At 42.7% G+C, this 72,089-nt stretch overlaps 3 protein-coding genes across 3 annotated transcripts; 1 reads left to right on the top strand and 2 right to left on the bottom strand.

Annotated features, from left to right (window-relative positions):
• Positions 1-43,098: 43,098 nt before the first annotated feature.
• LOC133893343 (filament-like plant protein 3) lies at positions 43,099-48,718 on the top strand. The gene is made up of 6 exons (XM_062334343.1): positions 43,099-43,328; positions 43,997-44,176; positions 45,678-45,861; positions 46,153-46,637; positions 46,731-48,158; positions 48,288-48,718. The coding sequence occupies exons 2-6, from the start codon at positions 44,072-44,074 to the stop codon at positions 48,498-48,500; spliced, it is 2,415 nt and encodes an 804-aa protein (XP_062190327.1). The 5' UTR covers positions 43,099-43,328; positions 43,997-44,071; the 3' UTR covers positions 48,501-48,718.
• A 4,940-nt stretch (positions 48,719-53,658) lies between these two features.
• LOC133892608 (probable protein phosphatase 2C 62) lies at positions 53,659-58,288 on the bottom strand. The gene is made up of 5 exons (XM_062333486.1): positions 57,914-58,288; positions 55,391-55,642; positions 54,749-55,034; positions 54,349-54,503; positions 53,659-53,990 (listed from the first exon to the last, which is right to left on the bottom strand). The coding sequence occupies exons 1-5, from the start codon at positions 57,950-57,952 to the stop codon at positions 53,850-53,852; spliced, it is 873 nt and encodes a 290-aa protein (XP_062189470.1). The 5' UTR covers positions 57,953-58,288; the 3' UTR covers positions 53,659-53,849.
• An 11,761-nt stretch (positions 58,289-70,049) lies between these two features.
• LOC133893479 (uncharacterized) lies at positions 70,050-70,811 on the bottom strand. The gene is made up of 2 exons (XM_062334507.1): positions 70,290-70,811; positions 70,050-70,194 (listed from the first exon to the last, which is right to left on the bottom strand). The coding sequence occupies exons 1-2, from the start codon at positions 70,717-70,719 to the stop codon at positions 70,178-70,180; spliced, it is 447 nt and encodes a 148-aa protein (XP_062190491.1). The 5' UTR covers positions 70,720-70,811; the 3' UTR covers positions 70,050-70,177.
• Positions 70,812-72,089: the final 1,278 nt, after the last annotated feature.

The following is a 72,089-nucleotide window of genomic DNA, read 5'->3' as shown; positions in this document are numbered from 1 at the left end:
CAAAAACACACTTCTCTAGATTCAATTGTAAGCCCGTCCTCCGAAGGTTGGCAAAGGTTTCTTCCAAGTCAGCCCCATGATTCCCTTTGCACTGGCTTCAGACTACGATGTCATCGATTTACGTGGCTATGTTGCGGTCTAGCTGCATGCGAAGGACCTATCAACCGTGCAAAAGTAGTCCCAGCGTTGTGAAGGTCGAATGGCATCTGGACATAACAATAAGTCTCGGAGGGTGTGATGAAACTTGTTTTTGCTTCATCTTCTTTGGCCATACAGACTTGGTGGTACCCAGAGTATGTGTTGAGGAAACTCATCCACTCTAACCCTGTGGTTGCATCTACCGGTTGGTCTCTTCGGGCCAATGGAAAATCATCCTTTGGGCATGCTTTGTTCATATCAGTGAAGTCCACGCACATGCGCCACTTGTCATTACTCTTTTTTACTAGCACCGGTTTTACCAACCATTCGAGGTGTATGACTTTGCATATGACTCCTGCTGTTAAGAGCTTATTGACTTCATCCCGAGCAGCTTCTTGACGGTCAACGGACATCTTTCGGAGCTTCTGCTTCTTGGGCTTCGCTCCCGGAGCCACATTCAGATGATGTTCTATTAGCTCCCTGGGAACCCCTAGCAACTCCTGCGATGACAAGACAAATATATCTTCATTGGCTCGAAGGGTAGACATTAGTTTAGCCTCCTACTCAGGTAGTAATTGGTGCCTATGTGCACACATCTGTCTTTGTTCCTGAGACGCAGCTAAATTTGCTTGATGTTGCCCTTCGGCTTAGCCTTCGATGATGGAGTCCCTTGTTCTTTCTTATCTAACTCAAATAATAGGTGTACTCTTATCTGGCCTGTGGCTTGACCGTGCTCCACCCTTCAGGCCATGACTTGATCCCCCCAGATAGAATTGAACCCTCCGGCCTTCGCATCTTCATACACAGGTAGCCATGAAGGATGACCATGCTGAAGCTGGATAGTGTCCCTCTCCCGAAGATGGCATTGTACTGCTAAGGAATATCCACTACATCAAACCACATGCTTTCTATCCACACTCCCTTTCCTTCACTGAAGGTTACCGATAGCGAAATGCGTCCGAGAGCTTCAATAGGACTTCCTCTGAAGCCTTGGAGCAGGGTCCCTACGTGTTGCAAGAGGCTCCTAGAAATTTCCATATGGTTGAAGGCATCTGTGAACAACAGATCTGCCGAACTCCCCCATCTATCAATACTCAGTGCACCTCTGACCCAGACACATTCATGGAAATGATGAAGGCATCAGTGTGTGGGAAATCGAGCACCCACATGTCTTCTTGAGAGAAGGTGATCGACTGATGAGACCATCAAGACTTGACGAACGGGGAATTGGCTCCCACTTGATTGACTCTCCGCACATACTCCCTTCGCTACCTTTTGGAATCGAAGTCATAACTAGATCCTCTAGAGATAGCCAATATTACATTCTGGGCCCCTTACACATTATGGACTGACCTCGCCCTCTCCGAGGGAGCATCAATTGACATTCTGGGTGGTGGTGGTGGAAAATCGGGTGTCTAGGAATGGCGTGGAGGGGGCACTCCAGTCCAGGCCTTGGAGTAAGCTGGGTGAGAAGCCATCGGAGGGGCCTGAAGGCTGGACTGCTCCTTACCTCCATGTGTGTACTCCTTGGGAGTCGTAAGTAGGTCCAGAGCCCTGAGGCCCGAGGATTGCCTGCTCATCCCTTCGTTTAGGGCCACAATGTGGGGGCATGACTTAGTAGTGAGGTCAACATCCTCACCTTGCATCGCACAATAAAGTGGCATGGGCACCCGATGCCACGCCCACGGCCCCTCGCCAAGTTCCCTTCTCTCTACCTGCTTCTACATTGACCCTCCTTGATGCTGAACACGCTTCATTTATGGACCCTCGGTTGATGGAAGTGATGGTGACATTTATGTTTATCCAAGGACTGGCGGTTCCCCTTCGAGTCTTTATCCCTTTCTTTCCCATGAGGTTTGCTTTCCTCATTCGTCTTGTAGTTTCAGGCCTCCAAAGGCAGCTTGTCGGTGTGCCTCCGAAGGTCATCCTCTTCAACTCTCAACTATTCTTCCATTTTGGTAAACAGCTCATCGACGTCTTTGATCAGCTTCAGGACCAAGCATGATGCCAGTGCCTCGGTCTAAAGCCCCAGTAGTGTCGCGTCTATCATCGTGTCGTCGTTGAGACCCTTCACTTGGTACTTCACTCGCACGAAATGACGGGAGAACTCCTTTACACTTTCACCCTCCTTCTGCTTTACATCAAATAGGTCCCCAACGGTGATTAGTGTTGCGTTGTTGCCCTGGAAATGCGAGAACAATGCCTACCGAAGCAATTCCCAGGAGAATATTTTATCCAGGGGGAGGGAAGTATACCACGAGAGAGGAATTTCCTTCATGGTGAGGATGAAGGCCTTAGCCATGGTCAAATCATCCTCCCGGCAGATTCCACCCCAGCTTTGAAGCTCATCACAAACTCACTTGGATCCGTTTCGCTATTGTACAAGTGCAGTTAGGGCATCTTGAATCCCAAAGTCCACAGCTGTATTTGTAGACCTGAAGACAGCGGAGAGTTTTGGTTTATTGCCCGTAGGCGGATATGCTCTTTCGACTCTCACCAGCGAGCCACCTACGGGTCCCTGCTTTCGCTGAGTCTCCCCGAATATTCTTACTGAGAGGTCATGGATTGACAAAGAGACTTGAGCTCTTCATGTAACTCTTGTATCCTCTTATTTTCTTCTTCCACCTACCACTTGTATTGAATGTTGTTGCTTTCATGGGCCTCGAGTCCAAGGTCCTCTTGGGCATCTTGTTCACAAGCTTTGCCTACTCCAACTCTGCCTTCTCTAGGTGCTTTGATTCAAGGGGAAGAGGGAGGGCTCGACTGAAGCTCTGACCCCTTCAGCTTATGTGGCCTCTTCTCGCTGTGAAGGGGTGGTTGAATCACATTCGACATCTTCCACCTCCTGCACTTTCCCCTTCCAAGTGTTTGGTGGCATGATGGATCACCACGTGGTTGTGGGTTCACTCCCCATTGACAGCGTCAAATGATGGGATCTTAATCGCAACAAAATGAATAGTACTCACACAGTAGACAAGCAATAAATTTTGTATTGATTGTTCAATATCCATCACATCAGTTGGGTGGAGGTATTTATAGCCATACCTCAACTAGCCCAATCACCATTACATTAATATCCGTGTTCTTTGGAATATCCCTAGAATATTCCAAGAGTATTACAGTCACTACACTATTACAACGTTACATCAACCAGGGTATGGCACGTGTCTACAAACACATGCGTCAGCCAACCATTTGGATCAGTGACAAACCACCTTCGGGCCTCCCTTCGACTGATGGTTGATCACCTTTGGGTTCTCCTTCAGGTCCTTCACTTCGTTATGGTTGGTCCTTTTCTCCGCTCTTCGCCCATGCCTCCCGAAGGAGTGCTTTCAGCCTCCGGGCCTTCCTCCTCCGCCCAATATCTCTTCGGGCCCCCTTCGGGTCCTTTGGTGTGCCCTTTGAGACCTATGGCTTTCGTACTTGGTGTTGGTCTTCCCTTTTGGACCGATCTCTACAAGAACTTTCATAACCAATTCTCTATTATGTTAGCAGTGTTCATCCTTGCCTAGGATTTTCCAAGACTGGCCAAAGCAAACCGAGGGTCGGAGAACTAGCATGGTACATTCCCCATCAGTGGGCATCCAGTCACTGTTGGTTAAATGATTTTGACAGTAGGATGGCTCGGGTGTGCTTGAGCGATGTTCCTGAAGGTGCACACCGCAACTATTCTTTCAGATTCCATGCCTTGGCCATATACCATGGATACACATACCACTTCGAGGCCTAGCAGGTGCTCCATTCTGACAGGCGTGGAACCGTTCCATTTAAGCAACGTTCGGTAGCTACTGGCTTCTATCTCAAGCCGTCACAGGTTGGGCATGGCCCTTGCCTCAAACTTCAGGATCTGCAGAGATTATATGCTCGTATTTGAACTGAAAAGTATGGAGAGTTTGGAAGAGAAGTACTATGTCGCCGCGTATAATGATCTTTTCTTTAGAGAGTTCTTGGACCTGAAACCGGAGGTGCATGAGTGAGGGCAGTGCCCCGAGGATAACAACATCCTCCTCGCTAACACAAAGATCCAAGGAGCAGAGGTTATGGAGCTCAGCAAGCCATTTGGGACCCTGGAGAACCACCACGCTAACAGATAGGGATGAAAAGAGGCGGCATAATCTCACCCCGTTCTTTATATTTTTTTTATCATTTTCATATTTTCAGGATCTATGTAGGAACAGAAAACGGAAAATTTAATTAGAAAAAAGAGTCAAAACGATTTAATTATTTTCTGACCGTATTTTTAAAATCCTGTTTATATTTAGGAAATTCCCCAAGGCCTGTATTTGCGAAAACTGAGCGGGTGTCGTCACGTTAGCCTCCTCTCGTTTTCTCTTCTCTTTGCTCTCTTCTCAATCGATGGCAACGCAGCAGGCCGCCTCAGTGATGCAGAGCTTCCCATTCAGGGCCGTCGTGCTCGCGCTCTGCGTCGCACTGCTGCTGCTCCTCCCCTCGCAGCCACTCGGCACCAGTGCTGGAGCCAGGCAAGCGTTCCTCGCCAAGGCATAGGAGCTGCTCCACCTGCTCTTCGTTGGCATCACCGCCTCCTACGGCCTCTTTAGCTGCAAGAACAGCGCCGACGATGGTTGCGCCGGGGTTACCACCACCGCCGCAGAGAAGGACGTTGTCGCGGGACCGGAACTGGCCAAGGCGGACACAAGATACACGTGACGGCTGTTCAGAGACTCGATCACGCCGTTCGACAATGACGATGACGATGACGATGTGCTGGCGCCGGACAGCCCTCCCAGCGTTGGCAAGGAGGGCGGTAGTGGGAAGGTGCGGTCATGGAGTGCGCTGCACTAGCCCGATGAGCCTGCGGTCGTGGTAACCAACGGAGGCGGAGGACGGAACGGGCACTCCACGGATGATCAGCTGCCTGAGCTCGCGCTCTGCCGCTCCCGCCATCCTGAGCTTGCACATTTTTTTGTTGAAATGAAACGTCCACTGAACATTTGACATCAAAAATTTTCCATGCCTTCCACACTCAGCAAGCTCTGTGTGTTGTTCATTTTTTGGTTACCCTGTTGGACCTATCACTTTTCTGTTGGAGTGCCTCGTGCAGTTGTGCCTAATGAGTGTTGAGAAACTAAGTTAAAATGTGTCTTGGTTTATTTGTGATGAGTGATTGATATTGGTATTTATTTGGCTTGATGATCTTCAGTTTTGCATGAGCTTTGATGTGATTTGAATTGATCTGGGATTTCATTTGAGCATATTGATTATGGACTAACTGGAATTAGAGTTGGAGATATGTGTTTGCTTGTCTCATGGTGTGCAAGTGATGGATGCAACTTGACGGTCGACGACGGGATGATCGGGGCCAAGCGGAGTGCTTGGTGCCGGACGATCAAGGAGGCTGGGTGAAGTCAAGGGTGATTCTAACTGAACACGTGGAGGTCAAGCAGAGCATGGAAGGCAGATAGAGATAGCGTGTTGACAAAGTCAAGGGAAGAGGATGCCAGTGCAAGTGACAAGGTGGCCCGAGGGATCAGGAGCGGGAGAGACTTGCCGGTGGTCAAGATCGCATGACAGAATATACGTATCGACATCGAAGAGCTTGCTTAAGGTGTAAGCAAGGCGACGAGTTACGCTTTGAAAAGCGTGCAGGCGGTTTCGTGGTTTGGCCTCAAAACCATGGGAGCACTGGAGGAGTACATGGCACCATCGTGAAGCTTCCATCGAGGTGAAGCTAAGTTGTGAAGGTGCCACGGCTGTGCGATGGATGGATAAGAAAATGGATCAAAATGCCCGCAGTAGTAGGTAGGAGTGTACTATAAGAGAGGGGTATTTTGGAAAAAAATAAGAAAACTTAGGGGTCAAGTTTCCTAGGGCTATAAATAGAGTGGTAGGGCTATGAGAGTTTAAACCAGTCACTTGAGCCCCCTTGTGCTACCCATTTGAGAGCTTAGAGCTATGATTTTAGAGGAGAGAAGAATGAGTGCTTAGCCTATATAATAGGTGAGAGTTTTGATAGATAAATCTTTGTAATCCGCCTAAAACAGGGCTGACCTCTTTGAGTAATGAAGTTTATATTTTTGCATATGCTTAAATTTTCCTCCTTCTAGTTTCCCTCTATTGGTTCCCTTGCAAGTTTGCAAGTTTTTCGGTTTCTGGTTTTGATTTTTGTTTTGGTTTTTGGACTGAAATTTCAGCACCTTGTGAGGTCATTTTTCTTGTTGCTAGACGCATAAAATTCACATACACACACTTGTGTGATGGATTCTTGAATTCCCTTGCCTCTACATAATCAACTTGGAGAGTTTTGTTGCTCGGTGTTTATATTTTCTTGTTTCTTTTGAAAGTTGTGAACTTTCGAGTGCTAAGATACAAAGATTGATTTTAGATGAAACCTATGGTGCATATACCATCTGTGGATTCGTGTTGCCTCAATTTTCTTTTATTAAAACTTCTCTCTATTTTTGCTTTCGCTTGAGTTTTGAGATGCGTTGGGTGATCTAAATAGGAGAAGCCCATCGATTTCGCGAGAAATTTGTTGAGATACCTATTCACCCCTCTCTAGTCACCAATCTCGTTCCTATAATTGGTGTCAGAGCCAGTTTGATCACTTGTTGACCTTAACCGGCTTTGTGATCCATAGACAATATGGAGAGAAGTGGGAACATTCCGCTGTTTGATGGCTGTGATTTTTCGTACTGGAAGATACACATGGAGACTTATCTCTTAAGCCAAGGAAGTGCAATTTGGAAGGTGGTTGATTCCAACTATGAGATCCCTGCTGCTCGCACAACTTATGTTCAAATTGAACAGTATGATGCCAACAACAAGGCAAGAAATATTTCATTCACAAGCCTGAATCGAAATGAGTTTGACATAGTTCAACACCTCCATACTGCTTGGAAGATATGGACTACTCTGAGTGTCTTTCATGAAGGCACTAATCAGATTAAGGCCAGATGCTAAAGCACATACAACCAAGAATATCAAATGTTTGTGCAAGGCCCAGGAGAGTCTTTGGATGCCATGTTTGTTCACTTTGATGGAATTGTTAGCAATCTTTGATCAACTGGTGTTTTGCCCTATTCTAACCACAAGAGAGCGATCAAGCTTCTCTATGCTATGGATTGTAGTACATGGGAAGTGAAGATCTCGAGCATTGAAGAGTCATCAAGTTACAACACATTAACTTATGATGAACTCTTCAGCAAGCTCAAGTCCACCGAGATAGCCAAGGCGACTCGGATTAGTGTCGAAAACCCTCTGTCTCAGAACATGGCATTGGTTTCCGGACCTAACGGTGGCAACTAGTCTAGAGTTGGTGTTTCTTATGCTAACACTTTATCTGGTAAATTTGCTTTGTCTTCCTTGGTCTCTATCACAGAGGAGTAAGTGGATATGCTTGATGATGAGGATCTTGCACTGATCTTGAAGAAATTCACCCGCTTCTACAACAACCATTGAGACTGGAGGAGGGGCAGTTCTCGTATCTGCTTTGAGTGTGTTGACACCACCCACTTCAAGGCGGACTGCCCCAAGCTCAAGAAGAAGGAAGACCGCGACCACGACTATGACAAGCACAAGAAGAAGAATAAGAAGCTCTTCTTCAAGAAGAATCACGACAAGATGACCAAGAAGGCGACCAAGACGGCTTCTAGGGTGTTCATAGCAACTCTCAGCGACATTGACACCTCTTCAAGCGAGGAGGAGAGCTCAGAGGAGGATGAACCACAAGTGAAGAGCAAGAAGAAGGCCAAGGACCTCACTGGCCTCTGCTTCATGGCGGACGACAACGACGACAGTGACCCCGAGTTAGATCCCTCCAAGGTATTACCTTCCTACGACCAGCTTTTCATCCAAGTCGATACCTTAAATGATGCTCTCTTTAGCCAGGATAGGTTACTTAAGAAAGTTGTGCGTGAGTTGAAGGAGTATTGGCCTAAGTAGAGTCTGTTTCTTTTAAGCTTGTATTGCTTAGGTCTAGACATGATGATGAGGAGTACGAGAGTTGTTTGGTGGTTATGATAGAACTTGCCGAGCTTCAGGCTTTACATGCTCAAGTTGCCAATCGACTTGAGATTGCTAAGAAGAAGCTCTCTGAGGAGGAGTTTATATGCACTCTCTTGGGCGTCTACATGAATTGCCCTTTACTTGCAAAGGATGTTGAACTGAAAGCAGTGTGCATCAAGGAATTGGAATCTAGATTAGAGAGTGCTAGGAGTTCAAAGGATGTGCAGCCAAACTGTCCCACTTGTATCATCTTTTAGGACAAACTCAGCTAGGTTAGAGGCCAAGTTGAGAAGCTTCTAGCCAAGAATGAGTATATCCTTTCTCTAGTAGAGAAATTTTCAAAAGGCAAGGATAAAATGAATTTGATCTTGGCAAAGACCAAGATGTGTGCCAATAAGGCGGGTTTGGCTATTGGGTTGGGTTTTGAGAGGGTGGCTTACAATGGGGAGAATAAGACTATTTTCACCACATCTACTACCCTAGAAGCTGAGAATTCTAAAATCAATGCCACACCACAACTCAACAAGAAGAAACCCACACCACAGCCTACCAAGAAGAAGCCTGCACCACAACTCAAGAGAGCTTCACAGTCTCAGATGAGAGCCCCTGTGAGAGAGCCTAGACTGACTGGTAGTTGAGTTCCCAAGAGATGCTAACACTGCACCTACTCCCAGAGAGAGGGTCACTTGGTTGGGTTTTACTTTCGTCGTAGGAGGGATGAGAAGCGTGAGTGAGAGTGGAGTATCCGGGACATATACTGCCCCTCTGTTGGTGTACTTGAGCCTTCTCCTAGCTCCTACCTATGAGTCACTAGCGCTTTTTAGTCTCTTCCTATAGGTGGTGCCTGGCGTGGATTTTACCATGACTCATATGGTTTTGATCCATGTGTAAGAGGCTTTGAGTTCCAGCGTTTTGGTGGACCACATTTTTCTCTTCATGGTTCTCTCCCTCAGCGTACTAGTGTTGATTTGCATGCACTATTTTTACTGCTTCAGGGCGGATGACCCAGTTCTGGTTTCCCAAGAAGTTTATGACTAACTCCAGTACTGAGCCATCCACCTACTACTCTTCCCGCATGTATGTGGCAACTATAGGCCTGGAGAATAAGTGGCTCATTGACTCTTGTTATTCGCATCATATGACCAGAGATACATCGCAGTTCTCCAGCCTCACCCCAACGAAGTGGTATGAGTACATCACTTTCGGGAATGATCCGAAAGGAAGGGTGAAAGCCAAAGGTATTGTAAGGGTGAATGAGAGTTTTACTCTCAAGGATGTGTCTTTCATGGAGCATTTGGGATATAATTTTCTTTCTGTATCTTAGTTGCTAGATGAGGACTTGAAAGTGCGTTACAAACATGATACTTCTCGAGTTCTTGATTCTTCAGGCGCTTTGATTTGCCGAATTTCCAGATTTGGGAGAGTTTTTAGAGCTAATTTTTCTGAGTCCTTTGGTTCTTTTTGTTGTTTGATTGCTCAACCTTCTTCTGAGCGTTGGATGTGGCATAGGAGACTAGGACATATGAGCTTTGACTTGCTTACTCGTTTGAGTGCTCTAGGCTTGATCCAAGGATTTCCTAAGCTCAAGTTTGAGAAGAACCTCGTCTGTGCTCCTTGTCCTCATGGCAAGATGGTTGCCGCCTCTCATCCACCAGTCAATCTGGTGATGACTGAACTACCGGGAGAACTTCTCCATATGGACACTATTGGTCCTTCCCGGGTTCGTTCAGCGGGTGGGAAGTGGTATGTACTTGTCATTTTTTATGATTTCTCTTGCTACTCTTGGATTTTCATTCTTGTGAGCAAGGATAAAGTGTTTTCACACTTTCGGAGCTTGGCTTTGAGATTGTTCAAAGAACTCCCTGGTGCATTGAAACCAATTCGCAGTGATAATGGCACCGAGTTCAAGAACTATCTCTTTGATGCTTTCTGTCTTGACCATGGTATTGAGCATCAATTTTCTGCCCTACGCGTTCCTCAGCAAAATGGCGTGGTTGAGAGGAAGAATTGCATTTGGTGGAGATGGCTAGGACGATGCTCGATGAGCATAGGACTCCTAAAAGTTTTGGGCTGAGGCATTAGCACGGCATGCTACATCTCCAATCGAATTTTCTTGCGCTCGATCTTGAATTTGACTTCATATGGGTTGTGTTTTGGGAGAAAGCTATTAGGATTTTATTCAGGTAGAGGGGATAGACTTTGGAGAAACATTTGCACTAGTAGCTAGGCTATGAGCTATTAAGATCCCTTTGCTTTGTGAAAAATTGCATATCTTGAATCATTTGTTGAGTTAATAAAATGAATGATCAAGTTTTGAGCTAAAATTGAATCTAATACAGTGGCTTAAGGCTTCATGTGGTTTGCCAAAGAAGTGAACCTATGATTGCTTAAAACTCACTTGATGATAGTTAAATGATCAAATGAGAAAGTTAACTTATGCTTTTTAATGTGCTAAGAATGGTATTTTTTATGTTGTCAAACTAAGACTTGGATTGATATGTGGGTGTTTACATAGTTCGTCGGGTTGAACTTGGTTACCTAGTTTGAACTTGATATAGTACTTGTTTCTCTAATCTTTGCACTAATCATGAAACGTAGATGCTTTTGTGGTGACATCTTTTGGATAATTGAATAACATGATCAAAACTTGCTTCACTCCTGGTACTTATGACATGAATTCACTTCGAGACTTTGTGCGCCATTGAGTTATATTGTTTACTCCTCCTAGTGCTTTGACATCTCTAGTCGTTACAAGTGCTTTGTGATCTATATGTGAAGCTTTATAGGCTTGCATTTCATTTGCACATCTTTTGCATAGTCTTGTATCCTTGATATTTGCATTAACAAAGGGGGAGAAAATATGCTCAAAGATATTATGCACAAATATTCAACAAAGGGGGAGAAAATTGCATTTATCTAGAAATAAAAGAAAAAAAATGAAATATGTGCAATCATCAAGGAGGAGATGTGTTCTTGGGTTTCTGAGTTTTTCTTGCTCTTTTGAGTTTTTTAGGCTCGTCTTTGTCTCTCTTAAAGCTTTTGCAACCTTTCTTATGCGAAGTGACATATTTTTTCTCTTTCTCGAGTTTTTTTCACTTTGATGAGCTTATCTTAATTTCTTCAAATCAAAATCTTTGTGCTTTAAGGGTTGTTAATGCACTCATTAAGAGGGAGATTGAGAAACCAAGTTGAAATGTGCCTTGATTTACTTAAGATGAGTAATTGACATTGGTATTTATTTAGCTTTATAATCTTCGATTTTGCATGAGCTTTGATGTGATTTGAATTAATTTGGGATTTTATTTGAGCATATTGATTATGGACTAACTGGAATTGGAGTTGGAGATATGTGTTTGTTTGTCTCATAGTGTGCAGGTGATGGATGCAACTTGACGGTCAACAGTGGGATGATCGGGACCAAGCGGAGTACTTGGCATCAGACGATCAAGGAGGCTCGATGGAGTTGAGGGTGATTCTAGCTGAACACGTGGAGATTAAGCAGAGCATGGAAGGCAGATGGAGATGACGTGTTGACAAAGTCAAGCGAAGGGGATGCTAGTGTAAGTGACAAGGTGGTCCGAGGGATCAGGAGCGGGAGAGACTTGCCGGCGGTTAGGACCGCATGACAAAGTACACGCGTCGATATTGAAGCGCTTGCTTAAGGTGTAAGCAAGACGACAAGTCACGCTTTAATAAGCGTGCAGACGGTTTCGTGATTTGGTTTCAAAACTGTGGGAGGACTGTATGAGTATGTGGCACCATCACGAAGCTTGCATCGAGGCAAAGTTAAGTCGTGAAGGTGCTACTATGAATGAAGAAGAAAATGAACCAAAATACTCTCAGTGGTAGGTAGGAGTGTACTACAAAAGATAGATATTTTGGAAAAAAGTTAGGAAACTTAGAGGTCAAATTTCTTAGGCCTATAAATAGAGCGGTAGGACTATGAGAGAGTTTAAACCAGCCACTTGAGAGCCCTCTTGTGCCACCCATTTGAGAGCTTAGAGATATGGTTTTAAATGAGAGTTTTTAGAGATAAATCTTTATAATCCGCTAAAATAGAACTGACCTCTTTGAGTAATGAAGTTTATGTTTTTTATATGCTTAAATTTTCCTCCTTCTAGTTTCCCTCTATTAGTTCCCTATAAGTTTGCAAGTTTTTCGGTTTTTATTTTCGTTTTAGTTTTTAGACTGAAATTTCAACAACTTGTGAGGTTATTCTTCTTATGCTAGAGGAATAAAATTCACATACACATGCTTGTGTGATGGATTCTTGAATTTTCTTGCCTCTACATAATCAACTTGGAGAGTTTCGTTACTCGGTGCTCATCTTTCTTGTTTCTTTTGAAAGTTATGATCTTTGAAGTGCTAAGACACATAGATTAATCTTAAATAGAACCTATGGTTCATATACCATCCGGGAAGTTGTGTTGCCTCAATTTTCTCTTGTTAAAATTTTTCTCTATTTTTACTTCCGCTTGAGTTTTGTTGTGCGTTGGGTAATTCAAATAGGAGAAAACCATCAATTTTACAAAAAAATTATTGAAATATCTATTCACCTCCCCTCTAGTCATTAATCGCGTTCCTACAAGTATGAATTTGCAACGTGATGATCCAGTATATGCATTTGTGCTTCTGAGTATATATCAGACTATGGTGTCAGCGTGTAATTTTGCGTGTTGCAGCGCCAGTTCGGGCCATGTCTGTTTGAAATGGCAGGCAGACAGGTTTCCTTCCGCGGATATTCAGCCAAACAATGTAGGTACAGCCAAGCTACCATATATCAGAAGCACTTGTTTCTCAGAGTTCTACAGCTCGGCATTCCCGAATTGAATTATCAGTTCCTGATCGATATCGACGTATTTTCGTTTAGATTAGTTTGTTTTTTAAATCCCAAGATTCCCGAGTTTGTAATCGTTTTTGGTTTTTCTGTTTTTAAGGGAAAATATGAAAGTAAAAATAGTTATAAATTTTTGCAACTGTTCTTGTCTGTTTTGATCCCTACCAATAGATCAAGTGTCTCTAGATGGTGGGAAGGAGGGGATAGCGTGCACAGCGTGTCATCACAGATTTCAGGATATCTCACCACAGACAGGTATCTCAGGTTCCTGCTACCAAGCTTTTCAAGGGACGACCGCAATGCATCCATCGATGACCTCTCAGTAGCGGTGTCTATAGCAGGGTTTTCGGGAAACAGCGTATCGTCAAATTCCTCAGGTTGGTGAGCTCACCCAGGCCGTGAATGCTCTCCAACGAGTTCTCCAGCAAGCCAAAGTACTGCAGAAGGCGCAGGGATTTCGCGTTTCCAATCCCATCAGGCAACCCGTTGAATGTTGTAACGATGAGATGCAACAAGCCCGGTAGATGAAAAATTTCTGATGGAGTAGCGCCAATGAATTCACAATACATTTCCATCGTCTCCAGATGGCGTAGGCCTCGTATCTCTGCGGGTAGATTACTAGAAATATGGTATAGTTTGAGTTAAAGAAATAGAGCACTAGGTTATAGCATCCTCTGTATCATAAAATTTTTCACGACTATTTCTATAGCGTTTAGAATTTTAAAAGTATTTTTAAACATGTCGTCCTTCCAACATGCTTCATATTTTAAAAAATAAATATACAACATTTAATGCTCTCAAAATTTAAAGCACTATCAAAATAGTTATGATTTTTTTTTAAACAAATACGTGATGTAGAGGATACTATAATCTAGCACTTAAAAAAAATTCAATTCGAATAATTACTTGTAAAATAAGAAGAAAAAAAAGACAAATTGTAGCTTACATGAATTTGTCCTTTTTTCTCATCTTATAGGTTATATTTTTGTCTACATTTTTTTCAGAGCTAGATTATAGCATCATCTACACCACAATTTTTTTTAGAATTTTTAATAACTATTTTAATTGTGTTTTGAATTTTAAGAATATTAGAACATTGCATTTTTATTTTCTTTTAAACATGTCGCCCAGGCGTAAGGCTGTAAGGATCTGTCGCACTTCCTACCGGCAACAGAGTATAGAGTTGCAAAATTTTAAAACGGACTCATATATTTGTAATTTTCGGATTTAAAAAATAAAAAAATCGCTGAGAAGCGGGCTTCGCTCTGGTTAGCTCGGCACCGCGACGCGGGCCGCGTGCTGCAATGCTCGCCTTGGCTGCCCGCCCGGCTGGTTCAGCTCCGCATGGCTGGGTCTCGTGTGCCAAAGCCCAAATTGGCCGAAAGTACGGGCCAACCTACGCACATCTCCCTACTCCTCTTCCTCCCCGTGTCGCTGGCTCGCTGCCTCTGCGGTTGACATGCACGCGCTCGGCGTGCTGCGCATGCCTCGCTCTAATCGGGCAGCGCACGCGTGATACGTGACCGCGGTAGCTGAGCCGGTGCTACCTTTCCATCAATCCTGAGCCAGTCTACTTCAACAAGAGCACTTGGTACTACTATTGTGACAACAACGACTTGTTTGGCATGCAAATATTTTGTGACTTACTTTGGTAGTATCTCCAGTCCGTCTCCACAACTTTTTCGACTTCAGTCGTAGTAGATATTATTGGGTTTGATGGTATAGATGAAATTTCCTGTAGACTCCTTTCCCTAGCTTGCATGTCACTTGTCAGGCGCAACTGATATGATGCTGCTTACCTGCTTCAGGAAACATCCTTGATACAGTTGCAACGGTACGTACTCACATTGGTGGCGTGGTGTTCTCACGAGGTACTGCGCAACTCTTACTGAGGCGACGTCATATGGTTTCGATGCCAAAATTAACAACGACGCCACAGCCAGGCACGTCAGTTACTCGATAAGCCTCTTCTCTCTTTTTTTCTGAGGATCGGAGACAGGCACATTACCTGACTCTAGTAGCATCTTTCAGCCAATGCTGAGACGCAAGGTGAGACGCAAAGCGAGTAAAGTTCGCAAAGTGCGTTCCCCAAAAAAAAATAACCGACTAAACAAATCATGGCTTATGCAGCAGTCCCAGTACTCCAGTAGTACTGACATGGGCTGCTTGCTGGTACGAGAAATGGCACGGCGAGGATGCACGATCCGTGTGACGTGACGACGTTATATGAGTGTGATGCTGGTACAAGACTTGATCGATAGATGATGGATCGTGACGGCAGGCTCTGCTCTAGGCTCTACCTAGCCCATGTTGGTTAAGTGCTTCTGGATTCGCTTGCCACAACGATTATGGGTACTGACAGCGTTGAAATGGCAGCGCAAAACGACGACATGTCATTCAGCGCTCTGTTAGTCGATTTGAGAGATCCTTGAATGCTCGATCGTTGTCGGAATTGGACTGTTCGCAATAGGCCAAAAAAAATGGTGCTCGCGAGAACCAAGTCAAGAATTGCTGCTCCAGTGGCCAGACAAGAGCTAGCAGGCCAAGGAACACAGAAGCGCGCGCACGCGACTCTCCGGCGATCATGTCGATCAGAGATCCGAACCAAGCATCATCGACGCGCGTGCTGGTGAACGCCCAAACGTCCTGCTCGTCAGCCAGCAGACGGTGATCGTCCAACCTAAGCCAACGTGGCCCATACATACGCGTGGTGGTGCTCGAACGCACGGTTTGTATCTCTAAGCTTAGGCTCCACTGGAGACAGATGATGTGCTGTGTGACACTGAAGCTAGCACGAGCTGACACAGATGATGTGCCGTGCGACGCGACGCGCTGACACGACAAGATGAGGTAGGGATTATTTTTTTTTAAAATACGTAGAAGAGTTACGTATCTTTGTATTAAATGAGAGTAAATAAGTTTAAGAGTACACAATATTTCTTACTGGGAGTGGAACGAGAAATAAAAAGAGAGACCTATTACAAAATAACAACAACAATCAGAAGCACTGAGAAAACTTTAAGACCTAACCGAAGCTATAAGATCAAACTAAAGCAACTGAGCCGATCCCTTAGGATGGATAGGTGTCTAGCTCCGACGATGCACCAGCGATCAATATCATCCCGAATGAATGACATCAGCACATAAAAATGATGCAATGATTGTTAAAGATTATGTCATTACAACAATCATAGTCTCCAACAAATTAGAAGTACCAGGGAGTTATGGCCTCTTCGATATTCTTTAACGACGTGTCGCCGGAGCTCCAGCCACCATTCCAGGAGAGGCAGGGATTATCGACGGCGAATCGGCGACGCAGCGCGACGGCATGCAGATCGAGGCGGCAAGCAACCAGACAGGCCAAGTCAAAGACTCGAGTGTGCATGCACACGCGCGCGCGCATGCTACGAGGAGCAGCTTCCGGGTTTAGCGGCTACTCGTAGGCTGCAGCCATGCCGCGCAACGATGAATGCGGTGATGGTGATGTGGTCATGGGGTTGGATCGGGGTTAGGCCTGCCCGGTTTCCCGGACCATGCCCTGCCACTCTGTGGTAACCACATGGGTATTTCTGGGCAGTGCCTTGACTCGATTATTGATCGCCCCCGTTAGAGTTGTACACAAGCATGGTTCAAATCTCAGCTCTCTGTCACCATCCTGGCGGTCGGAGTTGGCCAGAGAGCGGCCGGCGGTGATCACAGGAGCGAGAAGAGAGAGGGTGAGACGACAGAGAAATGCCATGAGGAAGAAGAAGATTCGTATGAATCATATCCAGCCCCTGTCCCATCATTACAGTCGAGGCGCATTTATACCCGGCGAGTGCGCCAACGGGCCGCACGAGTCCACACTCAACACCAGAACAGGTGCAGCCTGCCTGACACAGAACACATTCGCACACCCGAACTTAGCCGCGGCTGATGCGCATCTATTGCCGGACGAGCACAGAACCTTGACAATCCCCGCTCCTTAGGCTATGATTGGAAGTAAGGAGAGAAAATTTTATGCAAGGATATCTTTTGAAGGGGTTTTGAGGATAATTCATTTCCCTAAGAGGATATTCCTTCTCGGGTTTTTTTTTTCCCTGCAGCTGTTTGGGAACCAAGGGGATAGAAATCATGGAGAACAAAAACAGTCTAAAAAAATCAGGAAAAAATCAAGAAAATTCATAAAAATCAATAGTATGAGAAACAAGATCATGAAAGACTAAAGAAAAAAAACTTCCTATCCATATAGACAAATATGAAAAATGTCTTCAAATATGAAATCACGCGCAATTCATGCAAAAGTACGACTAAAGTATCATCTAACATCCAGCCAAATTATTTTGGGCAGTCATACAAATGGTTCTCCCCCATCCTTACATCTATATAAATAATAAAAATATAAATGAGACATGAGTCAACTTCGCTTGCACCGAGAACACGCATGTTTGCAATCTCCATGTTGTATCCAAACAAACATGCATATAAGTCCACACGCATAAACATTTAAACAGAAATAAAGTATAGATCATTTCTCATCAGAACACAAGAGACTACTTCAAAAAGCTGAATCTTTATTTGCTCCTGACTCTTGGATTGATGCACTGCTTCCACCAAGCCCACTGCAAGAGCTAGAAACTAAAACACAAAGAAAATTATGAGCTCCCAGTATGCACGTGAACATCAAGTCTTTGACGAAGCAATAAATCACAAGCCAGGTTCTACAGATGCACTAACAAAAAACAACATTTCGAGCTATGCTGAATATTAGCCTTGTAACAATTTGTTGCAAGCTGAAACTAAATGCCCAAAAAATGACTTGGAATTATACAAGTCTAATTATCTAAATTCATATATACTTGATTAATCTACACCAAAGGCATTTATTTTCCTTGTGACCATTGACCACTAAATGAACACACTGCCTTGCATATCAACTTAAAAGATCCTTAAAAAAAGGTTGGAAAGATCTATCCAGAATCCAATTTCATAATCATATGAAGTTCACTTGTAGAGAAACAATACTAACCTTGGTTTCAGGGAAAAGAAATGTTAAAAAGATTGCAAGTAGAAAGTTCATTTGTAGGGCACCAAATATTCAACTAGATAACACTTGTGTCAAACCAAAAGATATGGAAAATGTGCAGAAAAGAGTGATTAAAACTAACTCTGAACAGAAGAAACATTGTAATACTCACCCTGAACTGTTTATCACAATATTTTACAATGAAGTCTGAAAACAATACTTCTCTGTCTCTTACTAACGCAAAATGTTGTCAATAGATCATAACATGGTCATATATTTAAAGAAATGCTAAAATTCTTCGTAAAATGGAAGGTTGCATAGCTTCATAGTACACAGTAATAATGTTGTGTTCACAGGAAGTAGATGGTTCTGAAAGAGGCAGTAAACAAATGAACAAAAGGCATCAAGCTGGCAGGAAAACTAGCAGTTCAGTTTACAGCAAACCAAAGGGACTGATTTCTGGTCTGGTGCTAGGGTTCTGAAACAAAAAAAAAAACTAAGGAGCATTTACCTAAAGATCAAGAACCCAAGAATAATACCTATGGAGTTGGAGTAGTTTTCTTCTTCAGCCAAATTAATCTCACATTTGGGTTATGGAAACATGTGTTTAGATCTTATGGCTAACCTAAAAGAAATGCATAAATCGAGGGTCAGACACAATCTTCACATGAGTTTGGTTTGCACTAGGGAGCTTCACAAATATATGAGTCAATGCTAGGATTATATCAAAGACCTCCTTTATTTTCTTATAGATTGTCTCACTACTGTGTTGAAATACCTTTATTAACCTTATATTGCTTGCATTGTGAGAGAGCATGAACATAAACATTCCTATCTGCTCTTCAATGGAAACACCACGTGTATCACGCAACAAATTCTCCCTCCTAAGAAAATTTGTTGTAGCTCTAAATATTTTAGCCTCCATCCTGAACTCAGCTCTGCACCCACTTTCATGACCTTCCAGTATTTCTTTGATCTTTTTCGCACCAGGAAGTGATGACGTGCGCACTGGCCTTTTCTCATCATGAAGACAAGAGTGAATAGCAGGGACAATAGCCTGAAAAAGTCCATCGTCCTCTTCTTCCTGATCTAACATGAATTCACTAACTTGTTCCTCCCTAAGAATCCATTATTTAGTAAATGCAATTCAAGTTGTTAACTAGCATATTTATCATGAATAGGTAGTTAATTAACATATTGAACATGAAGATAGGTTGTATGCAGTTTATTGATACTGTTTTTTTATTGAATTCAGACATAACCACAGTGAAAAATCAATTAGAGAAGGCATATTAAGGTACAAGAAACAAGTTCACTTATGCAAGAAACAAGCTAATTTGATTTAACCAACAAATGCATGAGGGAACTATGAAACATATAGTTGCAGTAACAAGTAATTATTTTGTGATTATTGATAAAGAAAGTAACTATTTTCTGAGATACCTAAAATTTAGCATAGCTCTCCATGGAAGATAATTGTATTATCTAGAACCTCCCAGTACCCACTAACCAATAAAATTCAGGAGACCAATTTATATTGCCATGAAACTTGAACCTTTTTGGACTAATATAAATATGTGCGCTGATGTCAAGACTATAATCATTAAAAAATATACGGAACCACCATTCAGATCATCAAGATGTGTAACTGAAACCTCACAGAAATGGCAATGATAAAAGGTAACTTAACCAAAAAAATTGCCTCACTGTTGTGAAAATGCATCCAAAGGATCATTGAGCAATATAAAAATGCTTTCTTGAGTCAGTTATACTGTAGCAAAACATTTTCAACAAGCCACCTCATTTTTAGCAACTTCTAAAAAAGACATAGATCACATAATTCATTTGATCCTATGTCTTCTAGGCCCCATCCTACTCTAGGGTGCTCAAGTGGCCAAACAAATGAAAACAATAAAAAGGAACAGTTGTGGTTTCAGATACAACATTAATCAGGTGTCGCCAACAAGAACAAATAATGTTAGACCCAGCCAGTTTAAGAACTCCATGGCTGCTAACAGATGCAATATGAGGCATTACCACTACTAGGAACACAAAATATTAAAAATGTTAGGTACAGTATAGCTAACTCGAGAAAATAAAACAGACTTGTAAGTTGGTAGTTTTTAGCAGAGCAACTGAACAAGTAAGAAGTTTTCAACCAGTTTCCAGATTGAATTCTATCTATTACTAGACCAATTACTGCAGATAGTTAAACGGGAACCTATCTGGTACTAGGTCCTAAACCTCTAATAGCAAAATGATTGGATCTACGCTAACACAAACTGCAAAAATACTATGGCATACCCTCACGACCAACAAGACTCCTATCAAGATTTAGCACTAATTACCGAGCCTAAATGAAGCCAAACGAGATAGATAGCAAGGGACTCGATCTGAGCTATTACTTATAGTCAACGACAAGATCAAGGACGGTTCCCCTCTCGTCCTTCCTCTTTCCTTCTTCATCCTCTGCCTTTTCTCTTTCTTCTTCCTTCTACTACTGGCTTTCTTCCCCCAGTACACGGCAACCAGCAACAACCAACACAAAATCACGTGTAGCAAAAATGGCCCTATTAGGCCATGATTGTGATTTTGGTGATTAATGACAACATAGTCATTGGGACTAATATGTTTGTCAAGAATATGTTAGTAGGTCTCATAGATGTAATACATGAAGAAGCCACCGAAATCGGGATAAAATTTAGTTGAATTGGAAAAAGTCTCAGGAGAAATGACTATACCGGATGGTCCGGTGCTCTGGGTATTTGCACTCACTGGAGCATCTCTGTCAAAGAGGGACAGAGGCATCGAAGCCTCACTGGATAGTGCGGTGATGAAGTAAGGCAACACCGAACAATACACTAGACAATGAACAGTGCAAATATGAAAAAGAAGCAAAAGACCCTACCGGATAGTCCGGTGATTGATTTGAACACATCGGAGGCAAGCACTTAAGCATTGTTGAAAAAGGGGAGAATGCAGTGACCTCACCAGATAGTCCGGCGATGATGTGATAAGCACCGGAGAAGGCACCGGAGTAATTTACACAGAGAAGATGTTGGATCGGATGGCTAAGGTATACTCATCGGAAAGTCCGGTGATGAAGATGGAGTATACACCAGAGTGTCTGGTGTTCACAAAGGTTTAAGTGGGGTTCCAACGGCTAGTTTGTGAGAGTGTACTCACCAGATGATCCAGTGTTAGTACTATTGTTCTGACTGGATTATCCGGTGTTAACAACTTTTTAGAGCTATTGGGTTAACGGCTAGTGCGCGGGTTTGAGGCTGTAAATACCCCTTCACTCAGTCATTTGAGGGTGCTGGAGTCCTGAGAAGTTCATGTACACCTGAGAAGACATCCAAGCCACCAATGTGCTTAAAGTGATCATCCAAGGCGATTAGGTACAAGATTAGTGAGTGATTAGTGCTTATAGGTCTAGAGAGTGAGTTGCTAGGTGATAACTGCCTAGAGAGTGGATCAAGGAGTGATCCAACAGTGTACCTCTTAGTACACCAGCACCTTGGAGTCTTGGTGACTTACCGGCAAGCTTGTTGACCCCCCGACTTGGTGTGGAGCGGCTGCAAGGCGGTTGTGTGGGGACGTGGAGCCCTTGCCTTTGTGGCTCAAGTTCCGAAGTGATCACGGCGGCAAGGAACTGGAAGAGAGGCTAGAGGTGCAGTCGAAAGAACACAACATGGCAGCACTAGAACACTCACCAAACTAGCACCCCTGCAGGCTACAACAATGGTCGTCCACTCAAATAGAACCCAAATAGGACACAACAGCAGTCCAGCGTTAGCACATCTTGGGAGGAGATCGAGCGCAGGGGCGCCAACCAGCATTGGAAAGAATGCATATGAGGTAAGAAGAGGATAACCAGATCAAATGCATGAGAGAAGAGGAGTTGGTCACCCCTGGTACCTCTGGAGCAGGTCCCTCACCAGAGACAGGGTGAAGATGGTGGCACCGGTGAGATTTGCGAGCGGGCAGTCGAAACTCTAGCACGAGCACCCCTTGGCGAAGTGGCACACTCATGGCTGACGAAGACGGGCCTACGAGGGCCAAAAAGGGTATGGTAGTGGAGCTTTCACGAGGATGGGTGCTACAACACTGGAGAAAGGACAGCGGAGGCGGTGGGCAAGTGGGGTCCAGTTGCGGACCCACGGTGGTGGCATCGACCGTGGAGGCTGAGTCGCGACTTGCGAACGAACGAGCGAGAGTGTGAGACGGGGGAGTCATGCCTGGCTTGGTTGGTGGCGCGTGTTTCCCTGTGGAAATGACATGGATCAGGATAGAGAGACTCGTCCCATGGGCTTCCAAACATGCAATCCACCTGGCCCGTGGATTCTTCCCCCGTGGGCTTGCTGCCCTGGGAAAGAGTCAGGATCCTTACGAAATTTGGGCCTCCCAAACAAGCCCTTAAGGAGTGGCTTGACCCTAAGCCAGAGCACTAGGGAGATGATGGCATAAATATTCCTCGTCCTCCCAGGTAGCTAGCAACGAAGGAATGTGACGCCACTGAGTCAAAATGCATCACGTTGTGGCCGACCCGTGGGACACCAGAGCATTCTCCAGAATGCACACTAGGAACATAAGGTACAACATGTTAGTAGAAACTGAAGAAAGATCAGTATGCACCTGGGTCAAGGGTGGCACATGACGCTTCAATTGAAAGACATGTATGACGGGATGGATCTAGCTAGAAGCTGGCAAATCAATCTTGTAAGAGACGCGGATGACTCATTGCAGAATGGTGAAGGGTCCGTAAAACCAAAATGACAGTTTGTGATTGATGCGTAGGACCATTAAGGATTGTAAGTGAGGTTACAATTTCAGGTAAACTTTGTTGCCAACCTCAAATTCCCTCTCATTGCGCGAGCATCGGCCCGATGCTTCATTCTCTGTTGGGCGCACAAGAGTTGCTGATGAATGAGTCAGCAGGTTCCTCTCTATCAACCAACTCTCCAGATCTGGCACAGAGTAATCCTAAGGGTTAGTGATATCGAAATGACAGGGAGGATGGCCATATAATACCTCAAATGGAGTGCGACTAAGAGAGGAATTGTGTGATGTGTTGTCCTAGAATTCCATGAGCAGTAACCATTTGCTCCAATGACGAGGACAAGAATGGACAGTGCACCATAAGGAGGCTTTCAAACACTGATTGAGCCGCTCAGTTTTCCTGTCAGTTTGCGGATGATACGAGGAGCTCATGAGCAATTGGGTATCCATGAGGCAAAACAATTCCTTTCACAAAAGTGCTAGTGAAAGTCCGATCATGACCGCATACAATGGCTTGTGGAAGACCATGCAATTTGTAAATGTGTTCGAAGAACAATTGAGCAATTTGCAAGGTTGTAAATGGATGAGAGGGGTATAGAGTCTCCAAACTTTGTAAAGTTGTCGATGACCACTAGGATCGTATTATAAGACCCAGACTTGGGTAGTCCTTCGATGGAGTCCAAATAGACTATTGACTAAGGCTGTGAGGGAACCGACAATGGCTCGAGAAGACCAGTCAGTTTCAAGTGTTCCACCTTAGCTTGTTGGCAAATAGCATATGCCTAAACATATTGGCGCACCGAGTCTTTGAGCTTACTTACTATTTATAATAATGGTTATGAGGTTAAGATGGATGAGTTGTGATGATGATGCGTGATGTGGGCATGGTTAGGGGTGTTTCTCCTACCCGGATGTGGAGTTCCCCTGGGTAGGTCGGGAGAGGAGCCCGAAAACCATAGACCACTTGCGTTGTTTAAGCATTGATCGTTGTTGCAGTTGGCTCCAACACTTTCTGTATTAACCACATGCTGATCTAATGGTGAGGTAAGCCGATTATCATACGCCGTGCTGATACTTGCCTTGTGGACCTATGACACGTAAGAGAAAAAGAATAAAGAGAAGCAAGGTGTCGGAGAGCCGAAGCATGGCCAGGACTTGCTCACGGTAACTCTGGTGCCATATGGGCATGTGTCCGTCAGTGGTAGTTTCGAGTATGAGAAAGGTTGTCATGAATACCCCCTTGTGTGTATTTTCGTGAGTAGCACAAGCCGAATGGTCCTCATGTCGTGTGGGTAAAGATGTACCCCCTGCAGGGTAAGAATAATTTGAATTGTTGCGCTCTCTGTTATGAGCATGCTTATGTCTATTTGCAGCAGTCGTAGAGTTATGAATGTGGTTTGGGTGTGGTATGTGGTTGAGATGGGTATGTTTAAAGATATGTTAATTGTTGTTCCAGTTACACATACGTTCATGTTTATGTTGAGGTTTACAGGTTGGAAAGGTATAGTTGGTTAAGTATAGATGCTCACATCTATGTGTCTAGGTTGCGGTCACATGCTATTTTACTTAACCTTGTGGTCTTTTCCTTGCTAGCGGCACAATGCATAATCCTTGGAGTTGGGTTATCTATATGTACCCTATATGGATTAAGTCTTACGAGTACCTTCATACTCATACTGCTCTTTTAGGTCCTGCAGGTGAGGATGAGTTGGTCTTTGCCTACTTCACGCCCTTCGATGTTGGTGGCGGGAATGAGTAGTGCAAACTACTGAAGTGACGGTGTTTTGGGGTGGTGCCTCAAGGCAAATGGCTCCACCCTTCTTTTTGTTATCAATTGGTTTTGTTTCCATTGCATAGTTTCTCTAATATTTTGTTGGAAATTGTTGAAAATGATGATCCTCTAAAGGCTTATAATATAATGGTAATTACTCGCACTTTCTTAAGCTTGTTGTGATGCTATATATTAGTAAGGCATGTGTTCTAATCTTAGGAAAAACACGTGCCGAGACTACCAGGATGGTATTCTAGTTAATCATGGAGGTTATGATTATGAATAATGATCCTCCTGATGATTAATTAGAATACTGTTTGGATGGTTCCTCATAGTAAAGCTATAGCAAAGAGAATTTCTTCCTTTAATCCCCGTAAGAACCGAGTAACAAAGTAAGCATCGTCATAGGACTCGTTGTAGAGAAGAATACTATGGGATAACTACTCGAAGCTCTTATAATACTCTAAAACCGAGCTAGTCTGACGAAGACTATCTAATCAAAGCATGTGCTACTGATAGTGATCCTTGTCAAACCTATCACACACCTTCTTGCACATTCCCCCTAATCGGTCACTTACCATATCGTTCTAATGTCTGTAACCAAGTTGTCACGGCTCCAGTGAAGTTTAGAGTGGCAAACCGAGTTTTCAGATGATCACACACAGTGAAAACAACCAAGTACATCTCACACCCATCCATCCAAAGCCATGGATCCTCACCATTGAACTTTGGGAACTCCAACTTAGGCATGAGACTAGAATGTGATACAGATCCACTCTTATCCTCCGAAAATCCCAACAACTTGAGATGAGTGGAATCAAACACACCTGCGATAAGGAGTCACGGTGGGGTTCCTAGAATTCCAGGGCCAACATCCTGATGTGATGGGTTGATGCGGTGTCCATGGGGCCACTCCGAAGTCAATGCAGGTGGGCGCATCACATTCAGCGGAGTCACTTCAGCTGGAGTGTAGAAAACATGGCCCTTTTGGGGCATGTATGCAATTTTGGTGATTAATAATAACATAGTCAATGGAACTAACATGTTTGTCAAGTATATACTTTAGTAGGTCTCGTGGATGCAATACATGTAGAAGCCACTGAAGCTGAACTCAAGAAAGTTTGAATTGGACAAGTTAAGAGAAGATTGCACTCACTGGATGGTTCGGTGCTCAGAAAAGTGTACTCACCGGATGCATGGTCCGGTGCTTAGAAAGAAATACACACCGAAGTGTTTTGACTTAGAAGACAAAATTAAACACTACATCGGATGGTCTCGTGTTGGAGTGATGTGCACACCAGAGTATTTTACAGAACTTGTACAAATCTTTAGGGAAAAGGTTTTGAACTCACCGAATGGTCCGGTGTTCAGAAGAAGTATACACCAGAGGCTTCCCCGGAGCTTTTTTGAGAAGATTTTCAGTGGAGAGAGGATTTGCACACACCAGATGATCTGGTGTTCGAAAGAAGTATACACCGGAGGCTTCACCAGAACTTTTTCCAGAAGATTTTCAATCAAGAGAGGATTTGCACATGCTGAATGGTCCGGTGATCAGAGGATTATACACACCGGACAAATACACAGTGTGAAGTGCCTCGGTTAGCTGAAGTCTACACACTGGATAGTCCTGACACTACTATAGAACAGATCATAAGTAGCACCCTATCAGTGCCGGTTGTGCAAAAACCATAACTAAATACATACCAGTGCCGGTTGTTTAAACCCTGCACGCGAACAATGGCTGATACACTAAGAATCGGCACTAATAGTTCATTTTTAGTGCCGGTTCTAAGCACAATTGGCAAAAATGTATTCGGACCCGAAATTTCTATGCAATGGAATTTTGGATCGCAATGTCCGCTCGGCTCGGTCATGACTGGGCTTGGCCTTATCCTCTCGGTCTCTCACTTCACGTCCTCACTCCTAGTCCTTATCTCTCTTCACCTTATCTCTCTCCCTCTCTCTCTCTCTCTCTCTCTCCCTCCCTCCCTCACTCCTACCTCGCCGATGCTACTCCTAAAGGGAGATTAGAGCAAGCGAGGAGATTGCTTGGTGGGAGGATTTGGGGAGGAGAGGTCGCAGCCATGAGAACCTAGTGCTTCTATGGGGGATCATCAGGCTGGGTGTGGCCGGCGCTGTATTTGTCATGGGCTAGTGGTTCTAGCCGTCTTTGTCTCGAGTTTCCTTGATTTAGTAGCTCGAGGCGCCACACCGAGATGAAGGTATGAAGTGTCTCGAATTCCCTTGATTTTTTCTCACGAGGTTGCCATGTTCCATTTCGATCTTTTCTCAGCTTGTTTTTGATGGATTCTTGATGGGCGACGTGCTTGTTTGTTTGTGCATGGATGGTGTTGCAGGCAGAGCTAGCGCGCGGACAACTACTTCATGTGCGCGGATTCTTCTTCTTGTTCAACAAGCAGGGAAGAAGGGGCATGGGGAGGTGAGGAGGAGGGTGGTGAGAAGAAGGCATCACTAGAGATTCATTCGAGGGGGTCGGGCCCGATCTGGAGATAAAGTCGTCCAATTCTTTTGTTGATTTGTTCTGATGCATGAGATAGAGTACTGAAATGTTCAAAATAACATGAAATTGATTTGTTCTTGTGTTGTGTTCTTGAGTTGATTTATTCATATGGATGAGAAGAGAAGATTTGAGTCTGAGATGAGTCGATTTGATTGTGAGATGTGTTTGTATGGATGGGATGACTCAATTTGAGTATGCAGCGGCGGTGGCGGCGGCAAGAGCACGACGGCGGTGGCGGCGGCAGGAGTGGCAGCTGAGGTGGCTATTTCGAGCTGGCTCGTTTATTTTTTTTGGCTTGAGAACCTTTTGAGTGCCGATTAGGGGCATGAACCGACACTGAAAAGAACTTTCAGTGCCGGTTCCAGACCTGGAACTGATACTAGCCGAGTATCAGTGCCGAGTAAAGAGTGCCGGTTGAAAAACTGGCACTGAAGCCGTTTCTCAACTGACACTCTTATGCCTTTTTGTAATAGTGGGTGATATAGAGTTCAAGGTTACACCAAAACATCCGATGTTCAGAAATGAGTTTGAGTGAGGTTCCAACGGCTCGTTGTCACTGTTGTATACGTCGAATGGTCTAATGTTTGTATTGTTGTTGATGCTAGATCATCCAGTGTTCATTAGAGTGTTCTAGAGTATAGAGAAGCTTATATAAACTTGAAAAGACATCCAAACCACCAAAGTGCTAAAAGTGATCATCCCAGGCAATTAGTATAAGATTAGGGAGTGATTAGTCCTATTAGGCCTAGGGAGAGTTGTTGCTAGGTGTTGCTGCCTAGAGAGAGGATCAAAGAGTGATCCTAAATTGTACCAAGTGGTATGCCGATATCTTGTAGTCTTGGTGACTCGCTGGCACCATAAGACTTGGTGGCTCATGCTTGTTGACCTTCTGACTTGGTGTGGAGCAGTAGCAAGATGCTTGTACGGAGATGTCTGAACCCTTGCCTTGGTGGCTCAAACTTCAAAGTGAAGACGACAGCAAGTGACTGAAAGAGAGACTTGTGGTGAGGCCTTACATTGATGGCTTGATGGCTCAACCTACTTGAGGCCTAGATGGCTCAAGGATCATGATCGGGTGCCGTCCTGGAGAAATAGCTAAAGTGGCTGCTTCAATGTGGATTAGGTTGGTGTTTATGCTATCGATACCACGAGATAAAAATTTCTTGTGCCCAGTTTGCTCTCTCTACCTTCTTTATGTTTTCGTATTTATATTCTTGTAATCTACCTTTGCTTGTTTATCTTCCTAGAGTAGTTTGCTAGAATTAGCTATAGGTTATAAACCTTTTTGAGCAGTAGAGTAGACACACTAGATAAATCTAGAGCATATTTAGATAGAAATTGATATAGATTTATCTTATGAAGTTTTTAGAGGCGATTAGTTGTAGGTGTCTTAAATCATCACCCTCTTAGGATGTCACCGATCCCTACACGGAGTCGTCGACACGGTCGTGGGACGAGGCAAGGACTCCAGTGCATGGACGCGTGCGACACTTCCTCTAACTTCATTAGCAACATTCAACTAATCCTCGGTGGTGGATTGCCAAGTCTCGATGCCGTTGAGCTTATCCAGCACCTATTGGAGCATCAACTGGAAGCCTTGGAATTGCTTCGCCAATCTGTGGGAACCATCCAAATAATATTCTAATTAATAACAAAGAGGATCATTATTCAAAATCACAACCTCGATTATTAATCAGAATATCATCCCAGTAGTCCCGGTATGTGTTTTGTGCCTAAGGATCGGAACACATGTCTTCCAACATGTAATAATAACATAGCTTAATAAAGAGCGAGTAATAAACATTTATATTACAAGTATTAAGCATGCAACTGATTTCAATAATTTACAACAAAAGCGAGCTAGGAGGAGACAAAACCCCTCAACTCCTAACCACAAAAGAACTATGTAGTAGAAAGTTAAACTTAGAGACAGCAAAAGAGAACGACGCCATATGCCCTTAGGCACCGTCTCAAAAACGCCACCTTCAGAGTAGGATGCACTACTCTTGCCCGTCACCCTAATCAGCAGGCACGAAGTAGCCAAAAATAGCCTCTTCTCCAGCAACAGGAGTACCTGAAAGCGCAGGCATGAGTATGAAGGTACTCGCAAGACTTAAACCATATAGAACACATATACATAGCTTGACTCCAAGGATTATGCATTGATCATTAGTAAGGATGAGCCACAGGTTAGGTAAAACATATGCGCAAAGAGTCCTAGACATATGTGTGAGCGACTGAAACTTTACCAAAGCATAAGAAAACTACCCTTCAACTAACAACTGAACAAGTGTAACTATAAACAACATGTATATCAATAAGTAACAAGAACCAACATCACCATCTCCCACATACTGAACCACAAACCATACTCGAAACTCTACGACCGATGCAGATGGACAGAAACATGCTCATAACCGAGAGCGCGGCAGTTCGAACTGTTTATATACCCTGCAGGGGGATACTCCTGGACCCACACAACACGAGGATCATTTAGCTTGTACCACCAGCCAAAGTGCACACAAGGGGGTACTCGTGACAACCTTTTCCAACCCGTCCCAACCTTTTGGATAATGCATCGCTCGACGCGACGGTACTAGAACTACTCCCGAAATAAACTAGTACCACTACAAGCCCGCCCGCTCACACCGTCGATGTCCAAGCCCAAAAAGCCACAACTGCAAAGGTATTCGGCTCGCCTTACCATTAGATCAACATGTGGTGAGTAAGGTAAGTGCTAAAGCCAACAACACCGATGATCGGTGCTTAACCGGTGCCAATCTACGATGTCCGGTTTCCTCTACCGACCTACCCATGGGAACGCCACATCCGGGCAAGACAAAACACCTCCTAGCACCGCCCACACCTCGTCTCATACTCACCACTCATACAACCATCTCAACCTCGACAAGTGTATGTAATCATAAGAATGCCCTATGCTCGCGAACAACAGGATGCACCGTCGTTCAACTTCTACCGAATGGCCTAAGCATGGCTAAGCATATAAGTCGAACTCATACCTAGACATTGACAACATCTCAAGGCTATAAGGAATGTAAATACACAAGTATTCAAAGTAGAAGAATGCAATCGGCATAGGTTCTACCTATTGGTACCCGACACTGACTCACTAAATATGCATACATACATAAGCATATTTCGCAATTTTAAACTTATCCAATTATACAAGAGGGATCAATATGCTTAGTTGCTTGCCTGGATGCACTGGCTCAAATAGGTGGGGCGCCTCGGGATCGCCCTCGGCCTCCAGGATCGACGGATCGGCGATCTCTAAAAAGGATCAATGCGTGCAATGCAAATGAGTATGAATGAAATGCAAAAAGGTATGCCACAAAGCTTAAAAACATGCCAGAAGTATAAGATATGCGAATCAGTGCAATACTAAATGATCTAAAATGAAGATCGAAAAATTAACAGCCATCCAGAGTATCCGGATTGGTTCGGAGTATCCGCGTTCGGACCCTCCGGGTGACCCTCCGGAAGAGGCGCTCAGTTGCTGCTTTTTATTTGACTGGCCCGGAGTATCCGGGTGAATCCAGAATGTCCGAGTTTCAGAGTATCCGGGCCATCCTCCGGTGAAGACTCTTAGTTAGCCACTATTCTAACTTAACCCGAAACCTCTGCGTTGGTTCGAATTATCCGAGATGTATCGGACACTCCGAGTGAGGTTCCGAACTAAGCTCTCGGCTACGCGACCACATAACTACCCGGAGTCTCCGGGTTTGACTGGATAATCTGAATGATATAGATTTGAGTTCTTCACGATTTTTCCACTCGGGGGATTTGACTCACTTTACAAATTTGTGCTACACAAACGTGTATATTCCCTATCCAAAAGGTTCTAAACCAATCTCGCACCCTAAACCCTAACCAATTTTTAACACAATTCAAGTTGTGTTCTCGAGTAGATTTCTGGTTGATTCGAGTTGTGATCTTTTTCAAGCCTAAAGGGAACATGTTAGGGATATTCTAAGGGTACTAGAACTTACTCATCAACTATCAACACGACTGTAGAGCTCATTTTCGACCAAAACCCCATTTTTGCTCCAAAAGCTCAAGAACGTCAAGAACTACTCGATTCTTCCATGAAAATGAAAATGGATTGGATAGATGAGTAGCTCATGAGTTAGAGAATGCAATGGTACCATATGCATACCTTGAATCCTTCATTTAAGCTCGGATTTTGGGAAGAAAGGGAGAGAGAGCTTGAATGGGAGAGTGAGATGGGGAGCTGTTGCTGCAGCTCGGTGGGGACGTGGGGAGTGAGGGGAGGAGAGAGAGGGGGCAGGTGGGGCTGCCCTATTTGGTGGGTGGGATGGTGGGGTCACATGTGTGGACCACATGTTAGAGAAAATGGATATTTCTAATGCAATTTCTATTCTTTTTTTCTCCCAATTTTCTTCTCTCATCCAAATGATTTTTAACGAAGTGTATTAGCGCTCTGAATTACCATTACGTAAAATTAAGTATAATGCTTAAGAAGCATAATTTTTCTTAAATGCGTGATTAAGAATTTGGGACGTGACACAATCCGTACATCGTGGTCGCCATCTAGGCTTCAAACTTCGTCGACTTCTTTGGTGGTGCAAGGGGATGACGACGGTGGGCTTTGATGGCAATTGTCATGGTCCCGACGGACGAAGTTGTTCGGAGAGCGGCCGGTGATCACAGAAGCGAGAAGAGAGAGGGTGAGACAGCAGAGAAATGCAGTGAGGAAGAAGAAGATTCATATGAATCATATCCAGCATGTCCGATCCTTATAGTCGAGGCGCGTTTATGCCCAGCGAGTGGGCTAACGGGCCACATGAGTCCACACTCAACACCAGAACGGTCAACCCAACACAGAACACATACACACACCTGAACTTAGCCGCAAGGCTTGTGCGCATCTATTGTAGGACGAGCACAAAACCCTGACTCTCCCTAGCCAAATTTGTGTGGAACAAAAGAGCAAAGAAACGAGCAGTTAAATACACACAAAATTGTGTGTTTGCCTTGTGTCGGTGTATTCGGAACCAGGGGTCCCTAAGTCCCAAGACCAGGCTGGCCATCCGCCACATGTCACCACCCTGCAAGGTAAGAAGAAGCTAAGTCCCGGGAGAAGGTGCTCGGGGCCGCCGCCTCTGGTTCCCAAGCACCCTAGCTCCCCGATGATCCGCAGAGCCCAAATACCGGGAAGGAAGTGCTCGGGAGAGAGTGCTCGGGGCTGCACGTGGCAGCCCCCGAGGACTCGGTGCCCCGAAGGTCCCACCAAGTGCTCGGGAGAGAGTGCTCGGGGCTGCACGTGGCAGCCCCCGAGGACTCGGTGCCCCGAAGGTCCCACCGAAGTGCTCGGGAGAGAGTGCTCGGGGCTGCACGTGGCAGCCCCCGAGGACTCGGTTCCCCGAAGGTCCCACCGAAGTGCTCGGGAGAGAGTGCTCGGGGCTGCACGTGGCAGCCCCCGAGGACTCGGTGCCCCGAAGGTTCGCGCAAGGTCATCCGACGACCTGAAGGGTCCCATCGTCGGGGTGTCATCCAGTCAAAGGCCCAATGCCGCATTTAATAGGCACGCGCGGCCTGACATCCTGACATCCTGACATTCTCAGCTGCCCACGCCCCAGTGTCAGACCCTGCCATGCACTGGCAGGGGGGCGTGGGTCCATTAAATGCACGGGTCCCGTCCCGTTTCACCCGGGTGCCTCGGGATAACGTTGCCAGAATCGAAGCGCTCCGCCGGCCACCCTGCCCTGGTAGAAAGACAAGACAGGGTGGGCGCACTGGGCACCTCTGAGGCTGCCCGGTGGGCCCCCTTTATGGCGCCCGGAGGCTTCCACAGTGGCGGGTGGTCGGATGCGCGCCGCATTTCTCCACCGCCCCTGTCACTTCGCCAAGACGAAATGATGACGCCTTTCTCCGTGGCACCTTGGCATTCGCATCTCCTCTTTCCCATTCAGGATATGTCGAGGTCGGCGCGCCTATAAAAGGAAAGAATGAAGAACACGTAAAGGGGGTGGGTATGTGAAGAAAGTAAGACTCAGACGCTCACAGAAAAAAGCCCGACAACGCAGACGCTCAAACCAGCTCAAGCCAAGCTAGAACACGAGAGCCTCAAGCTCTCAGTAAGTGGCTCTCTCTTGTAATCAGATACATCCTTGAAGAATTCCCTTCAAGGGCAGATATAACACTCACACAGGAGTAGGGTGTTACGCCTCCGTGCGGCCCGAACCTGTCTAAACCCCAGTGCACCCATTTTTCTCGCATCAGGGCGATCATCTCCCACCAGCCATTGCATTTGTTTCCGTTCCCGCTTATTTCCCAAACAAGCTTATCCAGGATCATCCCCCCGGCCGAATCTCTAAAAAGGGGTCTCTCGGGATCCCTGCGACAGGAGTTCATCCTCCGACACCTTGTGTTTAATCATTGTCATATAAGACGCCTAGGCCCCATTTGGAACGTAGAAATATTTTTCCTTCGACGGAAATCTACGTTACAAATAGGAAGACAAGAAACTAATGTTTTCCTTCAACTGTTGTATCCATTCGTCTTTTCATTATGTAAGGGACCATTTTGAGATAAATTTGTCTTTTTTTACATGAGACTAGCAACCACGTATATGTTACACACATGTGAAATCAATGATATTATGATGAGGGCAAAAAAAAAACCAAAAAAAATGATTGAAAAACAAAAAAAACTTAAAACTTCTCAATATAAGATAGCGAAAACATACATATCTTTGCACAGGGAAAGGAAATGACACAGAAAACAATAAAAAATGACAGGAGGTCTAGCTAACCTCTGACACGCAACATGGTGAAGCGGGCTCAAAGTTGAATGTAACCATGCGAGGCATGGGATGTGATTGGTTGTTGCCTAGGGAGGGGATCAAGGAATTTGATTATGTTATGTACTTAGTGGGGTACAAGTACGAATTTGAGTCGTGTGATTAAAACTTATGGACGGTAGATATCAAGAGCTCATACATAACTTTTGCATTATATATCTAATTATTATAGGAAGTATAGATTGATTGTAGTTATTAGATATAGATGGAAGGAAATAATGATATATTAATACTTTTTAATGCTAATAGCGTCTATCAATTACATATTTTTAAATTGATAGGAGGTTTCCAAACAATTAAGAAGAGAAGAGACGAGGGCGACTTTGATCATGGATTGTTTGATTATGTAAAATTACGATAAAGATCGTTGGATCTGCGATAATTCATCCATTTTAGATAAAGTCTATACATATATATATAGACACACACATACACGAATCGAACAACAATTTCGGCCAATGCCAAACAGTCTTTGTAGAGCTGGCAAGCAATTCGCAACATATGCATCTAAACTTCTATACTTATCTAAAATGGATGAAATATATATATATATATATATATATATCGCGCCTTGGCCGAGCTATCCTCCCTCCCCGTGCGCACCAGATCAACCAATTTCTTCCCGCGCGCACGCCGGCTGAGCATTCCGTGTGAAAACAAACCAAGATAGTCAATCAGTTGTTGCCATATACACATCCAACCCCCATCATACCACGTATGCAAAACTTTAAAATACAATATCTCTCGTACCAAAAGATACGATTTTCAATCCGTTTGAAGCATATTGTTGAAAAAAATATGCTTAACAAAATGAGATCCATGAAGACTATATTTTGATAAAGTTTTAGGATCATAACGGAGTTACGTAATATAGTTACAACATGGTAGACACTTTATTTACAACATGGAGAATACTACAGTTACAACATAGTAAACTGCATTGTTAAGTGTCGACTAGTTACAACATGTTAGACATTTTAGTTATAACCTGGTGAACACTATAGTTACAACATGTCTAACAGTACAATTGCAAAAAGGTCAAGCAGTACAGTTGCAATATGTATGAGCTCAAGGATAGCTAACTCATTCTGCCAAAAAAGATGAAATTACCACATCGTCAGTTGTATCAGAGGGAGCAAATGCCTAAAAAGTTTTTAGTTCAATGAAAGAAAGAAAGAGGTATCTAGTAATGCTTGAAGACTTGAAGAAAAAACATGAATGCAGTCATATTGCAACAGAAGTTACAAATCATGTAGCACTTGAAGAAAAAACATGAATGCAGTCATATTGCAACAGAAGTTACAAATCATGTAGCACTCATTTGCATATGCAACTTGCAATAAGAACTAGTCAGAGGACGATTTTCTTGGTAAGATAGAAAATGAAGCGTTCCGAAAGGTACTACTAAACAAAATTGAATTCTAAGGCACAAAGAGAATATTGGCAATTACAACTATAACCATTCCAAGACAGGGACTTAAAACCGGACAAAAGCAACAAAAAATAAGATACAAATAGATATGCGGAATAGTAGAGTTCACAGTGTAAATGTGTAACAGTGTTGTCACAAAATAGTCTCAAGCAAAGTTTATACTGTGAGATATTTCTACCTTTAGAGTTCAGTAAAAAAACCAATAAAATAAAATAAAATCAATTGCATCATGCAACTAAGAGCAACTACAACATATCAAGCAGTACAGTTGCAACATGGTCAAAGCAATACAGTTGCAAACATGAAAAAATAAAATAAAATCAATTGCATCATGCAACTAAGAGCAGTTACAATATGTCTAACACTGCAATTACAATATGTATATCAAAATACATGGTCAAGTAGTACAGTTGCAATATAAAAAAATAAAATCAATATGTTGTAACACTATAGTTACAACATGATAGACAATCTAGTTATAACATACTAAACATTGCAGTTATAACATGATTAACTGCAGTGTTGCATGTCGACTAGACAACATGATAGACAATCTAGTTACAACATACTAAACATTGCAGTTACAACATGGTGAACTGCAGTGTTGCATATCGACTAGTTACAACAAGATAGACACTCTAGTTACAACATGGTAAACACTACAGTTACGACATATCTAACAGTACATTTGCAACATGGTCAAGCAGTACAGTTACAACATGGTCAAACAGTACAGTTGCAATATGAAAAAATCAAATCAAATCAATTACATCATGCAACTAAGAGCAGTTACAACATATCTAACACTGTAGTTACAATGTGCATATCAAAACTACATGGTCAAGCAATACAGTTGCAACATGAAAAAAATCAAATCAAATCAATTGCATCATGCAAATAACACTGCAGTTACAACATGACTGCAGTTACAATATGTCTAACACTACAGTTATAATGTGAATATCAAAACTACATTGTCAAGTAGTGCAGTTGCAACATGAAAAAATAAAATCAATATATTACAACATGAAATCAATATATTACAACATGGTAGACAATCTAGTTACAATATGGTACACACCGCAGTTGCAACATGATGAACACTCTATGTCTGTAGTTGCAACTAACAGTATGCATGCATGCAGGGAATCTTTTGTTAATTCAAATCGTTAAAATACAATATCTCTAGAACCACACATCTGTTTTTCGATCCGTTTGAAGCATATTGATGGAAAAAATGTGCTTAACAAAATGAGATCCATCGAGGCTATATTTTGATGAAGTTTTAGAATCATAAAGAAGTTATGTCTATATAATTACAACATGGTAGTCACTCTATTTACAACATGTAGAACGTTGCAGTTACAACATGATGAACTGCAGCGTTGCTTGTTGAAATACAACATGTAGAACTGAGTTACAACATGGTGAGCATTGCAGTGTTGCAGTTAGAACCATTCTAGTTACAACCTGGTAAACACTACAGTTACACAGTTACAACATGGTAAACAATCTAGTTATAACATGTGTAACCACTTTATATCTGTAGTTGTAATCACTCTATACTACATGTTGTAACTCGTCTATGCACGTAGTTACAACTGGTTGCAATCGCTGCTCACGAGGTAGAAACGTATTTAGTCATCTAGTGGGCCCATGGGGTGGTGGGTGGTAGCACGTTCGGTTGTGTGAGGCTAGTGCGCACGTCAGATCTTCTTTGGTTGTGTAAGGCTGGCTCGGTCGGACGTACGCGAACCCTGTGCACAACGTATATGCACGCTGCGCATAGGTGTGTGTGTGTATATGTATATATATATATGTATGTATGTATATGTATGTATATATATATATGTATGTATATATATATATATATATATATGTATGTATCTATATATATCCCCGTTAGGTTTCACCAATGATGTAAGCTGTCTCCGTCACACGGAAAGGGTAACTGATTGGAACTTGGCTAGAGCTTAAAGTCTGAAAAGGAGTCGAGAATCCAAGGTGACAAGAGCCATGATAATGGATGACAAAAACCCCAGTTTTCTAGCCGGTTTTGTCTGATTGTCGGAGCACATTTGGAGAATCTAAAAGCATATAATATTTGCAGTTTCTGATGAAACAAACATGCAAGTTGACTGAGGGATAGGAGTTTTGTGGAGTGTTGCGTTGTAGCTTGAAGGATTTTCCGGCGAATGGCACAACATCAAGTCCAAAATCCAAATACGGAGTAGTCTCTAAAAATCAAACTCAAAAAGGCTGGACCATGCTGTCTCATCTTAATAACGTATCATGTGCTACTATATTATGGATCGTTTGACGACATGGGAATGATATGAGGCGAGAGTTGAATGTGGGGCATTCTTTCCGGAATGCACCGTAGAAGAGAATGAGATCGAGGTAGAATGGGGTTTCTCATCGCTGGAATTCTGAACGTGGAACATAGACTCAAGCATGTAAGTGCTACTGTGCAATTAGAATCTAATCATCATATATAATTGATGCATACGTAGTTAGGTTATCTGTACCACTACTGAGATGTGTTATTTAGATAATCGTTCGATGCGTTAGTTGGAACGATTATCCTCATCAGGAAAAAAAAAGAAGTAAATGATGCCGTGTCCACATTATTGATGCGCAGTTTATCTATTTTACGCAACATTGACTATGGGCACGAGGGTACCTACATGCCAGTGGTAGTTTTATTTGGTAGTTTCGTGCGTGTTGAATATGCCCCGTACTGTTAGTGGGGCCCATCCCATCATTGGAAAAAAAATCTCCAGCTCATAATGACAATGTCATACCACAGATATTTTACCTAGACGGAACAATATCTACAAAATATATCTACAAAATATAACCTTCAACCTACACCCAACACCACAACCACTACCCGGCCGTCTACTACCACGTACCCCTACCGAGGGGGAAATCCTAAACCCTCCACTAACTGAGGGGGCCGGAGGAGGACGAGAGGGGATCCTCTACTTAATAATTCTAAAATATGCTAATCCTAGTTGCTATGCTAATTATGATTGTCGCCGAAGTCAAAGGGAGATCATAGCGAACTGCTTGTCATATATATATATGTAGTGAAAATCTATCTACATGTCTCGATAGTTTTAATCCTAATGTGCTTGAAATTCATAGAAGGGCGGTAAAAGATGAGACACCTTCACATATTGGGCAAACATCATGGACCTCAAACACAACCCAAGGCTCCAATCATTCGTCTAACTCTATTCCTATTATGCCTATTTTCTCCCTCATTATTTCTGCTATTGATCTCGTGTATTCAACTGTAGCGTTGTTGATTGTTTGGCCGGCAACACGGCAAGCTGGTACACAAAATGTATAAATTCTTGTCTAGTTTTCATTTACGTAAAGAAAAAGCCTGGTTTGTATCTTTTCTTTATGAAATTATATATATTCTATGTCATAACCGAATGCGCGAAAAGATTTTTAAAATGATTTAACTTTTAAAATATTACTAATCCGGTGTATGACAAGCTCACAAATTAAAAGAAGTATCTGATAAAATAATACTATATGTGATCAAAAGTTCTACACGCGGTATCCCATGGGTTGGCCCGTCCTAGTATGACAGGGGAGTTCCACCGTTTTATTGATCTTTGAGCTGCTCTCACCACTCTCTTTTCACTCAATTCCCTCGCTTTCAGAAGATCGCAGAACCCATTTGAGATCTTTTGGTTCTATCTTTCTTTCTTCCATATCACTGCTTTATATATAAATTTATGCATTATTTTTTTCAGTAAATGACATATGGCTGAATTCTCCACGAAAGCAGCTAAAAATATATGAATAGCAAAATGAAACTCATGAGGTGATTAGGAGTTTTTTTTTTCTGAAAAGATTGGTATGAATACTCTCTTAATTAAGGGCTCTTTTGGAACATAGGAATAAAAAAAACACATAATAGGAGAAGTGGGAATCCTATATAAATGTAAAAGTAAAACATGTGATGGCAAACAACGAACAATTGCCATAATGGCTGTTGGGTTACAAAGAAAATATTCCATGAGGTTGGATTGGACCTCCTGTTACAGTTCCCTGCAAACCCATTCTATAGATACTTGATTCTTTTTTTCCAAAGTGCTTCGTAGGAAATTTTCCCATTGGACTTGAGTCCTTTTAAATTTTCGTCCATTTGGAAGAAGAATTTACATGCGCTTTTTAAGGATTCTAAGCTAACAAAGGATTAGGTCTATTCGGACGTAGCAACAAAAAGATAAACATAGGGATTCTGTACGTATGCAAATATAAATAAGAGGATTGCAAAACACATGAAAACTATAGAAATAATCATTTGGACGAATCATATGAAAATCACAGGAGTCAAAAGAGAGGACACAAGAATTCTTTCATGAGGTTGGATTTCATGTTAGATTTCCTGCAAAATTTCTAGTGAATTGCAAAATTTCCAATGAAAAAAGTAATTCAAGTGAAAATAGCAGGAATTTTGTACGGCCATTTCTATGTTCCAAAGAGCTCTTAGGATCAAAATGCTTTGAAATTCCTATATTGTTTTCTTTTGTCACAGAGGACATATAGAGGAATATGGCAGCAGTTTGTAATGACCTCAACTAGAATGCCCACCGCCTAATCTGAACTATCCTAGGGTTATAAAAAACCTCAAATAGCTGAAGAGTTGGTAGATGGTTGGCAGCCAATACATGTCATATTATCGTCATCGATTGGATGATTAGAGGGGTGATTAGAAGGATGGTCAAGAAGGGGGCCTGACTAATTAGTACATTGTTGATTGTCCCCTTACTTATTATAAAAGAAAATATTTGAAAAAGGACAGGCAGATTGTGACATTATACTTTTTGACACCATTTTCCCCCCTAATTTATTAATTTTTCTCCTACAAGGTGCTTTCAGAGTCCCTCAAGATGCCATATATGTCAGCATTCAATTTTCTCTGCTATTGGTCATATTTGCCCCGAGCAATTCTGTGTCTTATTCTTAACAAAAAGGAATGATATGTCTTTGAAAATAGACAGATTGATAGTATGACAATGACTACACGTCTACACCAATCACTTGCTTATAGAAGACAATGGCAGAAATATTACTTAACCCACTTCTAATAGTTATAGATAATAGTTATAGATAGTGCTAGCTTTTATTATTGTTGATGTAGAGAGGAAAATGTGAGTGGAGCGGAGATAAGAGCTAGCTACTAGTTTTTATTTTACTGATATAGAGGGAAATCTTAGAGAGCTAGTTTTTGGTGGAAAGAAATCAAAAGATAACTCTAAGTATTGTGAGGCATGAGAAACTAAAAACAGCTGAAGTTGTAAATTTTGAAAAATGTGCTAAAAAATAAGAGGTATCAGCAAGATATAATTGTTGAAGGCGGCCTCATGCGGTAGGTAGGCTTCTGCAAATATTTGCATGCCGTACTGCCGTGCCAGACAGCGTGTCACCCTCACTGTGCAGCAGGCTACACTTGTCCAACGTTGATGTAGCCATCCTCCACGACTCATTTGTTTGCAATCATAGTTGTATCCAAAGTTTAGAAATTGATTATTCATGTACTCTTGTTTTAAAAAAAACTATTTATTCCTGTACTCATATGGCATTTGTTCTGGCTAGTAAATGAGTTTGGACTATATATTGGCAAATTACAATTGCCTGGGGCGAAGCTAAAACTTTAAATGCTTGCATACTTCAACATATTAATGCCTAGATAGTGCACATATATAAAATGTGAAATTGAATTACTAATAATTGAGATTTTTTCCTTTAATACTAGTGCACTCGGCTATGCTACTGTAGCTCCATCAGAAGCAGAGTAAGTCTAGGTGAGTTCCTAAGAAACATTTTAGTTCCCGTAGAAATCATGAAAAAAATGTCTACGCGGTTAATGGTCCTCCGAATCTTCTGCAGCATCAAATGGGGCTAATATATCTGGAAAAATAGGTACACCCACGAATCTTGATTGTCTCCATGGGCTTTCATCATTATTAAAAATGCCATAATTCACACAAAAAAAATGCAACGACCTTCATCCAGTCAAAAGTAAGTGCAGTACTCAATGTGCGAAAGAAAATACTTCTAATTTTGCAACAATGCCTTCACATGAATTTGATTTGACCAGAGGGCTAAATGGAGCACTCAGGTCGGTTCGATACGGACCTGACTCGGCACGGCCCAGCTATAGTCCGGTCCGAACAGCTCGGCTACCCGTGTCGTGATGACCCGTGTGCCTCCCGCCTCCCCTCGGTTCACGGTACGGTCCATCAGTCACCGTGCCGTGCCGGGCCGATCCGAGCACGATTGTGGCGGCTGGTCCGACGGGCACGAACGGGCAGCCTAACAGCACACAGGCAACCCGTCAGCACATTCGGCCCGATAAAATAAAAAATAGCTACAAAATTAAAAAATATATAGAAAATAGATAAAAAATAGAAAATAGATAAAAATAGCTACAAAATTAAAAAATATAAAATATATAAAATAGTCAGGCCTATCGTACCGAGCCGGATTGTACCTAGCTGGGCCGTGCCCGTGCCAGCTCGACTCAGCTTGGTCGTACCGTGCTAGCACGTCGTGCCGTGCACTCGGCCCAGGCACGGTCGTGGCCTCGTGCCGTGCTGACCTGACTCAGCCGGGTCGTACCATGCCAGCACGCCGTGCTGCGCGCTCGGTCCAGACACGGTCCGTGACCTCATGTCGTGCCGGCCCGAGTTGGGTCGTGCTCGTGCTGGCCCAGCTCAGCCTGTGCCGATACGCTGTGCCGCGCGCTCGTTCCAGACACTGCCTATGGCCTTGTGCCGTACCGACCCGACCTATCTCAGCTCATACCATACTATTTCTAAACCGTACCTACAATATTATGACTCGAATCAACTTAACAGATACGATCTATTTAGACATCTTTAAGATTAAAAGATTTGAGTAGCCTCACATCCAACCTTTTCTTTGTAATATTATAGTGTCAGTGTTCAGACAATAGGAGCACTGCAAAACTTACAGCATACTTAGGGATGGAAACGGATCGAATACGCATGGAATCGAATTCGAATAGTACGATTTACTATATTTTAATCTGAATATGAATACGGATCCGGATATCCTCGAATACGAATACGAATCGGATAGTTCGAATACGAATCTGCATTCGGATATCTACTCTATCTTTGAAATTCAGGTCGGAAATTTAAATTTTTGAACAAAATTGACTGAAATTTGATAAAATTCGACTGAAATTTGTTCTAATTTGATTGGGCCGGAATTTGAGAAATTTTGTTCAAAATTCATGTTGGAAATTTAAATTTTTGATCAAATTTAACTGAAATTTGATGAAATTTGACTGAAATTTGTTCCAATTTGATTGGGTTGGAATTTCGTTTATATCTGACATTTCTAAAACTTTAGCAAAATTTAGTTCCCTGATTGGCTGATACGGATACGAATCGGATATATCTCGAATTCGGATATCCACATTTGAATCCGAATCTCGAAAACGAATTCGAATATATCCATTTTAATATCCATTTCAGAAACAAATACGAATACAGATATCCATATTCGTATTTTAATAGATACAAAATTGAATAATTCAGATTTCTCGCCATCCATTTTCACCCCTAAACACACTCCTCCGCACTACTACCGATACACCGACATCCACATCGCATCAGTACGATTCACAGCGAAGCCTCCATTTCTCAAACGGCCACACCTCACCTTTCCTTTCTGTCCCAATTTTCTACTCCCCATCTACGCTGCACCGTGCGTGTCCGAGCTGACGGTTTTGAATAAATAGCCCGTGTAGGTGTAGTGTAAGGATCTCGGAAGCAGTCGCGGCTCAGACATGCTCCCTTCCATAAGGGTCGCGCTTCGTGTATCGCGCCGAGGAGGAGGTGCCACAGGAGCCGGAAGCCGGTGACAAAAAGAAAGCGCGGTTCGTGGGGATTAGTTCCTGGGTCTTGTTGGTCCATCGCTTCGGCGCGGTTCTTGTTCTTGGCCTCCTTCCTCCCAAGTTGCAGCGCTCCGGAGAGGTGAGCTTCGCTTCCTCCCGTTTCATGGGGTTCAGTTCGGCTCTCGTGTCTCGTCGGTTTCTTGGATTGAAGCTTCCTTTGTGTTCTTGGATTACTGCTCTGTTCTGTTCTGTTCTTTCTTCTTGTTCTTTTGGCCTTTTCTCTTCTTGATTACTGCTTCTGAATTGTGCGGTTTCTCGATCATTTGGGTTTGATTATTTGGGAGTGAAAGGAGATGTAATAATGTTTGTCTTTGGATCAACTGATTTTTCGGGGGGGGGGGGGGGATATTGGATCGACTGAAGGTGATGCAATGGGTTTTTGTTGATCCTTCTCCAAGGATGGTAATTTTTTTTTCTCCTTTTCTTCTGCAGCTGTGGATTAAGTACATGTAACTTTGGTTCCCGCAGGCGGGTTTGGTGTCTAGGTGAACAAATTGTTTGGAAAATGTTGATTTCTTGTCAATTTCTTGGTGATGGGCATCTGTTGGGCTCAAAATGCATGACTCAATTTGGTGGTTCTGGTGTGCACTTGAGGCGTTTAAATTGATGAATTGTCAGAAACAGAAGCATTGGATGGCATGAAGTCTGTGTTCATGAAAGTTTTGCTTCTAGTCTTGTGTGTACTGATTGTTGAATAGATGGACTGAACTTTCGTCCTTTAATTTTGTCCCTATCTTTGTTTTCCAGTGTGGTCATGAACTCTTCCAGAGGTTGCTGAACAGAGGCACAGAAGCATCGGCATTGGTGCAGAGGTCTCCGAGGATGGATCGCCGGAGCTGGCTGTGGCGGCGGAAGTCGGCGGACAAGAACCCCGCCGAGACCGAGACCTCGGCCTCCTCAGCATCCGAGAGGTTCACTGATGAACAGGTGAGAGGGAAAAAATCCATCCTTTTTCTTGTACTGGCAGTGCACAGTTTCTCCTGCCATCTCTTCTCTCCCTACCAGGGCTTTGCTCAACCGATACGTTCAAACTGATAATATGATATCAGGAAGTATGCAGAAATGTTCATCATTCATCCGCTCATGTTTCTGAATTCTGCATTTCTACAATGTCACAGTTTTTTTAGGGAAATTGTCAAAGTCAAGTTTAGAATTATATGGACACTCATTTCTCTATGTTTACGACGCATTTAGTGAATACCGATGAGTTCAGAGAGAAGATAAGTAAATTAGCGGCAAGCAAGCATTGCTCTACCTACTCCTGCAATCCTTCACTTGACAGGTCATGCAGCATGTGCAGTGCACGCCCGGGGGGGGGGGGGGGGTACGAACGCATGTGATACGGCAAGCAAGTGAGGTTTCATTTCATCCGGTGCCAGATCTGTAGGGCCTCTCAAGCTTGCCTAATCTATCAACAAGTTGCAACAAAAACTATTCGAAATTCAAAGCTCCGATAGCGTTAAACCGTAAATTCCGATGACCCGTCAGTTATCCGGGACAAAGGCCTTGATGTTCCTGACCCCTAGTTGTCATGCTGTGTGCTATAGGAGCATTGTTCTTTATAGGTTTAGCTTCTTATCAAGTGATAACAGGATAAATTCGCGTATTCAACATCATCGTAGACCTCCGAATAGCGGATCAATCATTTTAGTACAGGCAGAGTGGCAAACCGTATTCATTTTAGGGCAGGATCTGTTCATGATTATGTGACAATTCTAGTAGGGCACTCACTAATTGGGGGGGGGGGGGGGGGGTAGAGAGAGAATGAGACTGTCCTGGTTGTTTCTATACCAGGAAGGAAGAGTATAACAGTACAAGCCCTACCTGACCTGGCCACTGCCTGCCCTGTCCATAACTCCATGGACAATAATCTCTCTCTCTCTCTCTCTCTGGTCCTGTGCATGATGCATCAGTACTTGGTGGCAATGCTTGTTATCTTTGACCAGAGCTGCCTTCTTCTCCGTGAATTTGTTCTAGAAATGTCTGATGCAATAGTCAATTTGAGTACCGTGTGTCTTTACTGTATCAAAGTTACTCCACGAGTTGTTAGGATTTATAGAGTATACTTTTCTGACAGTTCTGAAAACCTTTGGGCTTTAAGAATGGCGCCTTTCCAGGCACTATGCTTGGAGCTGGAAACTAACATGGTCTCACAAAGTACCATGCCGTGCATTTCGATATGACAGTGTTTAGTACATCGACAGCGATTCTGCCAGATTTTACTGGTACTTCAAATCTTCAACCATCTCATTGTGGTATAATATTGCTCCAAGCATAATAGTATTTCAAGAGTCAATACTACAAAAGGAAAAACTCATTATAGTCACCTAACTTTGAGCTTAATCGTATTCCTTTCCCTAGATGCTGAAAAAATGAGCAAGCTACTCTGCAGAATGTTGAATGTTTGACAGTTTGGGTTCTTGATTAGGATGCTGTAAAGAGTTCTCCAAAATCTACTCAATCGCCAGAGATCTCATCCAAGGAATTGGAGGACGGCAACAATGTAAAGGTAAAGGTACTGAACGAGAGGCTGTCATCAGCAGTTCTGGATATCCGTGCTAAGGACGATCTCGTGAAGCAGCATTCCAAAGTTGCAGAGGAAGCTGTTCTAGGTATGTTGCCACATTGGAGTGAATCAGAGAATTGAAGCATGTGGACAAAAACTTTAGACAAATTCATTATACAATTGCTTGGAAAGATATTTGTAGTATATTCAATCAAATAAAAACTTTGTCAGACACACAAAAAAATATGATTTAATTTTTCTTTGTAATCGAGCCATAGGTATTGAGATTAATTGGCCAGTTATAAGTAAACAGCGGCATTTCCGTACTCTTGCCTGTGTACAACTCACATGTCACATATGCTTCTGCATGACAAAAATATGTGTTCCTCTATGCTAGGATGGGAGAAGGCCGAGAAGGAGATCGCATCACTGAAGACGCAGCTGAACGCTACAACCGCCAAGAACTCTGCACTGGAGGACCGGCTCGTCCACCTCGACGGCGCCCTGAAGGAATGCGTCCGGCAGCTCCGGCGCGCCAAGGAAGATCAGGACCAGACGGTGCAGGACGCGATGGCACAGCAAGCACGGCAATGGGAATCCAAGAAGGTCGACCTCGAGCTGCGCGTCGTTGAGCTCACGGCGAGGCTGGAGGCCAAGTCTGAGCGCTCGGTGGCCACCAACGGCGACACGGGCTCCAGGCTAGCCGCCCTGGAGAAGGAGAACTCCGCCCTGAAGGTCCAGCTGCTCGCCAAGTCGGAGGAGCTGGAGCTCAGGACCATAGAGAAGGAGCTGAACAGGCGGGCCGCGGAGACGGCGAGCAAGCAGCAGCTGGAGGGCATCAAGAAGATGGCCAAGCTCGAAGCCGAGTGCAGGAGGCTGCAGGTGAGAGATGGAATCCTTTCCTTGCGTTAACCATTAGTTCACGACATCGAAAGTGATGCTTAAACAATCGTGTTTTCTCATATTTTTCCACAGGCGGCGGCACGGAGACCCTCGTTCAACGTCGAGCTCAGGCGCACCTCGAGCTCGGTTTGCGCCGAGTCTGTGACGGATTGCCAGTCGGACTGTTCGGACTCATGGGCCTCGTCTCTGATCACCGAGCTTGATCAGTTCAAGAACGACAAGGGCAACGCGAGCACGAGGAGCGCAAGTCTTGCGACCGCGGACGTCAGCGTGATGGATGACTTCCTCGAGATGGAGAGGCTCGCCTCCGCGGACAGCTCATCGAAAGGCGACGCCGAAGACGCGAGCGGGCAGCTGGTGAAGCTAGAGGAGAAGGTCAAGAAGTTGGCAGCCGAGAAGGCCGACAGAGAGAAGGCATTGCACGAGTCTCAGCGCGAATTGAGGGCTTCCCGCCATCGGGTAATGGTGACAGAGGAGAAATCAGCTGAATTGCAGAGGCAGCTGAACCTTGCCAATGGCGAGAAGCATGCCATGGAGGCCGAGATGGAAGCCGTCGAGGCGAGAAGAAGTGAGCTTGAGGGTAAACTTGACCTTGCCCGTGCCGAGATCGCCAGCTTGCTGGACAAGGGGAGCGTCCTGTTGGAACGGCTTGAGTCCGAAAAGGCACTGACGCTGGAGCTCGCAGCTAAGTATCAGGATATAGAGGCACTGGGAGCAGAGAAGAGAGAGCTGTGCGCTCAGTTGGAGGCATCACGGTCTGAAGCCAAGCAGTTTAGTGACAAGATCACTTTGTTAGAGAAGAAACTGGAGGTGGAGAGAACCTTGTCGACTCGGCTTGCAGAAAAATGCCGTGGCGTTGAAGCTCTGGAAGCGAAGAAGAAGGGTGTAGAGCTCGAGTTGGAGCCGGCACGACAGGAAATCGCATCACTGCAAAAGAGAGTGAGTAGCTTGGAACTGAAAGTTCAGGAAGAGAAGGCGTCGTCTACTGAACTCGCAGCGCGGTGCAAAGAATTGGAGGCATTGTGTAAGCATGGGGACGAGCTTAGATCTCAACTGAAGTCTGCAAATTCACGGATCATTGACCTGAATGAGAAGGTTAAAATGCTCGAGGATGCCATCGATAAGCATAGGCCAGTGACAGTGGAATTGGAGTCCCAACTTCAGACGAGACAAGCTGAAATCGATACCTTGAAGGAGAATTTCAGCCTGTTAGAAAAGAAGCTGGAGAGCCAGAAGGACTTGTCATCAGCTTACATAACCGCACTTGGTGCTTCTGAAGATGAGAAGAACAAACTGGCTAGTGAGTTTGAACTCAAAGTGAAAGAAGCTGAGGAATTGCGGGGAAAGATGAGTTTGCTGGAGGAGCAGATTCACAATGAGAAGGAACAATCGTCAGAATTTGCTGCGAAATGTCAGAATTTGGAAGAACAACTGTCCAGCAGAGCTCCTGGTGACCAACCAGTGAAGCCTGTGGCAATCAAAGATCTTCAGATAAGAAAGGTAAATTCTACATAACCAGTTGGCATTTCATTACTATTCATTTATCCCATCTATTGCCCTAAATTCTGGTTGTTAATAGTTTCAGGCGTTTCAGAAGTGTTACTTATAAGATATCTACACTTTTTACAGGAGAAAGAACTAGCCAAGGCTGCAGGGAAACTGGCAGATTGCCACAAGACAATAGCTTCACTCAGCAGCCAACTGAAATCCTTGGCCGATTTTGATGAATTCCTCCCTGGAACCGAGGACGGTGACGCCTCGTCTGACACCTGGGATGGTGATACGAAGCTGCTCCATCCGGCAAGTTATCCTGCGCAAATCGGTTGTTTGGCAGTCACATGATTGACCATGTGGCACGTGGATAGCGAACATGTTTTGTTTGGCTTTCGCATGATTGTTCCAACATCATTCTGTGATTTGGTTGCCAAGATCTTCGCCCACATGCTATATAGAGATAAGTTAATAGTTTATATATAAGTAAGCAAGTGTTCATATGGAAGCTGTTTATAGAGTTGGTGGAAAAGCCTGAAGGGAACACATATTAAAGATTATCTTTATTCTCTCTGTCCCTTGGAAATGGGGCTTTCCCAACTTGTATAGCATCTTGATTGTTCTCTCTGCAGGAGCGATACTATAGTTAAAGAAACGTGCAATGAGATCTGAAGCATCCTCGTTGTCACAGAAGATTCCAGAAATACACATTGGCACTGCGACGGTTGTGAAACAATAAGTTTTAACCCATACTAAGCCGGTTGGTTGTATATCATTTCCAGCAGCAACTTGCTGGCCGCTATTCAGTTATTCATATCTTGCAAACCAGGACTGGCGTTGCTCAAAATGAACTAAACCCGTCACCAGCTAGATAAGAAACTTTGCTGGTATGAACAGAACAAGTGAGGACTGATGAGTGATGACCATGATAGAGAATGTAGTACGCTGAAAGCGATAAGCACATGTAGACAAACTATTTTCATAGGATTTTTGGCATATTTGCCACCGACGCAGATCGAATTTGCACGTTCGACACCAGAGAAATGCCGATGGTGTACGTGCCACTGCTTAGTTGGGCCCAGTATACAGATAATTAAAAAGAGGAAGATGAGAAGGGTGTTTTTAGTCCTTCGGGGGCAGTTTGACTTCTCAATTTAAATTCCTAATTTATTTTATGCAAATTAGATAATTTTAGGTTGAGCCTGCAAGTGACAGATATGCCGTGATTTCTTTTTCAGGCCTTTGCTTCTTTCTCCAGATTTTCTTCGCCTAGGACAAGTACCATTGATCTCATCGCCTGCTTTTTACTCGATTTGTAAAATGGAAGTGCACACAATGTCAACGGGATCAGTAGATTCTGTGTTCGAATAAACCACAGCACGAAAAATGTGTAATCCATGAACCATTCAAAGCTGTGGTTCTGAAGGAAGGGTGTTAAGCACAGTACCACCCAGATGCCCTTCGAAAAAATGGAACATGATATAATGCCATCTCAGATCTATGATAAAGTTATGTTATTCAGAATATGTGGTTGTTCAGTGAGTGCAGGTTTTTCTCAAGCAGCACCTCACGACTGTGGTTATTGATTCACATTTCTCAGTTGAAATAGTAGGCCAAGAAATATCAATTTGAAACAAAAAAAAAACTCTTAATATGATAATATGTCTGACCACCACAGTTTATTTTGCTGGCTAAAAAAGGAGGCCCGAAATTAATTCACAACACAGTAATGAAACTAAAATAAGATCTTTATGAACGTTATGAAAGCAGTTCTTATTTTCTTAAACATACCGCAGAAAGCAACTGCCTTGTGTTTGTGTCCCAGATACGTAAGTAGTTGTCCAGTCCTACAAAGATGAACAGCGTCCTGAGTTCATGCAAGCATATCCAAGGAGAGGTAACTAATATAAGTAATTAAAAAAATCCACATTGAATGCCTGAAATTTGATTATTTAATTTGTAACAGAAACTATCTGGAATATCAAATTCAAATAAAAACATCCCAATGGATACAAAAGAGCCTCGCTAGAAGTAGACTCACCACAAGATGCAATCATAGGTAGCTCTGGATGTCTAACAATCGATCTAATACTTCCACTGCATTTGCCAGCATAGCATCCCAATAATTTACCTAGAAATAAGGGAAAGGTTAAATGCGCAGTTCTAGTCACAGTAAAAGTAAATACCAATCAAACAATGATGTGCCAAATAGCAGTTCACCATCGATTGCTCATGTGATACTTATAACAACACAAACATGATAATATATTTATAGCCAAACCTCTACTTGTACATTCATTCAAATATTTCCTTCCGGATGCAGATAACTTATTGATGATAAAGTGCCTATAGTCCAATAGTGATTCTGGTAATTAATTAATGATAATACCTATGAAGTAACAATTGTGTTAGAAATTGTTAGTACGTTGATCTATAGGTGATGTATAGAAGATTGAGTATTGAATTCATTGAGGAATAACATGTTATCAAGAGAAATGCATAAAGATGAATGAGTTCTAGATGATGTTCGGCGCTCATGAAATAGAGAAGTCCAAGAAGATTGACGATAAGTGTGAAAGCTAAATCACTTGTAGAGATTAAGTGACTAAAGGTATGAGATTATCAACTGAGTTTTATTAACTAACCCATGTATTATATGATTGAGAGTGAGTAGTGTTAGGTTCTATATGAAGATTGACAATAAGAGTCAAGGCCAAGTTATTTGTGAATATCAAGTAACTTAAGATATAAAGTTGTCTATTAAATTTTATGGACTAATCCATGTGTTTTGTGCTTAAGAGTGGGTTAGGATTATGTTCTATAAGAAGGTATGAGTTGAATTGAGATATTTAATATGCAAAGTTCGAAGAGCAAGATCAAAACAATAGACAACGTATATACTCGATGCTTGTATCCAGGATCTGTCATCATCGGAGTCTCCGAACTAGACCAGAGTCTCCAGGCCTCCCAGTTTTTTAACCTTCCCCTACCCAAGCAATTGCCTTCTTTCTACCACACATTCATCCTTTCAACCCCTCTCTCCACAAAGAACTCCCTCCAACGATTTCTAAGTTTAGCCAGGGATTTTTGGTGTTCTTCATTGATTCACCACCAACCTAAGACTGGAATCTTCGGACCTTACTGTGGATCGACTCTCCGTGGTTCTTTTGCCATAAAAAGGTATATTCTTGAAGAATCACTCGATATCTCGATCTTTCATCTAGAGTCAATTCGCTTTAGTCAATATGTTTCTTATCCTTCCTAGAACTCATGTCTCTAAGGGTTTTGCAATGTCTCAGCTAAATTCCTCAAACCCTAAAATTTTGTCTCGGAGTCGGGCTACCCGGAGTAGCCCGGATACTCCGGCCCTGTCCAGCTTTTCCAGCAACCTTATAATCATCTATGCTAATCCTCGTGCAATCTTCTCTCAATCTCAAAGCATGTTTCTCTTGTGAATCTCAGGAGATTTAATATGGGAGGAGATAGATATATGTAAGGTCATGCTTTTGAAAGGAAGAAAAAGCAAAAGAGCGATCATCAAGCTCAAGGTCAAAATGCTCTGCCACAACCAGAGGATAGTGGCAGTGGACATGGAAGTGGTGAGCTTGTCCGCAAGGTTGTGAAGCAGGTCAAGTTGCCCGAAGCAACTGGGCGTGACATTCGACTTGATGAGGGGTTAGTTGATGAAGAGCTACCAAGTGCAAATGTGGCTCATGGTAGAACCAAGAATCAAGTAGTGAGAGGAGGGGAACAAGAAGAGGAAAAGGAACAACCCCAGTTATAGCATGAAGAGGTAGAGGAACCCTACCTACAAGAGAAGAGAGAGGCAAGGGTAAAGCTATGGGCACTAGTTCGGGCACTCCCGGGGATGATATGGAGGAAGAGCAAGAAGGAAATATGGTGATAGACCCTTTGAAGCTTCATAAGCCTATTAAGAAAACCACAGCTTTTGAGATGCTAAAGGAAACAGTCAACTATATGAAGAAGGTTTCGAAGGTAAATTCTGAGAGACATGTTAACCCATATGACTATGAGAAGAATGTGACAAATTATCGTTTTTCGAATGACTTCCAATCAGACTTTTATGAGACGGTAATTCTTACAAAGAATAAGCCATTCACTCATATACAATGGATTGACTAGAACTACATGGCTGAAAAGGATGATCCAATCTTCAATGAGGTGATCGCAGCTTGTGAGCATAAAAAGGTGAAAAATATTATGGCTCTCAAATATGATTGGAGTGAAGAGATGGTGGCTTAGTTTTATGCCACCGTTTGGTATGATCGTATGGAGAATCCATCTATGTATTGGATGATAGAGGGAGAGAAGTACAAAGTGAGCTATCGAGCTTTTGCTCATCACTTCAAGTTTGACGCTCGTGACACTCAGAAGGATCAAATTCATAATGAGCATCAACTCTCCTTAGAAGAATTGGACTTTATGTATATGAATTATGGAATGGTGGAACATGGCAAGCTTACGAGGATGAGGCCGTTTTACAAGTGTTTGAACTCTTTGTTTCATCTCACTTTGGCCCCCCAAGAGTGGAGATGCTATTTCGGTGCAAAGCATATCAAGAAATCTTCTTGCCGCAATGTCAAATGATCATACACCATTTAGTGTTGCTAATTTTCTTTGGGAAAAAATCCTTTTCACATCTAAATCTCCCATCAAGAGTTGTGCATATGTTCCCTACATCATGTTCTTGATTGAGAGGGTGACCAAGAAAATTTTTATTAAAGAGATCAAGCATGAGCCTTATCGGATGAGGCCGTTGAGCATTAAGGCTCCATTCATTTCATTAAGCCTGGTCAGGCAGGGCCAGTTCACAGGGCTTGGGCTGGGTCTAACTGGGCTTTTAGGGCTCGTTTGGATATGTGAGGGAGTTACAGAAAAATGAACTACTTTTTCAACCAATCCGAGTGGGTCTAGCATAATCCTTCTTCTTTTTTAAAACTCCAATATAACACACAAATACACGCACACTTACACTCGCATAACGCCTATAGAGACTAGAGATGTGGATACGTCGTCTACCATAAAAAATTTCATATTGATAAGATACATAAGAAACAAACATGAGATTCAATCTTTAGTGGGTAGACGTACAACCACCCAAGCCAAAGCTATCATTCTTAGATACAAGGTATAACCTGTAAATTGAATTGTTAATGAATCCGCTTCATTCACTGACTCTTTATGATATTCCTTTTCTACCAAGCAAAAAATTTCTTGCAACCCTGCGGCCCGGCCCTGCCTAGCCAGATATTTTTTATTCAGATGGAGAAAAGGAGCTTATAAGCAAGAAGTGCCTGCAAAGATTTTACCTTAATGGCGCCAGCAAGAACAAGTTCAATGTTTCTTAGATTGAGCATGAGTCCTTAGTTGAACTGTGTGACATTAATAAACTTAGTACTCCAAAATGAACCTGATTATTGCCTTTTCACTTTTGGATGAGAAACCGAACCTGAAAATGCTAACTACACCAGAACAAACAAAAGCGAACTAGAATTACAATGGTGATCCCATTTTTTTATTAGGAGCCTTTAACAAACAACAATATGTTACAATCCTTTATCCCCTTCGTGGATTGTCCCCAAAAAAAGGATTAAACACAACATCCAGCAGCAGCAAGCATAAGACCGTATAACACGACAACAGTTGTACAGTTCGGAGCCCAGCAGTTTTCAGATTTTGCTAGCACAGGAACTTCACGACAATGACCGATATGTCGTCTTTGCTCTTCCTGTTCACGGCCTGTTCAGTCAGGTGCTTCGCGGCTGCCTGTGCATCCTTGAAGTCCTTGATCTCATCGACCGCCTCTTGGTTCGACATCACCTGCATATGTGTGATTCTTGCATTATAATCATTGGAAATGGTAAATAGACTCATGCAATTTAGCCAGCAGCGACTTATACATGGGCTCAACAAAATACTACATAATTAGCATAATCCACAAGAAATGGAGTGGCGGCAAGAGAGCCCATTTAAGTGTTATTAACGTACCCCAGTGCTACAAACCCTCATTAAGTTTGTGTTTATATCAAATCAGAACCCTCATGCATACAACATTACATGGGTAGGGCACCATCAAGTTTGTTAAGCTTTACATATCTAACTACACTAGGATGTGAATCAGGTAACCTTATAATCCTTCAGAAATGATTGGTATGAATTTCATATGTATAGGTATTACCTTCCACAAACCATCACTTGCTAGAATTAGAAAATCGGTATTTTCATCGATAGGTTCCTCTACCACATCTGGCTCAGAGCTGAGGTGCTTCTTCAAGCTCCGGTCCCCGAATGCCCTTGCAACTGCCAGTTGCCCGTCAACACGTGGTACATCACCTACAAGTCAAACAATCAAACAAGTTTCGGATTGAATTTCAATAGATTACAGATCATATGCATGTGACTGTAATATGAAAGAAGCTGTTATTAGCTGGGTCCACATAGGTGCCATCCGCAAGCAGATAACAAACAATTTTTTAAGTCATTAGAAAACATCTGGATCAGAACCTCTAGATTGTGATGAAAATATTGATGCAAACATACAGTACAGTGGTAGGCAACAACAAGAGACGATCGTTTACCTGGTAGGTTTGATACAAAGCCACCCTTTTCCTCGATAGATTGTCGCTCCTTGTTTGGTTCATGGTCAACTGAAAGCTGCTCCGCCAGACCGTTCTTGCTAATAACTGCCCGTGAATCCCCAACATTTGCAACTACTAGCTTCACAGACTTCTCACTGCCTATTATTATGGCAGTAACAGCAGTGGAGCCTCCTCTTCCCAACACTAATGCGTTTTCCAATATTTTCTCATCAGTAAGCTGGTATGCTTTTCGGATAGCAGTTTCTGGGTCGCTCAAGAATTCTGGCTGAGGAGGCAGGAGTCAATAAAATAATTAGCACTACTTTGAATAAAAGTATACTCTAGCACCTAGACATGATGTGTATGTCAAGTCATTCTCCTTGCTCTTCCTAGTATGGTTGTTGCACAAAGATTGTAGGTTGCAGAGCTACCCTTATTACAAGTATATGAATATTTTAACCTAAATCAAGCTCTTTTTTACCTTGTTATAGCAAAGAATCAGCATTTGGCACATGGTGTACAGAAAAAAGTTTATTGTACATCAAGTCATTATCTTCATTCCATCCAAACACTTGACACGTGATGCACAAAATACTCTTACTTAAGTTTAGAAAAATACAGGTAACTAGAATGAAACATTACCTCACTCAAGATGTTAGCGAAAAGATGAGAGCGCAGAAAGTCTGGAACAGTGTGGCTCAGGTGACCATCAAATATTGCAAACAAACCTAAATCATGTTCGCCAACTAGCCTGTACTCTGCCACTAGATAGTCCTCCATTGGATGATTGGATTTCCCCTTCACCAGATGGTAACCGTGCTTGACACACCTGCCTGATAACTTTGTCTTGCCTTTCCCTGTTTCTGGTCCTGACAAACTAAAAGCATCTTTCACCTGTCAGAACAACATATACTCCCATGTCAATCCTATTGTATTAACACAACACTAAGCTGTTATGATCCTAGGATCATTAGGGGGATAAACATCCGCCGGGAGGATAGCCGGACGGCGTCAACTGCTAGGGGAGGGATTAGACTATAGATTGAGGAGACTTAGATTAATTCTTCTCTTGCTTGATTACCATCATGTGCGGCTGCCCCGTTGCCCCTTTACATCGAGAGGGCAAATTACAATCCTAAATCAATTTCATCTCCTAACTTATCTCTAAGCAGTCCCAATTCAATCCGACTCCTAACTTATCTCTAAACAAATCACCTCGAATCCTAACATACCAAACTTATTTCCTAATTAAATCCAACTCTTACTAAACTTCTCTCCTAGCTTGATCTCCTGCTGTGGTGCTCCTTGGGCCCATACGAGTGGCCGGCTGGCCACCATGACATAAGCAAAGAAGATAAACAAGCATGTTAAAAACATACGATACAGTTAAACTAGCAACAAGTGTACTCTTTTGGCCACAGACTGTATCATAGGTGTGAACATCACAGCAAGCATCACCGAACAACAATATAATATACCAAAATGGACTTGTCTATCACGATTTGCATTTCTTCATGATCACATCCTTTTGTGTATAACATTCCATGGTAACTTCTAAGCTGAACCTTAAATCACACTGTAAAGCCCACATGCATGAACACCTTTCATCAAATGTTGTTTCTAAATCCTAAGTGTACTGGCCATCTGCCAAGGTTCTCATAAGATACTATATTTTAGGAAGTTCTGCTTTACTGGTTAGTTACAAATCCAATCATTAGCTTTGTAGGGAGGGAGGGATTAATGGCAAAAAATAAAAAGGATCAGAAAGGACCAACCAAAATAAAGTTGAACTGCAGAATCCAGAATGCCATTCATTGGCGTGGTTGCATTTCATGCAATTTTCACCCCTGGTTTCACTTTTTAATATAAGAATGTCATTCAGGATGCACATCCAACACACTTCATTTTTTAGTGGAAATTGCACATTATCTGATTCTGATACAATTCAGTCCATTCTGGCACATTTGTTTCTGGTAAATTATATAACTGATTTTGATAGGAGCAAACTGCAAAGAGTAAATAACTGCAAAGAGTAAATAGTTACGGTATAGCTCAGGGAATAAATATACATAACAAGGCTATAACAAATGCCAGTTATGGTCATTAGTTTGTGCTCCCCTATCAGGCTCTTGTAACAACAGACTGAAAAGCTGCCTTTGTCCTAAAAAAATTAGCTTCTTATATGCTTTCGTTTCTCTAGTGCAGGACAGATAAATGTTTCCTTTACCCACTAACGAAATGATAAACCACAAGCCATAATCCTAATATTCACAAAAAATTTATAGCATTCTAGCTTTGCCCACAATGAAAATATACCTTCCGCTTCTAACCTTCTGTTGTTTTAATTGCATTTTATTTCAAAGCACTCAGCCCACAAGTGACATCTATTGTCACAAAACCTTTTTGCAAAACTAACCAGCTTCATGCAGATTGCCATTTTCGCTCTTGCAATGGTACTGTTGAACAAAAGATTGCCACTTTTTAGTTCAAAATATTGCCAATAAAAGTTTTTATCACCAATATAAATTATTCAGGTAGTGAAACTGGGAAACTGATGTAAGATGTGCCTACAACCCCTAAATTCCCGAACACGCGCCTAAAGATTCGTTGCATCAAGGCCTTGTTACCACGATTTTCATGTGTCTCCAGTAAGTCCTCACCGCAAAGACAGAGATTTGACCCAAAGAAAAACACCCAATCAACCATCATCGTTCCAAAATTTCTAAAGAAAAATCCAAATAGTAGCCTTCTGAATCTGACTCCTTCAAATCTCATCACCCCACATCTTATCTTATGAGAATTGGCGATCAGCACACATATGGATAGAACTTCTAAAAGGTTCTCGAAAGAGAGATATTTTTGTTGGGTCCAAGGACCACAGAAGGAAACATATGAAACAGGAAAATTTGATGATTTGCGACCGAAAACTTGAGTCACTTTGATTATAAAAAACAAATGGCCCCCTGAGTCTATGACCACGTTTCAAATGGCAAATAAGCGAAACCCACTTTTAACGGTGTCAAATCGTTAATTGACCTAAGAAACAATGATAAACCTAACTGACTATATAGCACAAACAAGAGATAATCAATATTAGCAGGGAAAAAGGTAGGCCATAAGGAAAAAAAACATCAATCCCCCCTCCCCCGTTCCACTTCTTGTTACCTTGTCCTTCACCTTGTGGTAGATTTCCTTGCCAGCCATTGATCTGCTTCCCGAAACCCCTGATTCAGGGTCCCTTACTGAAATCCAACCGCCCCTTGCAGCAGAAGAAGCAAATGGGTTTCTTGGAATCAATTCAGAGCCCCCCTTAAATCACACCTTCCTTTGATCTCTCCCACCAATTAACTAATCGTTTCTTCGATCAGCTTGAGGTCAATGATAATATTATATAGGTTTATAATTGAGGGAGCTGGTCTAGACGAAGAGAGAGGAGAGAGGGGGCTAGATCTTCGATAGCGTCGGTTGACCTGAGATAGGGAGAGATTGGGACATGGACATGTCAAGTTGGTGACAAGAGAGCGAAAGGGAAAAGGCACGGTGTTTCCCAATTCCCCTTCCATGTTTCACATTCAGGAGGATCTCCTGTGGAAAGCAAGATTAGGGTGGACCTGAGCCACTGTCTCAGAAATGAGTCTGGTCAAATTTGGCATCTGAAACCCGGAGTTTCAGAAGATAGATGAACAATTAGACTTCAATTGTTTGGCTTACTGAACTTTGTCTCGGTAATGGCAAGAGCATAGTCACCAGAATTTTGGATGGATCGGGTCGAGGAACGGGATCGCAGGTCGACATCTAACAAAAATATGGTACGAAGGTGCATATCTTCTACCATCTCGTGTAAAATGTATCCCACCGCCTCCCCTCCGCTCCGCTCACCACGCCCTCCCCTTCCCTCTAATCCGTTCCTTCGCCACGTCGGCAAGGTCGTCACCGAGGATATGTGGGCCTAGCCTAGAGGCACATAAGGAGTTGAAGGCAGGGAGACCAAATCCAGGCGGCTTGGCGCGCAGGGTGGTCAGATTCATCGGTGCCGAGTTTAGACGAGTGACGGTACCATGCTTCACGATTCCTTTGAGTACTACGGCACCATCGTCATTGTCCAGGTTCGCCCCTCTCTCTCTAGTTCTTATGACTACTCCACTGGGTTCGGTACAGTGCGGAGAGGTATGTGACAGTGTGGTGACTTGTCTAGATTCGAGATGTCGACCCTGTTCGACCCTGACACTCGAATTAGATTATGTCCTGGGGTCATAGATCGAGGCATCAACCCGACCTGTGACTATGGGCAAGTGAGCTCAACCATGTCAGGTAAATGACTCATCTCCACGCAACTTTGTGTTATGGAGCTTTAAAATAGGTTATTGACTGGTCAGCTTTTCTTCTTGTCATGAAAAGGACTAGTACATGCTTCTAATCAATCAGCTGTGGCATCAGCATGATGCCACTAAAGACTAAGCAATACATTTGTACTGGAGCTGGTTTAAACAAAATTTAGTGTGGAGGGTGGTAGCCATGGCCCAATTCGAAGTTCCGACAATAGTTTGCGAAACATACGTAATTTCAGATTTCAAAATCTATGATTGAATAATTCAACCTTTTGAAAGTATTTTTGAGGATTTACATATAATTTTATATAGAAAATCACCGTTAAGTGTTGGTCAATGCTAAATTTTAGTTTAATGAAGGCAAATTTGGTTGAGAATTAGGGGTCCTGACTGCAACATCTCCATTAGATTCAGAAAATATAATGACCCGATCTAAAGTGATATATTTTACCTAAAAGCAAACTTCTTCTACATAGAGCACATGCATATTAGATATCTATCTTTGTCTAATCACAGGTCATATGTTAACAAGTAGTGCTGAATAACTGAAAAGGCAACAGGAAATACATGCTATGTGATTAGCAGCTAGCTTTTCAGTTACAAGAAGATCCGTTTCAACAATTCAACATTTACTTATAAACATTAGTGGAGAAGAAGTAGTTTGATACAGCTGAAAAATGGTTTTTAGATACAGTTGTTAGTTGTAAGGAGAACTGTGATGGCCAGAGCGCATAGCCCCCGCGCTGCCTGTGGTCGAGCCCCTGCTCAACACGTTCTCACCAGTCACCCCCTCTCTTTTTTTTAAGGGTTTAATAGTACAGGAAACTTCTATTGTGAATAATAAATTAAAAAAGATAAAATTGTACAAAGCCAACAGCTAAAAAAGAGGGGAAGACCCGAGCCTATACAAGGAAGCAAAAGCTTAAAAAAGAGAGAGAGAGAGAGAGCAGAAAAGCTAGCTAAAAGACAAAATCCAATCAAATATCTTAGGCTTCTTGTCATCTTTAAATATGTGGGTTTGAAGCAAGTTTCCTCCTTGAAGTTCTTTTATCAAAGTTGAAAATTTGGCATTTTGTGCTCAAAGATGACTGCATTTCGCTACTTCCAAATTTACCAAGCTCCAATAATGAAAGCTTCCATAAAAAACGAAGGGATGAAGTCTTCTTTAGTTGTAAGCACTTATCTTTAATAGCAAAAATCCTACTAGAATGACAAACTAGCTATGTTCCGCAGCGAGTCGTGTCTTAGCATGACAAATATAATCAAACCATAAGTCAGAATGAACAAAATAAGAAAGGATATGAAATTGTCAGTACAACACGATAGATAATTGGAGGTTAGCTTTTTAGCCTAAAAAATAGCAAAAGCAGCCTCAAATGATATAACGAGGCTGACCAGATATGTCTCGAATACCCTTGCCTCAAAAGGGGTCTTTTAAGACAACCATCTAAAGTTAGCCTCAAAATAAGTGAATTGAGGCTGACAAAACAGCCTCAAATCCTCATTGAGCACACAGCTTGCCACAAAGCACTATAGTATCTTGCAGCTTCACGCATATTTTGAGACAACCAAGGTTACCTCAAAATATAGGATAAAAAATTAATATTATTTTCTATTGCACATCAACTACTATATACTAAAGTGCTTGGAATCCCTAAATTCTCAGGCCTGTACTGTAGTTACTGTAGCAGTAGGCCCTGCATATGTACATGTATATATATGTATATATATGTGTATATATATGTATAAGTATACGTGTATATGTGTATATATGTATATATATATGTAATTTTATTTTTCGGAAAATTCTAGAAAAATATCGAAATGAATATTAGTTACATTAATAATTCGGCTGAAAAAAACTAAAATGCAAAGAAAAATATCTAAAACTCAAAAAAAATATGAAACAATTTTTTTAGGTTAGTATTACTTCCACCTACAAGTTAAAACTATGTGCATGCATAAAAGTACTATTGTTTTCTCCATAATTAATTGAATGTGTTTAACATTAATAATTTCATAAATAAATATTGAAATGTACACAATTTGTGAACCTAATTTTTTTAGTCTTCTTTTATCGTGCTCTACACAGCAAAATAAAAAGGGGCTCGGGTAAGCGCGGCAATCAGACTAATTATCCTTAATAATCTATAAAATAACGCAAATATGAATAATGGAATGGTTACATAGACCATCCATGCATAATAAGGTGTGATATACATTGATAATCCATTCACAAAAGATGTACGTAAAGTGATCATTCACGCATGCGCATAAGGTGCCCTGTACCAATCATATAACCACAAAAGGAAGCATTTAGAGTTGAACATATCAGTATCTATACACTAAAGATGACATTGTCAATCATGTATATAAAAGTTGTATCCAATGAAAGCCTTGCAATAATTGTATCATACATCTTAGACATCTTTTGTTAGAGAAACTCGATCATCTCGACATATTACACTATATATTACAACTTTATAGCACTGACTACCAAATTTTACACCTCCAACCATCTCTAATGGGTGTTTGCCCTCGACAATTGCTTTTGCAACACGACTATAAGGCCGAGTGGTCTCTTGAAGAAACATCTCCTTTCCAACCTATTTGTTATGTGAACAAATTAGGTTTTAGGAAGTCTATGACTTCACTTTGCAAAAAAAAAAAAAAAAAAAAAATCATATTAATCAAGAACTATGGAGTGTATGAAGCAATACGAATATAGTTTATCAAAACGACACATCGCACAAACAAACCTAAATAGTTCCATCTTTTGTTCTTATAACTTTAGATTGTCTAGTAGTTTCCTTAGTACTTGTCATAACTATTAAAAAACGCTCTTCAACAATCTTTGTTGCCTTGATGTTCTCTTTTTATTTCATGTTCTCTCTTTTTTCTTTTCACTGATCTAATCTGAATTTGTAACTGGATATATATCCTGTCCAATCAGGTCAAAATTCCTACAAGGCAACAATTCGTGCAGAGAATTGAACAAGTTTTTCGCATTTTTCAGTGACAAAAAAAAGGGACGGGATCGTATGATGGCTACCCTTGAAGATGGGAATGCGTGTCCGAAGCAGGCAGTAGGTTTGGTACGCAAACTCCCATTGGTTTTATTGAAGTCAAAGTCTTGCCATCAGCATTAAGAAAAAAGGCAATGAATCTGTGGGGGGCGGCGTGGTGGTGCCTCCGTGGGCAAGCGCCTGCGCGAGCAGTCGACGACGGAGTCGTAGGAGGTGTGGTACCGGCAGCCGCAATCTTCGCGCGCACGGTTCGGCCGTGTGGGCCTTCCTTCTCTGCGGCTGGTAGGGTGCTGAGGCTACGGGAGAAGGGGTAATACCCGAATATTTTAAAAAAGGAGTTGACTGCAGGACCCCCGCAAGAGTTCAAATTTTGACTTTTTATTTTGTTGCTTGTTAGATGATTGGAGACTACGAGTGTATAGATCTGATCGAAACGATTCTGTTTTGCTATTTAAACATTCCACTTGAACACCAAGTGAATATGTAGTGAGTTAAATAAATCTAGATTGTTGGATAAAAAGAGAAAAAATAGTTAAGGCTCGAGTGGGGATCAATCACCACCCCACCAATCCCACCGTGCGCCGTGCCGAACGATGAGGACAAGGGCAACCGAAGGCAAGGGCATGAGAGAGAAAAGAAAGAAAGAAAGAAAGAAGAAGAAGGAGAAGGAGGAGGAGGAGGAGGAGAAGAAGAAGAAGAAGAAGAAGAAGAAGAAGAAGAAGAAGAAGAAGAAGAAGTGATGATGACTATAGGATAACTACCATATCCGGCATATCAGAGTTTTCTATAATTTTTTAGATATATCTCAATCTCCAGAAAGAAGGTCCCTGAATGAAAAGAAAAATACCTGTAGGTACATAGGATATCCTATAAACAGGAAAATTTATCTACAAGTATGGGAAAGAAGACTTCAGAGAACATACGCCCACTATATATACAGAGCCTGAGGCCTCTGCGGAAGGAGAAGTCAAATAAGTCGCACAAGCCTTTCTACAAGCCAGAATACACCCAAAGTCAAGTAAGTAAATTGTCGACTAGGTTCAGATCCATATAGGCTAGCTACATACCCCTTTGTAACAAACTCAAATCAATACAAGACAAACATAATGTAGAGTTATTATCTTTAAGGAGATCCGAACCTGTATAAACCCCTATGTATTGTCATATAATTCATCTACTCGAAGCGACCCCTATCTCTTCAATAAGTTCATTAGATCAGTGGTACATAAATCGTCGATAACTGACGTCGTCCATAGGGATCATGACAATAGGTATTAAAGAGTCTACACAGAACATGCCGTCAGCGTCACCCAAGCCTTCGTCAAAAAGGTTTTTCAAATGAAGGGTTCTATGATAACTTTACCCCTTTTCCTAGCGAGCCGGTGATAATCGAGTGAATTTTGATGACAAACTTTCCAGCGACAATTCAAGCGATAAGGTAAGTCAATTTATGGATCAATGCGCTAAAGATTGCGACATCGAGTTTGAATCATTCGGCTGCTAAGACAATTGTGAATGTCCAATTCACAGCAAGTCGGGATCAATCCCCGTAGTTTCTAACAGCATGAATTGTTAAGACAACAACTCGAAGCAATTTGATGAAAAATCCACGATGGATCTGTACACTTCCTCCACCGGAGGTTACTCCTGAGAAGTTTTTGCTATCAAAGACAAAGGTGCGGTGCGATGGTTAGCACCAAATGAGCACACCTCCGTAGATCATTAATGGAGCACCGATCTTACCATCTCCTAACCATCAACAATGGGTTGAACGCTTCAGATCTACATCTGCTAAGATGATCCTTCTTCTACAAGCGGGTCTCATGCATCCTCCGACTACAAATCTAGCAACCTAGCTGGTAAGGACTGAATGAACTCTACGTCTACTTAATGAAAGAGGTCATCATCCAGTGGGAGAACTCTCATCTAGCCCTGGCTGGAAACAATTCTAATCGGGACAAACCACGTAATCCCCCATTGCGAGATGTATCAGATTCGGAGAGGCGTAAACCCGGAACAAAGCTTCCCGAGATGACAACCGGGTGAATAACCGCCGCAGAGCCTTGCCAATCGAAGGTCACCCGATTAGTGACTTGCGTGAGGTTATCGACGACAACGAAGATGGTCGAGGGCCTCTAAAGGGGCTTGGTCTACCCATCAGCAATCTAATCAGGGGATGTCCCAACATCAATCAAATCGGTACTGATCTTCGATCCCCATGGAGAAAACTTCCGAGGTTGCTAGAACCAACCAGGGCGCCATCAACAGATGCCTGACTATCTCTCTAGATTTACATAATGTAAGCTAGCTAGCAAGGTTCCACCCTAGGTCAATCGAAAAATACAACGGTAGTACAAACCCCGTTGAGTTCATCCAAGCGGCTAGTGTGGACGAAAAGGTAATGACGTATTACCTCCCTACCGCCCTTGAAGGGGCAGACATGATATGGTTGACCAACCTATCGTCAGGAATAATCTACTCGTGGGAATTACTTTGTGATGTATTCCGAGCTAACTTCCAAGTTACATACGTTCGCTCCGGCACAAAAAATAATCTCTACTTGCAAGCAGACGGGGAACAAAACCTTGCGCGAGTTTGTACGCTACTTCAACAATATCTAGAACAACATCCCCATGGTCAGCAACTATGATGTTATACATGCGTTCACTCAGGGGGGGGGGGGTCAAGAGCTAGAGATGCGTTGAAGACATCACCATCCAGGAGCTTGAGACAGCCGAGGAGCTCATGAAGATCATAGATGAGCTCGCCAAGGCTGAAGATGTGGTCCTCTTCGTCAAGGAGAAGACAGGAGCTTGAGGATGACAGGATCAAGGCCAAGTCACTCGAAGACACCCGAAGCTGAGTAAGGAAGTCATCGACTAGTTTCAGATCCATCTAGACCAGCCACATACCCCCTTGTAACAAACTCAAATCAATCCAAGACAAACAAGACATAGGATTATTATCCTCAAGGAGGCTCGAACCTATATAAAAACCACTGTGTGTTCTCCTGTGATTCGTCTACTCAAAGCATCCCCTCCCTCTTTAACAAGTTCGTTAGTTCGGCAATTCACTAATCATCAACAAGAAGAAAGGGGGAAAGAAGGAAGAAAAGGAAAAGAAAAAAGAAGGAAGAAGAAGAAAAGAATGGAAGAAGAAGAAAAGAATGGAAGAAAGAGGAAGAAGAAGTGGAGAAGAAGAAGGGGGAAAATGAAATTTCGTGGAATTCGTCATCGATTCTTGATCTTGCTACAAAGTTGATCTCTAATTAATCCCTAGTTGATGGTGGATTAAGTTGGATGGGAGGATTTGCCGCTGGAATTCTAGATTTGTTGATCCGTTTGGCATGTAGCAACTTAATTTGGAAACCGAGGTTAATTGGTATCAATTTCGTACCTAAGATTAAAAAGAAAGTTGTAGGTCACGTCATTGTCTTTTATTTGGTGGTGTACTCATTCATTTTTGTTAAGCGGTTTAGAAGTAATTGATAAAATATTATTGTTGTCCAATGAGCTTTAGTCTGTGCAATTCTCTATTTATCGGTCTTCGGCCTTCGGCCTAGCTAGAGGAAGTTCCCGCCTAACGTAATGCTAAAAAAGTGGTAGATAAATTTGAAGGGTTGCGGGTAGGCTACGCTAGCACAAAATAAATTTTCTCTACCGCATTCAACCAGGAAGCCATGCGAGTAGGGGATCATGAATCGTTACCACTTGACGAGCAGTGCAGCGGAAGCAGAGTTGGAGCAGACCAATCCAACGTCGTGCGCGTCAAGTAGTCGATCGTCAACCTCGTCCCGAGCACGTCCCGAGCACCTTCCGAGTACTCGCGGGTACGTCCCGAGTACTCCCGGGCAGATCAGCACCGCAATAGTAGCAGCGCCTCCACGGTATCCACACGTACAAGGATGGAATCGCCGTGCGCCGGTGTGCTAGCACCGCGCGCCCGGCTAGGGTTTCGAAGGGAGTTCGGGAATAGGAGGCGGCTAGGGTTTCTGAAGAACACCATGCGCCTTGGCCCCTGCCTATTCTTATATAGAGCACGCTAATGGGCCTTTAATCAACATTAAAGCCCATTATGACTCTAAACCCTAATGGTCCTTTAATCAACATTAAAGCCCATTAGCAGATCCAATCCGCAAACTCGATCGCCTCTAGGGCATATTACCAACAATCTCCCACTTGCACTAGAGTCAGCACAAGTTTTATATTCCATCCCCTTAAGTGTGTGACCCGTTAGGTTCATGTGTAAACGGCCGCTATCCGGAAACCCTTTTCCGAATTGCAAGTCAATAGCGGTACCTAGCAGGACATATTGACTCCCGAATGCACACAAAGATCATATCGGCTGAACCTTGATATACTCATGCACCAATCCCTTTACCACACGATACCAGTCAAGCTCAAGGCGAGATTCGTGCCACCCTTGTGATAGCTTGACCATTCACTCGATCAAGTAGTGGATTCACCATGATTAACTCTTTAATCACATTGGCATGGCCATGCACTTTCCAATCCAACTACCTCGAGGGGCCCAGAGATATCTCTCCCGTTATTTAGGAGGGGTAAATTCCATCTTGATCACTCACATCCCACGACATGTTTCATAACATACCCGAAAGCAACCTTTATAACTACCCAGTTACGGAATAGCGTTTGGAAGCCCCTAAGTGTGTTACTACACATTCTGGAATCAATGATGATCTCAGGTCAAAGGATTCTGTAGGTACACCATTTGAGATAACAACTGATGGCACATTAAAAATCCCAGCAGTATCTCAGGGTGGGTCTATCCAACATCATGTTCTCTAACATGTGTCCACATTACTGATTTGATATCTCCATATCTATGATCCGTGAAACATGATCATCATTCAGTCAAATGTGCTAATCTATAAATCATTATTGTCCCACACAATGATATGAGATTAGGGACTATTTAGAATAACATCATAAAAACAAAGAGTTTCACAAACAAGTCACATACTTGCTGATCAATGTAAATGATAATTATTCATGGAACCTGATAACAATTATCCAAAAGTACATTAGCATAGACAGAACACATTCTCTCACATGCACTAGAGTCTATCCCGCAAGTATCTAATACCCATAGAGCTCAAGTGTGCCTCATGCTTGGGCTGTGGGAGAGGCTTCGTCAACGGATCAGCAATATTCGAATCCGTGTGCACCTTGCATATCTTTACATCACCTCTATCAATAATCTCTCGAATGAGGTGATAGCGCCGAAGTATGTGCTTGGACTTCTGGTGCGACCTAGGCTCCTTGGCTTGTGCAATGGCACCACTATTGTCACAATAGAGGTCCATTGGACTGGACGCACTAGGGACCACACCCAACTCAGAAACAAATTTTCTAATCCAAACAGCCTCTTTTGCAGCTTCCGAAGCTGCGATATACTCGGCCTCCGTTGTGGAATCAGCAACCGTTTCTTGCTTGGAACTCTTCCAACTCACCGCACCTCCATTGAGGCAGAACACAAAACCAGACTACGATCTCGAGTCGTCCTTGTCGGTTTGGAAGCTAGCATCGGTGTAACCATTTACAACGAGCTCCTCCTCACCTCCATAGACTAGGAACATATCCTTAGTTCTTCTCATGTACTTGAGGATACTCTTTACTATAGCCCAGTGACATTCACCTGGGTTCGATTGATATCTGCTCGTAACACTTAGAGCATAGGAGACATCTGGGCGTGTACAAAACATAGCATACATGATGGACCCGATAGCAGAAGCATACGGGATCGCACTCATCCTCTCGAGCTCATCAGATGTCTTAGGACATTGATTCTTGCTGAGAGTGATGCCATGTGACATTGGCAAGAAACCTTTCTTGGAATCTTGCATATTGAACCGATTCAATACCTTGTCAATGTACGTGCTCTGGCTTAATCCGATTAGTCTTTTCGACCTATCTCTATAGATCTTTATGCCCAATATGTATGCTGCCTCTCCTAAATCTTTCATTGAAAAACTCTTTTGCAATGAAGATTTGACAGCATCGAGCATTGGAATATTATTTCCGATCAATAATATGTCATCCACATATAAGACCAGAAACACAAGTGCGCTCCCACTAGTCCTTTTGTAAACACAAGGCTCTTCTTCATTCTTGATGAAACCAAACCCTTTGATCACTTCATCAAAACGAAGATTCCAACTCCGAGAAGCTTGCTTTAGTCCATAGATGGACTTTTGCAGCTTGCAAATCTTCCCAGCATTTTTCGGATTGACAAAACCTTCAGGCTGTGTCATGTACACATCCTCACTTAGGTTTCCATTAAGGAAAGCCGTTTTGACATCCATTTGCCATATCTCATAGTCGAAATATGCAGCAATTGCTAGGAGAATCCGAATAGACTTTAGCATTGCGACGGGCGAAAACGTTTCATCATAATCAACACCTTGAATTTGCCTGAAACCTTTCGCCACCAATCGTGCCTTATAGATGTGAACATTTCCATCAACGTCTATCTTTTTCTTAAAAACCCATTTACACTCGATAGTTTTCACACCATCAGGTGGATCGACCAAGTTCCAAACTTGGTTTTCTCTCATGGATTCTAACTCGGATCTCATGGCTCCAAGCCATTTTTCGGAGTCTGGTCCCACCATTGCTTCCGAGTAAGTCTTAGGTTCATCATTGTCCAACAATAATATGTCACGCTGCCCCGTGGTTAGGAACATAAACCGCTCGGGTGCACGACTGAACCTTTCCGACCGACGTGGGGCTGGTGTCTCGACAACAGGTTCTGCAACATCTTGCATACCGAGTTGTGGTTCAATAGGAGCTGAAACACTTTCAAGTGGTTCCCGAATTTCTTCGAGTTGCACCGTGCTCCCACTAACTCTCTTCGCGAGAAACTCTTTCTCAAGAAAGACACCATTCCGGGCGACAAACACTTTGCCTTCTTCCCGGTTATAGAAATAATATCCTTTGGTTTCCCTAGGATACCCCACAAAGAAGCATTTATCAGATTTGGGAGTGAGCTTATCAGACGACAAACGTTTTACATAAGCCTCACAACCCCATATCTTAAGGAAAGACAATCCGGGACGCTTCCCGGTCCATATCTCATATGGTGTCCTCTCTACAGCCTTAGATGGAACCCTGTTTAACGTGAAAGCAGCAGTTTCTAGAGCGTATCCCCAGAAGGACAATGGAAGATCAGATTGGCTCATCATCGACCGGACCATGTCTAACAAAGTTCGGTTCCTCCGCTCGGACACCCCATTCCATTGTGGCGTGCCCGGTGGAGTCAATTGTGGAACGATTCCACATTGCCTTAGATGATCACCAAATTCATGGCTCAAATATTCACCTCCACGATCTGATCGCAGAAATTTAATTGTCTTGCCTATATGATTTTGTACTTCATTCTGAAACTCCTTGAACTTTTCAAAGGATTCAGACTTGTACCTCATTAGGTAGATGTAACCATATCTACTAAAGTCATCAGTGAAAGTAATGAAATACTGAAAACCACCTCTAGCTGTAGAACTCATCGGTCCACATACATCTGTATGTACTAGGGCCAATAATTCATTTGTCCTCTCACTTCGACCAGTGAAAGGCGTCTTAGTCATCTTGCCAAGTAAACAAGACTCGCATGTATCAAATGATTCGAAATCAAATGAATGTAGAAGACCATCTTTATGGAGCTTCTGCATACGCTTCTCATTTATATGACCTAATCGACAATGCCAAACAAAAGTGGGATTCAAATCATTAAGCCGAGGCTTCTTTGTATCAATGTTATAGATAGTTATATCCTCAAGATCCAATATATATAATCCATTTATTAATGGACAATTACCATAGAGCATACCATTCAAAAATATCGAACAACACTTGTTCTTTATTATGAATTCATAACCGTCTTCTTCCAAACATGAAGAAGAGATAATGTTTTTGCCCAAGGCAGGAATATAATAACAATTATTTAATTCCAAAACTAATCCTGAGGGTAGCGATAAGGAGTAAACGCCAACGGCCAACGCAGCAACTTTTGCACCATTGCCGACGCGAGCATCCAGTTCGCCTCTTGCACACTTCCTAGTCCTTTTCAGTCCCTGCAACGATTTGCAAGTATGAATCATTGATCCGGTATCAAATACCCATGAATCATCAGGACGAGTAGCAAGATTAATTTCAATAACATTTATACCTGAAGATGAAGTCTTACTTCCCTTCTTCTTTTTGAGTTCTTCCAAGTACAATTTGCAGTTCCTCCGCCAATGACCAGTCTTATGGCAGTGGTGGCAAGAGTCAGAAGCGGCAGGGCCAGCCTTGGGCTTTCCAACAGGTTTAGGCTTAGAACTCGAGATCTCATCCGAAGTTTTAGCCTTGTCCTTGCGCTTTCTCTTCTTGCTATCCTTTTGAACCATCATCACATGACTAGAGCTCTTCTTAATGCTTTCCTCAGCAGTTTTTAGCATCCCATGCAATTCAGCCATGCTTTTCTCCATGCTGTTCATATGAAAGTTCAAAATGAACGGCTCGAAGCTCGCAGGGAGCGACTGGAGAATTACATCCGTAGCCAACTCAGGGCTAAGGGGAAAACCAAGTTTTTCCAGGCTTTCAATGTAACCAATCATTTTGATCACATGAGGACTGACTGGACTGCCTTCTGTTAACCTGCACGCAAACAAGGACTTTGAGGTGTTGTACCTCTCGGCCCGAGCTTGGTTCTCAAACATGCCTCGGAGTCCCACAATCATATCATGGGCATCCCTGTTCTCATATTGCTTCTGAAGCTCAGAGGACATACAGGCAAGCATGAGGCAGCTAACATCCAGTGAATCGTTGGTGTGCTTCTCATAAGCCCTCCGATCTGCGGCAGGAGCATTATCAGCTGGTTCATCAGGATAGGGGACCTCTAGAACATATTCCTTTTTCTCTTGTTTGAGAACAATTCTCAGATTTCTATACCAATCAATAAAGTTTGTTCCAGAAAGCTTCTCTTTTTCAAGAATCGATCGCAAATTAAAACTGGAAGTGTTACTAGCGGCCGGTGCCATGATCTACAACAGAAAATGCAGGTTCAACACTATGCCTATGTGAATCTTCTATTAAACAATTTAACAAAAGATACTCCACTATATGTGTTTTCCCTCTAACAACATATAGAGGATCAAGATCCATATTCAACTAAGTTCTAGTGAGCTTTGGCATCACTGCTAGAAACTTAGTGACATAGGTAAGCAACGCCTTGCTAATCACATCCCTATGTGACTCTTGTTTGCTGGGTGGCATCGAATGCCCCGGCGCCCAACATCATGCCCCAAAGCCCAAAACCGTTTTGATAGCTTTATCAAGTAAACCAATACTATGCGTGTGGATGTCCGACATCCACTCTAACTGGTTAAGATAAATGATGGCACCCTGCTTTGGCAGACCTACCACACAATGATCAAAACCTTTGTAGGTGCATCTATTGGAAGGGCATCAATTACTCTTGATTTTTCTGAGGGAAACTACTCTATCATGAAAATCATATCCACCACATATAAAACATGAAAGAATAGTATGACAGGAACATAAAAACATCACAGGCAATCATATTAACTGTGACATAGTATGGCCCCTTCACATGGTGATCTTCATCGCCACGGTTCCTGTCCTCCGGGTCATCATGCTTCAAATCTCCATGATCTTGTTCTAGTCTATTACACCTAATAGCACTAGATAAATTACATGAGAAGAAGCATCACAAGTCGACACGCAGGCCGTTATACAATAACATGACAGCCTTGGGCTGCAATTAACCATGACACGCAGGCCATGAAAAATTACACACATGCATCACATATCACAAGGCCATACCAGTCACAACATTCTCTGCAAAAACGAGTTAAGCGTAGAATCGAATTCTAATGTCGTGATGGGATCATGTTATTACAACAATCTATGCGTGTACGCAACGGCGGTCCCGCTCGGAAATACATAGATCGCATCTATGAAATCG

This window comes from Phragmites australis, chromosome 15, assembly GCF_958298935.1.
Source record: "Phragmites australis chromosome 15, lpPhrAust1.1, whole genome shotgun sequence".
In the NCBI taxonomy this organism is placed as follows: Eukaryota; Viridiplantae; Streptophyta; class Magnoliopsida; order Poales; family Poaceae; genus Phragmites; species Phragmites australis.
The sequence above is the reverse complement of the archived record's forward strand: the minus strand, read 5'-3'. Positions and strand labels throughout refer to the sequence as shown.

Bases quoted from the DNA above. Each gene is read 5' to 3' on its own strand.
- LOC133892608 (XM_062333486.1), bottom strand. From the start codon at position 57,952: ATGGCTGGCAAGGAAATCTACCACAAGGTGAAGGACAAG. The intron at 55,643-57,913 runs GTAACAAGAAGT...TTGTTCTGACAG, and splicing joins ACCACAAGGTGAAGGACAAG to GTGAAAGATGCTTTTAGTTT. The intron at 55,035-55,390 runs GTAATGTTTCAT...CTGCCTCCTCAG, and splicing joins TCGCTAACATCTTGAGTGAG to CCAGAATTCTTGAGCGACCC.
- LOC133893343 (XM_062334343.1), top strand. From the start codon at position 44,072: ATGGATCGCCGGAGCTGGCTGTGGCGGCGGAAGTCGGCGGACAAGAAC. The intron at 45,862-46,152 runs GTATGTTGCCAC...CCTCTATGCTAG, and splicing joins TGCAGAGGAAGCTGTTCTAG to GATGGGAGAAGGCCGAGAAG. The intron at 48,159-48,287 runs GTAAATTCTACA...CACTTTTTACAG, and splicing joins AAGATCTTCAGATAAGAAAG to GAGAAAGAACTAGCCAAGGC.
- LOC133893479 (XM_062334507.1), bottom strand. From the start codon at position 70,719: ATGATTGGTTACATTGAAAGCCTGGAAAAACTTGGTTTTCCCCTTAGC.